This window comes from Solanum stenotomum, chromosome 4, assembly GCF_019186545.1.
Source record: "Solanum stenotomum isolate F172 chromosome 4, ASM1918654v1, whole genome shotgun sequence".
Taxonomy (NCBI): Eukaryota; Viridiplantae; Streptophyta; class Magnoliopsida; order Solanales; family Solanaceae; genus Solanum; species Solanum stenotomum.
In genome coordinates this window covers 51,697,862-51,769,950 of record NC_064285.1, presented here as the reverse complement: position 1 = coordinate 51,769,950, position 72,089 = coordinate 51,697,862, and the positions used below count along the sequence as shown (strand labels likewise).

At 35.6% G+C, this 72,089-nt stretch overlaps 1 protein-coding gene across 1 annotated transcript; it reads left to right on the top strand.

Annotated features, from left to right (window-relative positions):
• Nucleotides 1–21,082: 21,082 nt before the first annotated feature.
• LOC125863126 (electron transfer flavoprotein-ubiquinone oxidoreductase, mitochondrial) lies at nt 21,083–43,816 on the top strand. Its single transcript, XM_049543274.1, has 17 exons — nt 21,083–21,515; nt 21,598–21,674; nt 22,608–22,714; nt 26,764–26,845; nt 26,918–27,026; nt 31,230–31,276; nt 31,379–31,453; nt 36,105–36,290; nt 36,426–36,518; nt 36,890–36,992; nt 38,116–38,240; nt 38,535–38,584; nt 38,691–38,757; nt 42,278–42,357; nt 42,929–43,057; nt 43,141–43,207; nt 43,480–43,816. The coding sequence occupies exons 1-17, from the start codon at nt 21,170–21,172 to the stop codon at nt 43,561–43,563; spliced, it is 1,827 nt and encodes a 608-aa protein (XP_049399231.1). The 5' UTR covers nt 21,083–21,169; the 3' UTR covers nt 43,564–43,816.
• Nucleotides 43,817–72,089: the final 28,273 nt, after the last annotated feature.

Genomic DNA, 72,089 nt, shown 5'->3' with positions numbered 1-72,089 from the left:
ATGATAAGACAAAAGGCGATTACCCATGTCCCCATAATGACAAGACAAGAGGCGACTACACATGTCCCATAAAGATAAGATGAATATGATTTATGACTATTTTGTAGGAATTACGCTTAGTACCGAGTGGACAAGTGGTGATTACCCGTGTCCCATAAACTTTGTTCCATTATAGGTTGTCTTATATAGACATTAGCTAGTGGATCCACTTAAGCTAGAAATTATGGTTCTTACCTTGGAAAGTAAGGACACCACTTTTCGGTGTGGGGTAGACACCAAATTCCATATTATAGCTCACATGGTCTCTTTGTCAGTTAAGGAAAATTTCCCACAACAATAATTATGAAGTAAGGTTACTTCTAAACGTATCTCACATGTGTTCAAAGATGATTTTACTTGCATTAACCGTGATCATAATTATACTTCCAATCTCTTATCTAATGTTATAACTTGGTCTTTGCATGTCATGAAAATGCCTTTTAGCATAATTTGATACTTTTATGCATTGGTATCATACATGGTACATTAATGTACTAACGCATATTCTTGCCTATATTCTTCTAAAAATGTAGGGTCTGACGCTCTAATTCTGCATCCCTGTGGCTAGAGATCACTTTGATAGTCTTGAGTAGTGGTGTGTCATCATGTTCCGAGGACCGAACCTTTTACACTTTTATTCTTTGCTTTTCAAATGTTGTATGTGATGTCAAGGTTACGTCCCAATCACTCTTTATGGAATAGATGGCTTTCAGACTATGTAGACTTCCGTATTGTTTTTGTCAAACTCTTTATGATATAAATTGTCTTTTTAAAGTTGTCATTCTATTATATTATTTATGTATGCTAAGTGGTTTGTGTAAGCCCCTTTTGAGGTCTTATACACCATGTCACATCTAGGGGTACTTTGGGTCATGAAAAAACTTGGTATTTAGAGCACTAGGTTTAGAAAAGTCCTTCGATGTCTCATAAGCCATGTCGAGTAGAGTCTTGTCATAAGTATGAAGCATGCCACATTTATGAATCAGAAGCTATAAGATGATTAGGAAACTACACTTCTTTCATTACTCTAAGTTGTGTGATAGAGTGTAACTCTATATGTCCTTTCTCCTAATCCCGAGCCGATGCTTTTCAAGAATGTCCCCTCAAAGAGCATACATTAGGAGAAATGCAAATTAGAATGTATAACAAAAAGCTCCTCCTCAAGCTCCTCAAGTTCTTGTCAACCTTTTGGCTGAGAAAGTAACTAATGCGGAGTTTAGGGCTGACTTTCAAGTGTTGGCTCTATCATGATTTCTCAAGCCAATAGGGAGGGTGTGGTCCCCATGAACCCAAATGTGGGTACGACGACAACTAGGGTGAGAGACTTCACTAGAATGAATCCCTCGGAGTTTCATGGTTCCAAGGTTGAGGAAGATAATCCAAAGTTCATTGATGAAGTGTATAAAGTGTTGATGATCATGGGAGTGACGCTAGTGCAAAAGGCAGAATTGGTCGCTTACCAACTTAAGGGTGTTGCTCAAGTTTGGTTCAACCAATGGAAGGAATGGAGGGCGATTGATGCGGGTCCTCTTGATTGGGAAAAGTTTAAGGTTGCTTTAACTGATAGCTTTTTCCCCTTGAGATGAGGGAGGCAAAGGTATTTGAGTTCATCAACCTTTGTCAAGGAAGCATGAGTTCACACAATTGTCTATGCATGCTCATATTATGATTGTCGATCCTAGGGCAAAGATTAGTAAGTTTGTTTTAGGCGTGACTGATATGGTGGTTAAGGAATGTCGTACCGCCATGCTTATTAATGAAATGGACATTTCTCGCTTTATGGTTCATGCTCAATAAATAGAAGAGGAGAAATTTAAGAAGAGATCTAGGGAGGTGAAGAAGGCAAGGAACGGTAATAGTGACTTTTCACATTCAAGATCCGATGGACATGGCCGTTCTAAGTTCCAACAAAGGCTTTGCGGTAAATGTTCCTCCAATGCTCCTCCTAAGCTCAACAAAGATAGGGTGTCCAACCCTAATCTTCAAGGAGGGAACGGTAGTAGATCTTCATTGCCTACTTGTGTTAATTGTGGAAAGAAGCATGAGGGTAGATGTCTAGTCGGTTCTAATGTGTGCTTTGGTTGTGGTAAGACGGATCACAAGATAAGGGATTGTCCCTCAGTTGCTAAGAATGAAAGAGATATTCGTCGACGGGCTCAACCTAATCTTTCATCCGGTTATATTGGGAGTTAGAAGCAAAACAAATTATATGGACTTCAGACTAGTCTTGAGCAAGGGGATTCTCCCTATGTGGTTACCGATATGCTGAAAACCTTTAATCTTGATGTTTATGATTTGCCTGATCTCGGTGCTACTTGTCTTTTGTGACGCCATATATGGCTAAGATATTTGATATTCTTCCGGATGTGTTGATTGATCCATTTTCTATCTTTACTCATATAGATGAATTTATTGTGGCTAAGAGAGTCTATAGAAATCGGCTCATCTTCATACCCCATAGAGTCACTCATGTTGATCTTATAGAGCTTGAAATGTTGGATTTTGATGTCATTCTTGGTAAGGATTAGTTGCATTCTTGTTATGCTTATGTTGATAGTAGAACCGAGTGGTCAAGTTTCAGTTTCAAAATGAGCCTATCCTATAGTGGAAAGGAGGAAATTATATGCCTAAGGGTCAGTTTGTTTCTTGTCTTAAAGCTAGAAAGATGATTTCTAAGGGTTCCTTATACCATCTAGTTAGGGCGAGGGAAATGGATTTTGAAACCCCTACTCTTGAGTCAATCCCCATCGTAAATGAGTTTCTGAAAGTGTTTCCTGATGATCTACCCAGTCGTTCTCCCAAAAGGGAAATAAACTTCGGTATTGACCTTCTCCCAGATACGCAACCTATCTCTATTCCTCCTTACCGAATGGCTCCAGTAAAATTAAAGAATTAAGAGAGAAATTGAAATATTTGTTGGATAAGGGTATCATCAGACCAAATATCTCTCCATGGGGTGCTCCAGTTTTGTTTGTTCGAAATAAATATGATTCACTCCTATTTTCTTTCTCGTAAATTAGAAGTTCTTTTTTATAGTAAGATAGTATTAAATCAGGTAAGAAAACATTAAAGGACGAAAATGCTCTACCTACACTCTCTTATTTCAGGTATTCCATTTGTTCTCAGAGTATATAGCTCTAGTAGCCGTTACTGCCTATTACACCCCTTTTCTCTACTAATCGTTTCATATACTATGCTTCTTATCCAGCATATTGAACTTGTTTATTCCACTCACTCCCTAACTCTAAGATAAACTCATCTTTTTAGAATTGTTAAAGAAACTACTAACTTTAACTATCTAACTTCACTGATCCAGGTCGATCTCACTGACCCTTTGTTTCACCACGCCCAAGACGGAGGCTAAAGAGAAAAGAGTAAGGTGAAGGTGCATACCGCTCATCAAGAGCTTGGTTAAGTTTCCAAGACCGTATTCCTTGTTGGTTGGATCTGAAACTGCTCTATAGTTATCTAATCTCTTTTTTCCTACCTCTTACGAAGGGAAGTACAGAGGAAGTAACTTCAAAGTTGAATGGGATCGTCCATACACTATATGTCTATGATTTTATACATAAACTGAAAGATTAAAAAGGCATCGATCTCCTTACCACTCCATGGGGGTCTTCATTCACTCTTCTCTTACTTTTCCTACTGCTAGAAAAAAAGTAGTTGAACAAAAATGATTTTTCTGATGTTAAGGCAACAGATCGGTCGGCTATGGGATGGGGACAGGAGCAGCCGTAGGAGAAGCAATAAGCCCTTCAATCTACTCCTCAAAGCACGAATGGATAATTGTTTTCTTAATAATTCAAATAGATAGTTCTGCTCACATCAAGGGAAGCTCTTCATTAACTGAGAAGCTCATTGGCTCATTGACTCTAGCCTCTCATTTAACTCACTACTTCATCAAATTCTCAGTACCTCGTGAGTGTGGCACGCACTTCTACATCTTTTACTATCTATAGTTAGGGAATTGTTGCTCATAACTACTAGTTATCCATCTTGCCCACGATAGAGAAGGCTAAAAAAAAAGATTGAATGAGGTCATTAACATTGAATCATCATAAGGAAGTCAAGTATTATGTGACTGACTAGTTGATGAAGTCAAGTATTATGTGACTGACTAGTTGATGCTTCTGCATTTCCACTTACCACGAGTCAAAAAATGTAATGACAGCTAATAGAACTAGAGAGCTAGGGTGAAATACTTGTAGCAAGTAAAGAATGATTTCACTTGGGTGTTTGTAGTAGAGTACAACCAATCCTTTAACTACAAGCTACCCTCCTGGGCACCCTCCCATTTTTGTAATTTTACTAAGAGGGACTATGTGCTCAGATGCACCTAAATTCTGATGACCTACGTCCTTTCACCAGTAATGGTTAATTGACTAGTGCCATTATGACATGACCCTCATTATCTCCAGAATAGTTTGGATAAGGACATAGCAACCACCTTGGTGTAGTTGAGATATCCAATCCTTCACATGTATCATAGAATTTTCAAAATAGGCCAAATTTGATCAAATTATGATCTTCATTTGTTCTTCTCCAGGATTTACTATGCCTATGAACTTCCATGAATTGACTGATAGTAACCTCTTCTGACAACGCAGTAATATGATACCAAGAATACCATCACAACCATTGTTCCATCCATTGACGTACAACAGTGCGTTCAAGTATCTCCCACTCACCAACAAACACCAACACTTAAAGGAAGAATTATAACTCCTTAATTAGGTTTTAATTCGTGTCGGACAAAATCTATTATATTTTTCTTCAAATAAGAATTGAGGGGTTTCCCCTTTCAAATCCAATGTTCTAAAGGTAATAGTTGTGACTTACGTGGCTTTGAGCAAGCCACTTTCAATCATTCCCATTGTTTTGACAAGGTAGAATGAATATGAGAACAAACATGAAAGCCCGCACCCCCAACCTTTGTAAAATTGATATATTAATATCATATTTGGTTGCAAGGGTACAAAGACCTACGATTCTCGTACAAGACAACAACGCTCTAAAAGATATTAGAGAAAGATCAATTTGCATATCTTTCATCCAATACCTTTTAGCAAACTCGATGGTACAATTTTCAGATATAATCAATTTTAATTCTAAAATGGTAACACCGAGCTGATCTCGTAATTGTATGTACTGCTCTGCCACTTTTACATTGGTGATTAGGATATCATCACCTAGTAAAGTGTAGTCCGTAAAAGGAGTCGTATTCCTTGAATATGCTCTTTTTGTTGCCAACCATATGATATAATGGTGTGACAATGCAAATAATGACCAAGATTCGTAGTAACCCAAGGGTTGTCCAGTCAAAAAGTCAACCTCACTCATTTTTGCCTAAATCATGGGAGGTAAGAAAAGAAATGTGTTGAGGCCCAATGATCTGTTGACTATTGAAGATGCTAAAGTACTCCCGAATATACCAGACACAAGGGAGTATATAACACTCAATGGCTAATGGTCTGTTACTAATTTTAAGTTAGAGGAAAACATTTGACGTTTTTTCTTTGCTTTAAATCTCAACAATGGACGCTCTTGGTCAAAAGTTCCATCAGTTGGAATACTGGATAAAACCTTCATTGCCCACTTGTGGACAGGAAACAGTAATTGTTGCTTAATATAGTTGAAAATTATAAAAATACGTCTCTTACCACCTCTCTCAATCACCTGAGCTAACTGACCAGTTGCTAATGGAACCTCTGTGTATGCCCCTAGCAACATCCTAAAATAGGGACCCACGGCAGATTCATAATAATTGAACACTTTGTTAGCAAAAATACCAAGTGAAAATAACCCACCTAAAATTGAATGAATTTTTTGAATATTCTAGATATAAGTTGCAATTTCATTTATAAGGTTCACAAAGATATTATGATCCTAAGCACACTTTACAGCATCCTTATCGACTATATCATCCACTTTTAAGTCAAAAACTACTGACGAAATTGTCTAATAAGGGAGTACTTTTCCAAGTTAGTTCCCAAGACATTTCTAATTCTAGTGGAATGTTTTGGAGGTGCGGTAGATAGATTGGTTGGAGGTATCTAAAAGAGGTTTTAATCTTATCTAGGACTTCCAAAACTCTCTCAATATCAGGATAAGATAAATCCATAGAAGAAAAGGTTGCCTTAGTTACTTTCTTGGAAACCAATATCAACTTAGCTAAACCAAACCAAGATAGGTAAAGTTTAACAAATTTATCACCTCGATTAGACATAGCTCTTAATTGTTTTCGTAATACAATGGATATGATCTTGGGAATACCATACCTGGTCAAGGATACTGGAATAGAAAGTAAATCACCTTTATAGTAATTAACAACATAGTATTGTTGTAAGGATACTACACATTGCTTTAAATATAAAGCAATATACAAAAATCCAGATTTCTGTTTTAAGTATCTGACTTGCTTAACAAAGTAACATCCCGCAAGGGCAATCTCTTTGGATATCAACGCAGTGGCGACTAGAGGAACTCGAAAGAGATGTCCCTTTAATCGCCGGGTATGTTCAAACATGACCCACCCAGAAAACTTAGAAGATCTTTCAATCGCACAAAATAATCTTAATAAAGTCATAATAATATGTTTTGTGTGTTTCGATGATCCCACTAAGGCTTTCCACTCTCCCTGTCAGACCAAACAAATCGGTCTTGGGGGGGGGGGTTCTAACTAGGGGTTCTATTCCTTTAAAAATTATCTTTTCCATTAGTTGAAGCTTCTGGGAAGGATAATCGATATCGGGATACAACTAGATATTATAACAAGATATTAGTTCTTGACCAATAGTGAAGTAGCCTTTAACAGTTACAACACAATTGACCTTCGAACACAACCCTCCCTAATATCCCCATCAAGTATAGTCAATTTGCATATATGTTATGCGTGTATGGGGTTCCAACGAATCTTAAGGGTCCATTCGATGAATTTATTATTGGTAGTGTGTTATTGGTGTCTGATACCTTCACTTTTGTGATATGATCTTCTCTTTCATGAAAATCACATTAGCGAGGTACACTCGCGTTCGTGAAAGGTCAGGTGGATTCACCCTTGCTTTTGCGAAGACCTCATCACTTTCGCGACCTTTGCTTTAGTGAAGGTCGGATCGGGAAAGAAATGGTCATTCACTAGGCAAGGTTCACTTTTGCAACCCAAGGATCACGAATACGATGGTCACATAAGCAAACCAGGGTCCGCTTTTGCAAGATTAGAGAGGGTTTTGACTTGCAATTTTGGGATTTCACCCCATTTTTCTCATTTGTAATTTTGGGAAACCCTTGGAGGCCATTTCAAAGAGATTTCATGTGCTAAATCATTTGTGTAAACCTTTGTGACCTCAAAACTTCAATTCCCTTTTATCATTTATGGATTTTAACATCAAAACTTGGAATTTTGATTGGCAAATGACAAGGCTTTTCAAGAACTTGAAATCTAAAGTAAAATGGTGATTGTGAACTGATTTTAAGTCCTTTTTTGAAATAGTTTTCACCAATGAGTTCCTAATGCCTTTGCTAACATTTCAAGTAAAGATTTTAGAATTCAAACCTCATTTTCAGAGTTGGGTTTTTGAGTTGAATTGACCCATTTTTCAATGTGTATGTTATGGGTGTTTTTATTCCGAGAATATTATTGTGATTGCTTGATTGAATTAAATTGTGTGACTTTGGACATTTTTTGAAAAGGGGAGGCTCACGTCTTGAATTGAATTTTAATTGAATTAAGGCAAGTGAGATTCTAAACCTTGTTAAGTCTTGTGATTTCTTGAACTCTCTTTCTTATATGCGTTAGGGAGTAATAGAAATGAAGTGATGGGTTAAATGTTCAAATTGAATAACCTTAATGATAGAGGCAGGGTTAACGAAAAAGTCAACGTGTTAATAATGGTGTAATGTGAATTGCCTTGAGTGATATTGATTCAATGATGTGATACTTGAAAGTATTGTGTGTATGTGAATTGCTTGAAATTGTCATCTCTTCATTATTGCGTGAACATGTCTATTTGCATTGGTTCTGAAACACTATGATGAGATGTTATTATGATTGATGTCGAGGTCTTTGTCGGGGAATTCTATTGATGTTGAGGTCATTTTCGGAGAATGTTATTGATGTCGAGGTCATTGTTGATGAGTGTTATTGATGCTGAGGTCATTGCCGGTGAGTATTGTGATATTGAGCTCATTATCAGCAAGTACTTGGGCTATTAGTATTCCCCATGATTCCCGATTGTCAATTGTGCATGATAATCTTGATACTTGTGTTTGGCATACTTGATTGCTTTGCTCGATGATCTTATTACTTGTGATTGATGACTTGGTACTTGTGATCCATGAACTTGATACTTGTGATTTGATGATTTGTAACTATTGATCTGAGACTATGGAACCTTGTGAGTTGTTTATTGTAAATTGTTAGGTTAGGTTGATTTCTATGTAGGCTGTAGTTTTGGCAGTTTGGTTGGGATTAAAGGAGTTTCTCATTATCTATCTAGTTTTACCTTGTTTTAGTGGTTTACTTGTTGGATACCGTGTAGTGTGGTACTCACTCCTTGCTTCTACACCTGTGTAGGTTCCGAGTCCAGATCTGTGTGACCTTTCTCCTTCATCTATTTCTGAGGTTTTCTAAGGATACATTGAGAGGTTTTCATCCTCGCGAGCCCTCTTGTTCGTTACTTTATGTTTTGTTCTATTCGAGAATCAAAGACATTGAGACTTGTATTATCTTTCAAATTTTGGATTATTAAAGTAGTGGTTTGTACACGTGACAATCAAGTTTTGGGGTGTTTTAAAATGACTAGGTTTTCCGTTTTTTTGCTATTATTGTCTTACTTTCCTAGTTTCTTTCATGTTTTTGGGTTTGAGGCTGACTTATCTTGGTTAGAATATGCAAACGTCATCACATTCATTTTTGGATCGTGATATAAAAGATAGTGAATGGAAAGGTATTGCATATTTGTAGCAGAGAAGAAGAACACACTAAGAAACAAAACTCTTAAAAAGAAGAATGGAAATATTTTGATATAGAAGTGACTTGAATATACATTCTTCACAGTGCATTTTACAGTATGTCAAAATATATGAAAAATTTTATCAACTGCCGGAAGCTAAAGGAGTAAAACACATCTGTAAAAAAATCTAAAAGACCTAGGCATAAAAGCTGAGAACTGTAATGGGTCAACATTTATATTAATTAATAATTAACATTACATGATTTAATTTATTGTAGGGATAAATTTGTAATCCAACTTTGAGGTTAGGATCTTTCCACTTTTAGTAATATATGATGATATATGATATGATGATATGATGATATACTAAATATAGTTAAAGTGTACATGTTATGCACGTTTGTATTACGTTAATTAATAATAAACATGTAAGTTGCGATAGAAGAAAATTGAATGTCATTTTCTTTTCTATTTTAAGTACAATTCTTATCCAAAATAGCCTATATATTTTTTATATACAACTTAAAGAAAAGTTTTAAAAAATTCAAATAAGGATTCTTGTATGTTGTTTTTACTTTTGCCTTAGAATAACCTTATGTTATACTAATTTAAGAATCAATGTCTAAATAAATTAGCTAACTCTTTGCTCCTCCTTTTTTTGGCATTAGAATTAATTCTCCTCTACATAAACAAACTCCTAAACAAAGATAAGGAAAATTAATTATATTAACTTAGTAAAATTAAATTATAATTGAAGAAAATTACATTAACTTAATAAAATTAAATAATAATTGAAGGAACAGTCATATTAATTTTTTTATACCGAAGCATTGCTTCTCCCAAAAATGTATATATATGTTTATATATTATCAGAAAAATCTCAATTATTGATAAATTTGAAACAAAAAGATAGAAAATATAATAATTTTTTACCTCATTTAATATAGAGATCATTGTAATAATTGAGAATGAAATAACGTTTAGTTAATTGTAGAATTCTTTCTTATGGGACTATCTATTTTGTTGCCTCATTTATATTCTGACAATTATCATGAACCAACTGTAACAACTCGAACTTCAAAAGAACTAAATAGAGGTTCGTACAAGTCACCCTTAAGTTTTTAGGTTTAGGTCAACTTTAAATGACCATATCATTTAGCACATAAAGATGAGGTGGCCTATTAACTATAAAATTAAAGGTCTTTGAGTTCTCTTTCCAACACCGTCAAGTTTGCTAAATTTCGAGCTTAAAAGTTATGCCTGTTTGAGTGAAGCTTCTCTATTTAATGCATTTCATCCGTTTTAGAACAAAGTATTTTGGTATTTTCCTTTTACCCACTAGGTTTAGCAAGTTTCCCTGACCCAATTAAGATTCTAATTAGATTCTAAATCACCTATTCACGTTCCTAAACACTTGAGGATTTAGAGCGAGGTTTCAAGAGGAGAAAAAGGGCTATGTTCAAGCGTTCTTCAAGATTTGTGGAATTCGCCAAGAACATCGTTCTTTCCAGTTATGTAAGGCTTCCCACAGTGTTGGACTTGTTCGTCCTCACACCATACATCTAATTCATCCATGAATTCGTCCATGAAATCTTTATATTACGAGATACTTGAGTAGTTCTTCATTTTAGATTCATTCTTTAACAATGGAGGTTTTGAGGTTCTTGGGTTGAGAATCTTGAGTATGAGTTGTGATTCTTGAAAGGGAATGTATGAAATTCTTCATGTATTCGTGTTGGGTTTGATAATCAAGAAGAATTTAGGAGAAATTTCACAATCTAAACTAGTTTGAAGCTTGAATTTTACCAAAAAAAATCATCAAAGTTGTTGGGGAAGGGCTCGAGCAGCGCATCACAGTACGCATGGAGTGCTGGGGAGACGCATCAATAGTACACCCGAATCCAGCCCCAGTTCTTTGGGGCCTGGAGTGGCGCGCCCCCAATACGCTAGGAGTGTTGGGGTGACACTCCAGCAATACGCCCAAATCGAGCCCCAGTACTTTGAGGCCTAGCACGGCGTGCCACCAGTACGTCAGAGTGCTGGGGCGACGCACCACTAGTACGCTAAGGTCACCTAGTCCTTTTTCTTTCTTTTCTTCTTTCAGATGTTCCTTTGAATCGTTACTACGTTCTCTTCTAAGTATTATCTCCTAAAGTCTCCATTAATCCTTGAGAGATTCTACATGTCTTAATTTACATTCCAAATTAAAGTAAGTTTAAGAGGAAAGTTCAAGAGGTCTTTTTGAGTCATTTTGAGAATTCTTTTGTATCAACAATGGTTTTGAACTAAGTTTTGAGAAAGTAAATATGAGAATGAGAAAAGTTGTATTCATGATTGAAAAAGAGTATAAGGGAAGTAAATATTCCCAAATGTAACACTTTTACATTTAAAAGAGAGAAACATTGATTTCTAAATGAGTTTATGAGTTCAGATATGTTTTAGAGTATTACCTCTTTTAAGAGGATCATTGAAGTAATTACCTCAAATTGAGAAAGAGTTATGTTTTATACATTTGAGCATGAGTTTATATATTATTGGGAGTAGTATTGAGCACCGATATGGGGATGAGTTCAGACAACTCACACTCCTCATAAACCATGTAGCCAACATGGGTAAAGGGTCGTACATTTTAGAAAAATCCTTATTGATTTTAAGCATAGCTTAGTGAATCCACTTAGTTGAGGTGTTCTATAGGCCCGACAATGTATAGGACAATTCTAGTAGTGTGGGCGAGATGTTATATCCTTACATAACTCATAGTGATGGTTGTCGGTCAGAGAATCTCCCAAATAAGAATAAAGAGTATTTTGTTGTATTTTATACATCATTGAGTTATATCTATAATTTTATAATGCTTTAAATATATTGCATCTCTTATTGTTGCTTTTGTATTGGAGTTGAGTTGAGGTAAGTATGTCTTCTTGTCTTGTCAATTTAGTTATCTAAGTTTTCAGTTCCCCTTGCATGCTCGTACATTCAATGTACTGATGTCATTTGACTTGCATCTTATTTATGACGTAGATACAGGTGTTCAGGGTAAACAACAGGCACTCCGTTGATATCATTTGCACTCCAGCTAGCTTTAGTGAGCCTTCTTGCTTTCTGAAGGGCTTCACACTCATTTCCAATTTTTATTAAGTTGTTAAGGGTTTTTTCCCAACATTTATCTTAGTATTTAGAATCTTCATAGATGGTTAGGATTTGATGAGTCTCTAATAGCTTTCGTTGTTGATGCTTTGAGACCTTGAGATGGTTACTTATATTTTAAGTATTTCAGAATATTCATTGAGTTAAATTATAATTGAGACACTTTGATTTTAATTATGCACTTGAATTTCCATGTTGTTTGAGTAAGTCTTGCGCTAAGCAGTCAGCCAAGCTAGGGGTTCACTTGGGGACCAGCGATGGTTCTTGAGTGCGGCCACGTCCAGGGTGTAGGCTCGGAGCTTGAAAAACTTGGTATCAGAGCACAGAGGTCAAGAGTCCTAGGGTTTCTATGAATTCATATATGTGGAGTCCTTTTTATCAGTGTGAAGTGCGCCACATCTATAAGTAGAAGGCTATGACATTTAGGAAATACTTCACTTTCTTCTTACTCCTTTTCGTGTGATAGAGTTCAACTCTATGAAAGTTTCTTCTAACTCGTGCTAACGAATATCTTTTCAGATCATGCCTCCAGAGGTTCCCAATGCACCAGAAGTGCAACCCCCTCAAGGAGGTGTCACCAATGTTGAGTTCTAAAATGTTATTCAGATGCTGAATCAGGTTATGGCTAATCAGGCTAGTCAACAAAGAGTGGCTCGTCAGGATGTGGCTGATACATCCAGAATCCGTGAGTTTTGAGGATGAATCCTCAAGAATTTACAAGGTTATAACTACAACACAATTCTGAAAATTAATGCTATAATTATTTCTTTCCTCATAACCATTCTCTCCATAATTGCATCATTAAGGGAAGGAACCATTACTAATTTAAAAATTCAAAAGTCATGTTACTTAGTGTGTGTTTAGAATAGGTATTTGAATTAATTTATTTTTAAGTTATTTTTAACTTTTAAATTATTTTTTATTTTTGAAAATGTTTGAGAAATACAAGACATGCTTAATTGAAAGAATTTTAAAAAAATTAATCAAAAGTCAAAAGTTAAGTGTTTCCAACTTTTGTATTTCGTTTATAAATCACTTTAAAAAAATCAATCTAAACACTGCCTTATACTTAAAAGCCCAGAACCAGTGTTGAAAATAAGCAAAACACATTTAAAAATTATATTGAAGTTCTATAATTTTCAAAGGTTATTATGGTGCCATATTCTTTGCTAATATTTATATTTTGTTTTGATTTTTTTAATTATGTCCTAACTTACTTTGTTTATTTTTTAATATCGATTTTAATTGCATGTGTTTTTTCATGGGTTACATGGTGTTTAAAACGAAATTCAATGGGCGATTGACATGATAGCAAACAAGGGGAAGAAAGAACATAAAGAGTAAAGATTTCCAAGTCTTTTTTATTATCACTGTTGGAATATTTTTGTTGACGACTTGGTCAGGGCGGTTCACAATTTCTTTGCTGAAGGCGTTGTTAAGCCCTAAGTTTGAATTTCAGATGATGCAAAATATTATTCTTACAAAATCTTTATTCAAGATATAATTTTAAATATGCAATGTCCATTCACGATTTCAACATCCCTAAATAACTTTTTCACCTTCTAAGTAGGTGTTCGGACATAGAAGATTTTTTTTTTTAACAATCATGTTATTTCAATTTTGGGAAGATTATTGAAACGTGTTTTGTTATACTTATTACAAATAATATTTAAAACAATGTTCATGCTTCAATTTACTTAATTAAATATAGCTTCAAAAGTGGAAAGTGAGATGAAAAAATAATTTCAAACTTGAAATATAACTTCAAGTTGGAAAGCTGTATTTGAAATTTTCATTATAATAGATCATTTTTTAAAAATAAAATAAAAAAATTATTCCAATCCAATGGGATGATATTAATGTGTTTCATGCATCATTCATCTCTATAAATTTACAAGTTTTGCTAAAAAAAAATATTTTTAATAGCAACTTTATTTTTATTTTTTTGTCATATAGAAGTATGAATGGTAGCATTGTCATTTAGGTGCTATTATACATAATTGAGAGTTAATTTGAGATATTTAATCAATGATTCTGTTAGATCATTTTTAGTATGAACATGAACAACCGGATGCTCAACTGTTATTCCAATTGATATACAATAATCATTAAAATCCTGGGATGTAAATTCACCAATATTATCAAGACGAATTTTCTTGATTGTATAATCTAAAATCTGTGATCTTAACTTTATTATTTGAGCAGGTAATCTTACAAACGTCACATTGCGAGTTGATAATAAGCACACATGTGACCATTTTATAGATGTATCTATTAAAACCATATAATATTTAAATGGTCCACATGATGGGTGAATGGGCCCACATATATCATCCTGTATACGTTCCAGAAATGCTGGGGATTCAATTCCCGCTTTGACTACTGATGATCTAGTAATCAATTTTCCTTGAGAACATGCAGCACAAAAGAATTCCTTGAATTGAAGAATTTTATGGTTCTTCAAAGAGAGTCTATGTGAAGCCTGAATTATTTTGTGCATCATATTAGAATCGGGATGACCCAACTTCTCATGGCAAATAATAAAATCATTTGATTTAATAAATATTTTTTATATGGCATGTGTTTCAACCGCTAATACTTGTGTTGTATAAGCCGGATGAAAGCGCGAGTAACTTTTCAAGTACAAACTTCTTACCCAACATTATTGTAGTAATATAAAGATATTCATTATTTTCATCACTTGTAGTCTCAATATGATAGTCATTTTGACGAATGTCTTTGAAACTTAAAAAGTTCTTACTACAATATAATGCTTCATTTATTGTCAAATATGTTTCTCAGATAAGTACTAAGTTAACTTTTTCGGAGCCTTCAATTAATTTTGTACTACCAGATATTGTATTAACATTAGCTTCTTTCATAATCAAATAAGAAAAATATTTCTTATCTCTTAAAATAGTGTGTTGCGGCACTATCTATAAGGCATATATCATCATAATTGATTTTGGATCCAACTGATGACTGGAGAATTTCCATATTCTTCATAAAAATAAAAGATATTATAAAAACGTGAAAAACAAACAACATAAGAAACTTTAAGAAATTACACTAAAAATGTAAAAATTAGTAAAACATAATGCCTTATGAAAAGCATTTAAGAATAACAACATAGTAGTAAACATAATAGAAAACTAACAATTATTCTTTTTCACAATTTTATCCCCAGTTAGATGATCAGTTCTTCAATCAATATTCTCAAGTCTTCAGCTTTCAAATGAGTAATATTTGAGATGCCTTCAAAATCATCTTTATAAGCAAGATTTGCCTCAATATTATCATATTTATTTGAGGGAGTTGCTTCATTATCATCATTCCGGAAGGTCAAGTGTGCCTCCACATTATTATATTTTCTTTTGAGAGAGGCTTGATAAATTTTCACAAAATGATCAGGCGTACGACATTCACGTGCCCAATGACCCTTCATACAACATCAGTGACAAATATTGTTTCTACCTCCAAAATGATTATTGTGAGAAACTTTGTTATTCTCGTGTTTATTTCCATCATAATGACGATAATTCTTTCGTCCTCTATCACGTCGTCCTTATCCACATCCACGGTCACGGCTACGACAATTATTTTGTCTTGATTTAGACTGATTATGTGTTGCTACAACATTCGCTCCAGGAAATGGAGCAGAACCAGTAGGACAAACTTCATGATTTTTTATCAATAAAATATTATGCTGCTTAACCACAAGTAGGCATGTAATTAATTCAGAATATTTCTTAAACCCCTTTTCATGAATAGTTGTTGTAAACACATTTGAAGAGTGAAAAGTGGAGAAAATTTTCTCAAGTAAGTCTTCATAGTATCTCCACATAATTTTAATATAGAACTTACTTTATGAACAACAGAATTATACTTAGCTATAGTTTTATAATCTTGAAATCGAAGGTGTATCCACTCATATCGAGCTTTTGGTAACACCATAAGTTGTAGGTGGTCATATCGATCCTTCGGATTAATCCATAATTCAAGTGGATCTTTCACAGTTAAATATTCATTTTTTTAATCCTTCACAAAGATGATGATGGATAAAAATCATGGCCTTCAATTTATCTTGACTTGATACTATTATTTTCTTGTTTAATAGTATTACCAAGACCTTTAGCGTCAAGGTGAATTTCAACATCAAGGATCCATAACAAATAAATTTTTCAAGTAATGTCAAGAGCCACAAACTCAAGTTTTGATACATTTGACATGATGAACACTCAAAAGGAGAAATGAGTTAGAAATAATAAATTTAACTAAAACTAAACTTCTGAAGTAGATACATATAAATAGATTCTTAAGGTATGCTCATATAAAAATAAGTTGGTCACTATCATTTTCAGCACATAGATGTGTGCATAAATATCATTAAAAGACCCCTTTCAAAGTGACATAAAGTATTGTTTACTAGTACGTGCTCATACTTATGAAACAAAATTTGAGAACACCAATTATTTTAGTAATTCATTGGTGTCATTGTTTAATTAATCGTAGATTCTTGAAAAATTCACATTATTAATTGTCATGTAAAAAAAGAATTGCTTATTAAAAAGTCACAAAGAAAAAGATATTAATTAAAGGTACATAAATCAGAAATATAGAAATACGTAAATAAAATCAGCAATAAAGAAATACATAAATAAAATTCTATTGCAAGGTACATAAAAAATAGATATAATAATAACATACATAAATGAAAATTTAAGTAGTATCATAAGATGTTCAAGAAATAAATTATGGAAAAAAAATTATTTTATACATTATTTAAATATAAGAATAGTTGGAGGAAAATTGGAGACATACTAAGACTAATATAACCCAGTAAATAATAATAGAGATAGATATACCAAATAAAGAAGTTAATTAAACTAAAAAAAATTAATAAATAAAGAAGAACTGACATGTAACTAAAAATATATAAGGTATGTATTTATTATACCTTAGATATTTGGAGAAAATTAGATTTTTGTGTTGATAACGTGTTATAAAATAAAATATTAAAGTAAAAAGAAGAAAGGTAGAGACAGAAGCAGTAGAAGAAAGGAGTAGAGTAAATGTGAGTTTGTACATGATGGATATTATTGTTGATGGCTCTAGGCCTATATTGAGGATAAATGTCATTCTCAGGTCTCTGATTGAACCAACAAATTCATATAACGACAACGAATCGATTGAAAAAGAGAACTTGGGTGATCAATCAAAGGAGAGCTTTTATGATAAATCAAATGACATCTTGGGTGATGATTCAATGAATAGGTATGATCATTCTGTGGTTGTTGAAGAACAACCAGTAGATGTGGAAGATTTCAAACATTTAAAAAAAGTGTAGAAAGAGCATGAATTTAGATCAAAACCCAACCATTCTTTCTTTGATGGAACTAATTTTTACATGCATCAAACATTCAGTATCAAGAGTGAGTTACAATTATTATTAGCTGAAGCAACGGCGAGAAAATCTTTTGATTTTGCTACTAGATTGTACTAAATACTTAAAGGTGAAATGTTTATCTCATATTTGTGCGTGGACGCTGCGGGCATAGAAATATGAGTGTTCAAAGAGATTTCATATCTACAAGTATATTGACAATCACAGTTGCGATGTTGAACATGTCATCAACAACCATAGAAAAATCTCAAAGAAAATCATTGCATGAAGTTGCGGTGTTGAACATGTCATCAACAACCATAGAAAAATCTCGACGAAAGTCTCGATGAAAATCTTCGGATAAATTACCACTGTGGAGATTCTCTCTATCTATACTACAATGCGGCGAAGACATATTCTTTGGAAGAGTTCAACAATCATTTTGCAGAATTCAAAGACAAATACCCCGAGGTACTCGTCGTCCTTAAGCATGAAGTTGATTTTGAAAAGGGGAGCAGAGCACATTTCCCAGGCAACATGTATGATGTGATGATCACAACTATTACCGAGTCACTCAACGCTATGTTGATAGACGAGAGAGAGTACCCCGTGACATTCATATTTAATCGATTGCTAAGAGATTTGGAGAATTGTTTAGGGAGAGACATGCATATGTCCTTAAATCAAAGGGTTTAAAATGGTGCCGACTGGCAAAAGGATCAGAAGAAAAAAATGATCGAGGACGATTCCTTGTATGTGGAGAACATAATGGGGACGACAATCAATTCACCGTGTTCGGTGCAGGTTCTACTTCCACCGTGAACCTACTGAAAAAGTCATGTTCTTGTAGGGAATATGACTTGGTCCAGATAGTGTGCGCTCACGCAATGGCTGTTTTGAGATCTAAGCATGACGATGAGTATGGTATGAGCATTTATGAATATTCTTCGCCTTTATATAGAGTTGAAACATACATCCTTACATACTCTGAATCTATTAATGTTGTCCCTATCGAGTCGTAATGGTGTGTGCTAGAAGAATTGCTAAGTGTGAATATTTCTTTCACTTTTTGTCGATATCAAGCTTGAAAGGAAGAAAAAAAACATGTTAAGGGTGTCAGTGAGAATTTCAAGAGCAAGAGGAGGAACAAATGTCCAATTTGCAAGAGATCCGGATACAAGAGAACCACATGTATGAATAACAATAAATCTTAGATAGATTTGACTAACTTTGTTTTTGTAATTAATCTACTGGAGATCTCAAGCTACTGTTTATTTTGGTTAATTTAATTCAATGATTATCGAATTTATTCATAATCTAATATAGATCAATCAAAAGATGACATACATTTTGTACACTGTCTATTAATGTTTATTATTGAGTTCACTCGTTGTGTATTAAGGTGTGTATTATTAATATATGGAAATTTATGGTATTCGTAATGCAATGATTTTAATGTATGCATTAGAATGTAATTTCAAAACATTTATTTTTACATTTTTCCCAACTAAAATTGTGAATTTTGCTCATGCAAGCTATTTTTAATGCCCAAAATCAAACAATGCATAATAAATAATCTATGTATAACTAATCAAACACAACTAATTCAAGCATTACTTAGATATACACTTTACCAAATGACACCTTAAAATATTATTGAAAAATCAGACTCTGACATTGAAAAAGTAGCAATTTGTACTTTGTTATTGTTGTAAAACTTGGATATTGACTATTGTTACCGTTGATCAAAATATATAGATAATTAAGACAATCGATACATTTTCATGTGCTTGGTTTATATTGTACCAACGACATCTACACTTTAACAGTAATAAGGTATGTACGGGTTGATATCATGATCCAAAAAATGATTGATACTGCACCTACTAGAATATGATGCTTATATATAAACTGTAGCTAGTATAATTTAAAAGGTAAAATAATTAATCAATAATAAATTATTGAAATTTATTCAATTAAATAAGTTTAAACAAATCATGTAGGGTCCACATACATTATGGGTAATAATCAATGATGCATGAGAAAGACTTATAGTTATACAATCAACATCCTTAGAGTAATGTTGAGAAAACATAAGTTAACAGTCTAACGTCTGCCATTTATATTTTTAGGTAAAACGGAAAAAAAAACTACACTAAGCCTATTTTAGTTACTTTCTAGAATTATGACTTATTTTGATGAATTTTATCTCTTTATGACTCAAATAGATTCCGGACTCTCTCTCGACATGGTAACATCAGTAAATCTAATTATTATTATTATTTTTAGCCAAATTAATAACCAATTTATTAAAATTTGTGTTATTTTATTTTAACACTTCATATTATTTTTATAAAGTTCACGACATTTAGTCCTATTTTGTTTGAATATTTCAATCACATCTCAAATGTATCACTTATAGAGTTAAAAACAAAGTACTTCCATTAACTATTAAGTATTTTTGAGAAAATTTCAAGCTCGTGAAATAATTTTTTTTATGTATTTTTTGTCAAAAAATGGACAATTGGTTTTTATATTTTTTTTAAAGTTCTTTTGGTATGTGCGCACTTTATTTATCAGACTCCGTTTATTTCTCCTTGTTTATCAATTTTATATCCTTGTTTATCAATTTTATATACCCTTTATTTCATATTAGGTGAATTTATATGGCCATGTACATTTATTAAGAAAAACATTCAAATACATTAAAATATATTTATCATTTAAAAAATATAAAAAATCACTCTATATTTTAAAGGGAAAAGGGTCTGATATACCCCTCAACTTTGTCATTTAGAACTGATATACCCCTCGTTGTAAAAGTGGCTCATATATATCTCTATTGTTATACAAATAACTCACATATACCCTTTTCCTCTAACGGAAGTGAAAAAGTTAATTTTAGTTTAATTTTTATTATTATTTAAAAAAAATATAATCCTCATATTTAATCCTCCTCAAACATATATTATTATTTTACTTTTTTTTATTTCAATGACTAATTTAGATTTATTATTTTGATGGTCAAATTTATTTAAGTTTTGCTAATATTCTTGTAAAATTTATTATAGATGACCCAATTTTTATCTTCAAATACAAAAACTAAATTACAATATATCCGAAAAAATAGTTTTAAATTATAATATAGCCACAAAAAATAGTTTTAATTTTTTTTCTTTACACTAAGGAATGAAAGAAAAAATAAAATAAGAATAAGAAACTCAAATAATGATAATTAAGAAATCAAAAAATAATTTATGTCCGAAAAAAATTAAAATATACTTTGAAATTTGCTAGAAAAATCATATATACCCCTAAATAATTTTTTTTAAAAATCAAAAGTCAAAAATATAAATTTAAAACTAATTTTTCACTTCCATTAAATGAAGAGTATATGTGAGCTCATTTTATAACAATAGGGGTATGAGCCGTTTGTATAACGATAAGGATATATAAGAGTCATTTTCATAACGAGAGACATCTCAGCTCCAAATGGTAAAGTTAAAGAGGTATAAAACCTTTTTACCTATTTTAAATGAGATGTATAAATAAAAAATACGACTAGAGATTGGCCAATTTCATATTCTCAAGTTTTCATAAAAACGAGCAAAAGCATTGAAATCATTGAGCAGTCAACAAAATCATCATGTATAAGTTCATCAGTTCTTCCTCAAAATCCAAATTAATACCCCTTTTATCTAATTCAATTCTGTATAAATCAGCATATTCATCCAATTTGGTCTCAAATTCAAGAAATGAAATTTCTAAATTTTTTCATAAGCCAAAAAATGGAAATGGAAGATGGGTTTTATGGGGTCAAAGTGGATTTAGGAGTTATAGTAGTGAATCAGATAGAGAAACTATGAATTATGATGTGGTGATTGTTGGAGCTGGACCAGCTGGGCTATCAGCTGCTATTAAGCTCAAACAATTGTGCCAACAAAAGGAAGTTGATTTATCAGTTTGTGTTGTTGAGAAAGGAGCTGAAGTGGGTAGGGTTTCTTTTTTCTTAATGGATATGGCCTGAAATTATTCATTGTTTTGTCCCTTCTGATTATTGATTTCATTCTACAGGTGCTCATATCTTGTCAGGAAATGTATTTGAGCCACGGGCACTCGATGAACTCGTTCCCCATTGGAAAGAGGAAGAGGTACTCTTTTACAATATTAAACATTTCTCCCTAATCTCAGATATTATTAGCAGACTCTTATTGAGGATTTCGAGATGATGGTGCACTATTAGGAAAAAACGGAGCTAAAAAAAATTAGAAATTTCCAATGTGACAAACTTGAAAATTTTGAAAGATTAAAGCTATACATATATATAAAGTGCCATCAATAACCACTCAGAGAAGTGTTATCCAATATTAGAAAGAACAATAAAGCAAGATAGGTATAAGATTCAAATTCCTAACCTTTCTTAGAGAGGTGCACCCAATCATCATTGCATTATAAGATACTTTGAGTGTAATTTCGGGAGGGGAGCGTGGGTTCACATGAACCCAGTGAACCCCTCCTGCATACGCCCCTGGTTATTAGTTTGAAATAATAGGTCTCCCTATACAACTTCAGCTGCATTGTTTGACATAATTCTTACATTTTGGTATTATGTTTCTACCTGGTATACAGATGCTAATTAAATCAGTGATGTATAAAATTGTTTTTCTTTTGTGCTGAATTTGATTCAATTTATTTTAATTTCAGTTCTACTTACATTTTCTTCACCTTGTTTTAACATGTCACACTGCTAAGAAAGGAACTTGGCAAGGGTTGGTTGTTTAGGCAGCCATCTACTTGAAAAGGCTCTTTCCGGACATAGATAGTTCATGTGATTATTTATGCATAATAAATTGATTAATTCCGTTTTAAGACTTGTATTCAAACAGTTACTATTCAGAACTGAATGTAGTATTTTAACTTGGGCAAGTCTGAATTGTGATAAAGGGGTCTTTATTTACTTCATTATCAAAAAATAAAGGGGTTTTATTCTGAAAATGAAGTTGGAAATAAGAATTTGGTTTCTGTGGCTTTATTTATGTCATGTGTAATACCATCATTTGCTAAAGCTCTTTTTCTGATTGCAGGCTCCCATTGAAGTCCCTGTTACTTCTGATAACTTTTGGCTGCTTATGGAAAATCGTGCCTTTTCACTTCCAAGCCCATTTGACAATAAGGGAAACTATGTCATAAGGTACTTTTGTATCTACTTTGAAAATGGATTCAAGTGAGCATATAATGATATTACTTCTTTGCCTCAAATTACTAGTCGTGGTTTCCTCTATATTTATTATTATTATTCCCTTGGAAGAAGTTGTCACATCTTCTTACTGCACAGCTAATGCTCTCCAATACGTAGGATTTGGAAGAAATCAATCAGAAGTCTTATAGGATTCCGATTTACCGGAAATTTAGGCATGGCATTTTATGAGTTCATGTATCAGTCTGTGCTATGTGTCACCACATAGATTTTTAACAACCATTAGTTATGTTTTAGGTGTGATTTTGTGAATGCGATGCCATGGCCTTGGTGCATTGATACACTCAAAATTACACCTTAAGATGTTGTAACACGGTCATATGCAAATATAGTAACCCAAACAAGGTTGGGGTCGAATCCCATAGGGAATAGGGAGAAATACCACATCCAAATACTAGTTTGACAGTCTAATTTCTTTTCTATAAGAGTTGAAAAGAATTTGTTTAACTTAAGACTAAGAATTGCAGTAATTACTTTGAGATGTAAAACTTATGATTAAAGCACTAAGCTTGTATTCCCAGAATGCACCGTTCTTCAGTTTTGATGATATTACGGTTTATTAGATTCTTAGATATGCACTCAGTCCTTAAACCATCACTCTATCTTTTCAAGAGTTGAATGATTAATCTCAATGTGATGTTCCCACAACTATATGAGTTATTTAGATAAGAACGACAGATTATGTCATGTAAATTCAACTTATCAGTAAACAAATCTATTTAACAAGTTAGTGCCTTGAGTTCATGCACGCTTTTTCTACCAAACCTTAATTGCTTTTCCAAGAAAAATTAAGATATTATGGTGCAGGTTTATGTTTGCAACTATCAACCAATAAAAGCATGGGGTTTGGGAGGAAATGGGTGAATTGGATCAAGTTTTGTGTGTCAACAGTGAAATTCTCAATCATTATAAATGGGAGTCCAGAAGGTTTCTTTCAATCACAAAGGGGACTGAGACAAGGAGATCCCATGTCCCCTTTCTTATTCCTTCTAGCAATGGAGGGACTCAACTACATGGTTAGAAAGGCTAATGAATTGGGGTGGATAAGAGGCTTTGGTGCATATACTAACAGAGCTAATAACATGGAGATTACACATCTACTGTATGCAGATGATTCTCTTGTGTTCTGTGGTGCAGAAGTGTCGCAAATTAGGCATCTGAGGGCAATACTAACCATATTTGAAGCCATCTCAGGTCTACATGTGAACTGGTAGAAGAGTTGCCTGTTCCCAGTTAATCAAGTCAATAATATGCAAGGCCTAGCCGACAACCTGGGCTGCCAAGTGGCCTCTCTTCCCACCAAATATTTGGGGATGCCCTTGGGAGCCAAGAACAAAGAATTGGAAGTATGGAGTGAAGTCTTGGAGAGAAGTGAAAGGAAGCTGACAAGGTGGAAGAGTCAATATTTATCTCTGGAAGGTAGAGTGACTCTCATAAAATCAGTTCTGGATGCCCTCCCAACTTATATGCTAAGTCTTTTTCCACTACCAAAAAGTATTGGAAAGAAACTCAACAAGTTGAGAAGGGTGTTCCTCTGGCAAGGGAACAAAGAGAAGCAAGGATACAACTTGGTTAAATGGGAAGAGGTGATAATGAGCAAAGTACAAGGAGGTCTGGGCATTAAGAATTTAAGTATTCAGAACACTAGTTTGCTGTAAAAATGGTTGTGGAGATTCTGTTGCGAAGATACAGCATTATGGAGGAGGTTCATAGCTGAGAAATATGGCCTACAGAGTAATTGGATAACTGAAGAGGTGAATGGTACTTTTGGGTGCTCAGTATGGAAAACTATTAGGAGAATGTGGACTGACTTCAATGCGCAGGTGACTTTCAGAGTGGGGAATGGCCTGAAGATCAGTTTCTGGAATGAGATTTGGTTAGGCGATGTGAAAATGAGGATACTCTTTCCTGACTTGTACATCATCAGCCTACAACAGAATGACACTATAACGCAGATGTGGAGTCCTCAAGGCTGGAATCTTATATTTAGAAGGGCTCTAAATGATTGGAGGTTGAAAGAGTAGCAGACTTACTCCAGACCTTGAACCTGTTCCTTGGCATCAATGCAGAGTCCGACAAACCAGTTTGGAAATTGCATAGTAGGGGAGTTTTTACAGTAAAGTCTTGTTACTGGGAAAGAAACACCAACCACTCTTTGACAGCATCTTGGCCCTGGAAATTAATATGGAAGATTAAGATCCCTCTAAAAGTTGCTTGCTTCACTTGGTTGGTAATTAGAAGAGCTTGTCTAACACACGAAGTGCTACAAAGAAGAGGTTTACAGATCTGCTCAAGGTGCTTTATGTGTGAACAAGAGGCTGAAGAAAATGGCCATTTATTTTTGCACTGCAGGATGGCTGCAGATCTGTGGAACAAGTCCCTTCCTATATCCCAACCTTGGTGGATAGAGTAACCCAATACCTGTGCTAGTGAGAGATAACATGTGTCCCATGGAATTAGTCAAGTTGCACGCAAGCTGGCCCGGACATCACCACCACCAGCAACATACCCATTGTAATTCCACAAAATGGGGTGTGGATAGGGTAAAGTGTACGCAGACCTTACCTTTATCTTAGAGGTAAAAATGTTGTATTAGATAGACTCTCAACTTAAGGAAAGAAATAGTCCAAAGCAGTATAGAGAGAGAAATAACGGAGATCCAATCCTAAATAGTAGTCATAACAAGATAAAACGATAATTGAAGTACATAAGCAATTGAGAATAACCAAACTTAAAGAAAAAAAAATTACAAGAGTAATACTATGCCTAATTGTACAATTAATACTCAAAGGGCAAGAAACAATGATCTAATTGAAGTACGACTACGACTATACTTAACTATCTAACTAACCTTCTATCCTGATCCGTTTCCTCAATAATCTCCCATCTATGGTCATGTTCTTAGTAAGCTAAAGCTGCATTATGTTCTGTCTAAACTGTGTCCTCCATAACCTCCGATGACCTCCCCCAATATTTCTTCGGCCTACCTCGACCTCTCTTCAAACCATCCATAGCCAACCTCTCACACCTCCGCATTGGGTTATCCATACATCTTCACTGCACATGCCCGAACCATCTCAACCTCGTTTCCCGCATCTTGCCCTCTATCGGAGCCACTCCTACCTTGTGCCAGATGTCTTCATTCATAATCTTTCCTCTCCTAGTATTTTTTTAAAAAAAAGATTGGCCACAAAGTCCTTGATCAACTAATTTTCAGATGTATCAGGGACAATTTTGAGATATGGAAATATGTATTGAATGGATTGCTGTGCTTTTGATAATTGAAAAGGAGCAAAGTATGTCGTGGATGAGCATTTCCAACTCAGGATCTGTTTGGACATGAAATGTTTTTTTTTTCAGAAAACCAATTTGACTTGCGTTGTGTCAATTTTTCACTCCAAACTTGAAAAAGAGTTTTCAAGTAATTTTTTTTTTTTCACAAAACTTCAATTTTTTTTCAAGCGACTGCATGTCCAAACACAACTTCAACTTCCAAATACCTTTTTTCCATCTTAACTTCAAATACTACTTTTTGTTTTTTGAAATATCACACAATTCATGTCCAAACATCTGCACTCCTGTGATGTTTTACTAACCATGGAGCTTCAACTTATAGAGAATGATTGCTTGGCCAGAGCATTTTCATATACACATTGCTTGAGTGGGGTAACAGTATTTGGAAGGGTAAGGAATTAGTCCAATGGTTAACATGGTCCGATTTGGCCTTGACTGGTGCTTGATAGGTGTATCCTTATATTTGACATTTGTTACGTGAGAAGGGAAGCGAGTTCAGTTTCCTTTGCAAATATGTAAGAGTTAAAGCACTAGATGGGGATCTCCACTTACATACTTTGTGGTCCATACACCCTCCGATATCATCATACAGACAGAAATATGCCTGGTTTACTTCTTGAATGCACAATTTGCTGATGTAGTTACGACTTTTCCGTGTATGTTAAATCTTTAGAATCATGGTAATGCAGTTTGAGTCAGTTGGTACGTTGGTTGGGGCAGAAAGCTGAAGAGCTAGGAGTTGAAATATACCCAGGTTTTGCTGCTAGTGAGGTATTAGCCTCGCTATTCTGGATTATTTCATTATTTTTTTAGTTTTTCCTTGCTAAGGTAGAAACGTTTCAGATTTTATGCAACGAACACAACGAGGTTACTGGTATTGCTACTAATGATATGGGAGTGGCTAAAGATGGTTCCAGAAAAGAGAACTACCAGCGTGGTGTTGCACTGAAGGGCAAGTTCTGTTACTCAATTTTTTCCTTGTTTATTTTCTGCAAATAAGTTCTCCAAATTTACATTCTGTCCACAGTTACTGCAGTTTTTTAGATGACTATCAAATGGAAGTTACAACTGTCCCTTTAGTTTAACATTAATTATCCCCAGTAACAATTTTGATCTGTGATTTGACGCTATAATTCAAGTAAATCGAGTATAATTATTAATGTTATTTGTGCCCAAAGATTCTAGAGGGAGTTAATCAAATATCTCAGTACTTACATTACAACACCCCAATTCAGTTTATTTGTTCCAGAAGTTTGTGGTGAGTATTTGTGTGTGTTATGGAAACTAATTGCCAACAATCCAAACTGGAACATCAGTTCAATTAGTATCAGTTGGAACATGATGCTATTCATATGGAGCTTTATGGGGCAGAAAGGTAATTCAGATGGTAAAAACAACAATACCATACCCAGTGTAGTCCACTAAAGTAGGGTCTGTGGAGGGTAGAATGTACTCAACAACATGTTCCACATCATATGATATCATGCACACATATTATCCATCACTTAGAACATAATTAAGCATGTATTAAGGTTAAACAAATTAAAGATTTTGTAGGGTGCTATATTCTCCCACTTAGGAACAGTCATCCTCAAATACTTTTGCTTTGGCATAGGTGAGGATATCTTGTTTTCATGCCCTTCTCTACTTTCCTAGTTGACTCTTCATTGCAATGGTTCTTCCTTAGCTGGCCGAAACAACCTCTTTTTTGATGAAGTAACATGTTGTATTGCTGGCATCAAGAAGATGCAAAGATTACAAAAAGTGATGTTAGCGCCAAAGAAAAAAAGTTCTATAAGCATCTGGAGCTAACCAAAAGCAAAAGTAGGCTGTTAAGCTAGGCTCACAGAGCCAATGAAATCTACAAAAGAAACAACATCATTTACAGGAGCATAATTACTGCAACTAAAAAGCTGTAGTAGACACCTAGCCTTAAATACTGAGTTAGGAGTTAGAAACGCCATCAAAACATCTTCTATTCCTTTCTGTCCACACACTCCAAAAAATACAACTTGGGATCATTTGCTTGATGTTCTTGACGCCTTTGCTGACTTTCCAAAAGTTTCAACTTTTAATGGCTTCCTTGATACTTTGGGGTTGTGTCCAATTGAGACCAAAAACTGATAGGAACATGTGCCAGAGGTCAGCAGCCACTGGGCAATGCAAGAAAAGACGGTTGAGTCAAGCACACATAACATCTATTCACAAGCTTTTCAAAAAAAAAAAAAAAAAAAAAAACATCTATTCACAAGCTACAATTTTCTTCTACATAGATTGGCTCGAGTCAGGATGGCCCCTTTTAGTGCTGTCCAAGTGAAACAACTTACCTTTGGGGGTAATTTTGTTCTCCAAATTAACTTCCAGGCGATACATTAATAGCTTCATACCGTGAGCACATCTGGTGATAGCCTGCCTTTACACAGTATGTACCCTCCTTGGAACTGCCCCATCTCCTTCTGTCAGAGCTTTGGCTATCAACTGTACAACTGTTTGATCTTCCCAACAGATCAAATACATCATATAGCTCCCAATCTTCCATATTCCTCCTAAATTGAACATCCCATGTGTTGCCTGATCTGATTTGCTCCACCGTGGAGTTGGGGTTAGTGGCTAATAGAAAAAGAGATGGGTACATGACTTGCAAAGTGGAGTCACCAAGTCAATTCTCTTTCCAGAATTTCACCATAGAACCGCTGCCAATCTTGAAGAAAATGTCTTGCTAGAAATAATCCTTTAAGTTTTTAATGTGCTTCCAAGGACCCACTCCATGTGAGGCTCTAGTGCTCCCAGTGCTCCAATTGTCCTGATGGCCATACTTGGTCACAACTGGACCCTCTTGCCCATAGCTTCATAACCATTTCAGTAGCAGACATTTGTTGTGCTTAGCCAAGTCTCTTATCCCCAGTCCGCCCTGCATTTTTTGTTGAATTACAGTAAGGCCATTCCACCAGGGGGAATTTGTGGCCTGTTTCCTTCCCAGAGGAAGGATCTTCCCAGTTTGTCAAGTTGTTGAAGGACTTTGCTCGGCATTGAAAAAAGAGACATAATGTAAGTAGGAATACTGTCAAGGACACTGTTGATTAGGGTCACTCTTCCCCCCAATGAAAGATATTGAATTTGCCAAGCAGCCAGTTTTTTTCTCCACTTTTTCAATTACTCTACTCCATACTTCCTTTGACTAGTATTTAGCTCGCAGAGGTAATCCTAGATATATTGTAGGGAACGTGCTAATGCCACAACACATTATGCTAGCTAATTCCTCCGGGTAGGCACCTCATTCACTGGGTATAACATGCTTTTTAGCATATTAATATATGGGCCTGAAATAGATTAAAAAATAAGAAGGGTTCGATTAAAGATAATGCTGCTGCAACTTCTCTGCCCCACAGAATATTAGTGTCTCATCTGCATACAAAAGGTGGGACACTGATACAGAGGCTCCTATGCTGCTAGTGATGCTAAGCCAACAACCTCTTTTGTTCTGAATTTGTGAACTTGCCTATCAAGTATGCCATAGGAACTTTAGTTCTCAAAAAAATAAAAATTGTATGCCATAGGAACTTCTTCATATGATAATTTTTCATCAAGTTCCAGTCTAAGATCGAACAACACATGAAGGATCACTCCCAGATTTTCATAGGATCGATGCATGGAGGTTTGATTACAACTCTGGTGGCAAGGCAAGTTGATAGGTCATGTTTCAATCCGCTTGAGAATTTCATATGGCACAATGAACCTCAAATCAAGTTACCATTCTTACCAAACCTCATTACCTTTTTCATCGGTGAAATCTTCAAAAAACACATAGTTGCCAACCATGAACTCGACCTCTCGGTGCCTCTTGTCCAAAATGACAAATAGGACCGTTCACAACTTTCAGCTATTCTAAGACTCTCTTAATTATGTCTAACTTTCTCCAAGGATTCTTGTACAAGATTTGAGCCAAGAAGTTTGGCTTCCGACTGTTCAAAATATCCAACAGATGATCTATACAGACACCTATTAATAATTTGAATGGCTCCATTTTGATGCTCGCTTTATAGCTATTGTTATAAGCAAGCTCTATTAATCTGGAGATGCTCATCCTAGTTGCTACCGAAGTCGATGGCACATGCCCGTACATATCCTCAAGTGGTTGAGTAGGTCTTTCAGTTTTCCTGTCGGTCTAATGGTGATAAACGTGCTCAAGTTCACTTGTGTTCCAAAATCCGCTTGAAAGGATTATTAAAGAAATTGATCTTTTTTTTTTGATGACAAGGGAAACCCGCAGTCACTACCCTTTGGGTGTGCACAGGGTAAAACCCCCGCTCCTATGCAATAGCTCGCAAACCACATAGGAGAGGTAACCCACACTAGGCAAGCCCGGTGTGACGAGCTCGACCCAGAAGGCAAACCCCTTGCTTTCGCTGGCAAGGGGTTTCGAACTTGAGACCTCCAACATGGAAGTCCCAAGCCCAAACCACTGGGCCACCCCGAAGGGTTTAAAGAAATTGATCTTTGGCCTAACTCAATCCCAAAAGCTTGCTCATGAGAGGAGGATTGCCCAAGACCATTAAAGAGACTCAAACAACACATCCCTTTAATAACCGATGTGGGACTCAACAGGGATTACCAGAAGAATGTGGTGAACTCAGCACCTCTGTATGATATAATCGACATTGGATTACCGGTCATGCAACCTGATTATTTCCCTGAGATACAATTGTTCATATTGAGCTGTAGTGTCACACAACTCTCTTTCACTGTCCTGTCTCACCTTTTTGGCCTTGGTTAGGATCATGTTCCACGCGTTACTTGCGTTATATCATGAAACTGTCCAGGCCAAAAATGACCTTCGTGCAATAGCTATACGATGCACAAGTATGGTGTAAATCGCCTGAGAATGATTTTCATATCAAAACACTGAAATCTTCCCACTTTTTGCTACAATACCACTTCAATACATTCCAAATCATTCACACAACACATGCATCTTTATCTCAACAACATTTACAATAACATATGGTATCTTCCACATATGTTATTCATCATTTAACATGTAACTAAGCATATATTAATCCCAAACAAACTAAAAATTTTGTGGGACGCTACACCATTTGGCTCATTACCCGTACTTCCTAGTTTACTAACCCCTGTTTTCTGTGATGGTGTGTAGGGCGTGTTACTCTCCTTGCAGAAGGATGTAGAGGATCTTTATCAGAGGTATGCAGAAGGTTTATTCTTTTGTCTTTATCAACTATTTCTATGTCCTATACATCATTTAAAGTTCAGTGCCGACTTTGTTGACCCTTGTATTCCTGACAGAAATTAATCAAGAAGTACAACTTGAGAGAGAAAGGGCAGGGGCAACATCAAACCTATGCTTTAGGAATTAAAGAGGTAATTTTCTTCTGATCTCTTTTCTTTACTCCTTTTTGCCTCTTGATGCAAAGAGGCACAAACGTCTATTTAATTACTGATTCATCCTGGCAATCATAAAGCTCACCAACGTGATCTTGGAAGTCTCCTGATCACAACTAAGGGGGGTGGGGATTCGTGGGTATGCAGAAAATGCAAGTTCACCAACTTGCAAACTCACACCGGAGATAACCTTTACCCTGCAGGCATTACTTCCCTCCTTTTCTTAGGCCTGGTACCTATATTGATTATTTAGCTGCTTAGAAATAAGTCCCATTTAGTGGACGAACATCTAGAAGAAGGAACTAGGAACACCATGACTTTGGTGAATTGTCGACTAAAACATTTCCAATCACTTTTTCTTCTAACAAGTTAATCTCTTTATTTGTTGTTGGTGTTTTTTTTAAAACGGGGCAGCAAAAAAATGATTGAAATATCTCTCAATGGATTGAAATGACTTTCAATAGCTTTCAATAACTTTATTAAGCATTGAGAGGCTTTAAATAGCCAACATAAAAAACATAATCTACATAATTTGAAATTTAAAACAACCTAAAATATCTCAGCAATTCAAACAACCTAACTAAAAGCCCCCAAGGCCTAGCTCGAGTGGCAAAAGGTGGAGGATTTGTGGCTTGGGTCACAGGTTCAAGCCCCACCCAATACAAAGCGAACCCGGTATTTAAGTGGAGAAGGGTAGAGGGGCGGGCCCATTATCCACTGAGTTTAGAAGGTTGTGATTGGTCCAAAGGGTGGGTCGCAAACATATTTCTCGGTTATAAAAAAAAATTCAAAATTCAAATTCATCTCAAACACCATGTTACTTAGACTCTTATTGGGCAACAAAATCAGGTGGTTGCTCTATATATGCCTCATGTTCGAGATCTCCTTGAAGAAAGGCATTTCTAATATCTAATTGGTAGAGAGGCAAATGATGAACTATAGCCATGGATAAAATAGACGGACTGAAGCAATCTTGGTCACAGGAGAGAAAGTATCACCATAGTCGAGACCAAAAATCTGTGTATAACCCTTGGCCACTAGTCGAGCTTTTAGGCAATCAATCTGTTCATTGAGGCCTACCTCACTGTATATACCCACCGACAACCAAGTGTAGATTTATCTGGAGGTAGAAGAAAAAGCTCCCAAGTACCACTAGAGTGTAAGGCAGACATCTCTTCAATCATAGTTTGTTGCCAACCTAGATGAGAAAGAGCTTCACCTGTAGTCTTGGGAATAGACACAGATGATAGTGATATACAAAGGCAGAATGGATCGGTGACAAAGGGTGATAAATCAAACAAGTATAGATAGGATGAGGGTTATGAGTAGAGCAATTACCTTTTCAAGTGGCGATGGAAGGACTCTGTGTAGACAAGTCCTCATCAGGCAAGGATTCTGGCGGAGGGTGTGAATCATCTAGGCGCAAATGAAGATGTCAATAGTGGTGGAGGTGCATATAAAGAAGATAGAGTCGTAGGAGATGGTGTGGAAGGATAAACTATGGCGGGATCTCCAAAAGATAGAACTGGTAGAACCTCATAAATGTATAATTGTTCAACAGAATAAGATGTAAAAGTAGGTCTGACCTTCAAAAAAAAGTAACATCAGCTGACATATGGTATTATTGGAGGTCAGGTGAGACATCAATATCCCTTCTATACCCTTGAATAACCGAGAAAGACACATTTAAGAGCACGGGAACCAAATTTGTCTTTTCCTAGAGTGAGTATATGGACAAAACATGTGCTCCCAAGACTCATGGTGGAAGAGAGAATAAGGTTGACTTTGGAAACAAAATAGAGTGCGTTACCTGATTATGAATAGCAGAGGAAGGCATACGGTTAATCAGATAACAAGAATCGCAATGGAACATTTGCTTGATGAGAAGAGTGTGTGTAGTCTCAACAATATGCCTATTTTTTCTCTCTGCAATCTCATTTTGTTGTGCAGTGTAAGGACATGATGTCTGATGAAGAATTCCATGGGAAGACATAAATTGTTTAAATTGAGATGATGAATATTCATGTGCATTATCACTACGAAAAATGCGAATAGAAATACCAAACTAGATTTTTATTTTAGCACAAAAAGTTTGAAATATGGAAAATAATTCAGAATGATCTTTCATTAAGAACATCCAAGTGCACCTTGAGTAATCATCAATGAAAGTAGGGATAAGGCACAAGTACCCCCTAAATCGAAATCCCAGAGACGCACCTTAACTAAACTAAGGTCCTATTACCCCCTCGAACCCAATATTTTTTGTAATTTTGTACACCTTTCTGGCTTACGTGGCATCCAAACATCTCCCACGCGCCTCAACTACGTGGAGTCACGGAGTGTGCCATGTAAGCCAAAAGGTGTATAAAATTACAACAAAAATGAGTTGGGGGGGGGGAGGACCTTAGCTCGGGTGTGCTTCCCCAATTGACATGACTCACAATCTAACTTAGACAATTTGGACAAGCTAGGTACCATCTTTTGAAATTTGGATAAACTAGGGTGTCCCAATCGATTGTGGATTAAATTTGGGGAGTTTGAGATTCAACAAGTTGTAGTGGATATGTGAGAATTGAGATAATAAAGTCCATCTGACTCATGCCCTTCGCCAATCATCCTTCTCGTACTGAAGCCCTGTATGGCAAAGAAGTCACTAAAAAATGAGATGAAACAATTTAAAGCCCTAGCCAAAAGACTTATTGACAAGAGGCTAAAGGGACAACCAGGGACAAAAAGAACATTATTTAGAGTCAAGGAAGGTAAGATTGGCTTGACCGACTCCGGCTGCCATGGTCTGAGAACCATTAGCTAATGTAATAATGGGAAGGGGCTGAGAATAAGTAATATTAGACAATAAAGATTTGTTACTAGCAATGTGGTCAGAAGCACCTGAGTTCATAACCCTAGGGACAAGTGTGGTGGACTATGAGATACAAGCAACAGGATTGACATGATTACTAACTTGGGCAATGGTAGCTATTGATGAAGAAGTCTGCTTACTCGCCTTATACTGAAGAAAGTCATTGTATTCTACCTCAGACAAAGAGAACAATTGATTGGTGGGATTGTCAGTGTATTCAGTTTGAGCAACATGAACATTCTTTGGTTTACCATGTAGACAGTAGCACACATCACGGGTATGCCGTAATTTGTTACAATAACCACATATTGGTTGTCGTTTCCCATGCCGATTTCCGGTCTGAAATGCAGTCTGAGATGCTATGACAGAAGAATCCGCAGGTGGTACTGGATGACTAGACGACATAGGTGGTGCATCTAGTCGTAACAATCGAGCAAACAGGTCATCCACAACTGGAACAATAGAGCTAGCCAAAATTTGATCCCACACTGAATCAAGATCAGATGGAAGTCCAGCAAGTGTAACGACTAGAAACATCTTCTGACAGTGCTAATTGCTTTTCAACACTTTGAGTACGGGGCATTCACTCATTAAATTCTTCCATAACCGCCTGAACCTGTCCAAGATAAGTTGACATATCCGAGTCCTGCTTTTTAAGGTTAGTCAACCGAGAAATCACATTATAAAAGCGGGATATGTCATTTGTGTATAGCCCACGAGCCTTTTCCCAAACAAAGAAGCAAGTTTGGAATGGTTGAAACAATGACATCGACTTTGAATCAATAAATTTCCCTAACAAACTACACAATTGAGCATCAATCTTCTCCAATTCGCCCCTATCTTTTTCAGTAATATCCTTTGCCCGTGTAACCAAGTGATCCTGAATACCTTGTCCCTTGCACCATAATTGAACAGATGAGGACCAAGATAAATAGTTTGCACTATTTGTCAAAGGTTCTGTGGTGATGCCATGGTTTGGGTTGGTGGAACTCACAGATTAGTGCTAAACATATCGGATCCGAGAGACATGAAAACAGATCTATTAGTGTTAAAAAATAAAGTAAATTCTGGGGAAAAACCTGAAGAACAGATCTAGAAAGCTGGAAAACTGTTTGCTGTCTTGCCGGAAAAAGTTACAGGAAAAAAAACTGCCAGAAAAGTGGCTGTAAAACACCACAAGCTGCGAGGATTCCGATCGTAATGGTGGTACTGGTATATGCACAATACCCCTGGAGAGTGTCAGAGTCGCAGAACACTGGAGGTTTTGCTGGGAAAAAAAATTCTCAGCAATTTTGTTCCTCTTATTATTCTTGTTTTCTCACTAAAGAAAGCTTTGATACCATGTGAGAAGACAAGAGTTTGAGAGAGAACTCAGCTTGATTATTCCCACAAGTTATTGGGGTTTAAATAGCTAAGTATACATGTCCTAAAAAGGAAAGGAAATCAATACCTAATCAATATCAAATCAAGCTAGAGTAAATCTAGGAGTAAATCAAGATACCTACTATATTTACGCATATGCTATAGAATATTCCTAGGACTAACATAAACCATGTTGAAGTGTGTATCCATTTCATCTAAAAGCTTAAGTTGTTAGAGAGAGCACACGGTTATTTACTTAATTATATTCTAAATAGATTGTTCATCTAGGTTCTCAAAAACTTATAAAGAGGAGTATTTTAAAATATACATCACTCTTCACCTGAAACTTTAAATGTACTATAATCTTATATCAACTTAAGTGGATTCCTGAACTTGTTTCTATTTCAGGTCTGGGAGATTGATGCAGACAAACATCAGCCTGGTTATGTGCTTCACACACTTGGTTGGCCTCTGGACCAGAAGACCTATGGAGGTTCCTTCTTGTATCATATGAAGGACAGACAAGTCGCTGTCGGCATTGTGGTTGCTCTAGATTATGAGAACCCTTTCTTGAATCCATACGAGGAATATCAGGTAAACATGAAGATGCTATTGTTTGTATAGAGTTCTTTTACTGTTCTCTTTGGTACTCGCTCAAAGAATAAGCAATTTCAAGATTCCTTTTGTTTTAAGCATCTAGTTACTTACTCCACATATCCTAAATCTCAGAGGTTTAAACGTCATCCTGCTATTAGGCCACTTCTTGAGGGTGGAACTGTTCTCCAATATGGTGCTCGGTCTTTAAATGAAGGAGGTTTTCAGGTGTGATGGATAATACTTTTTCTTATTATTTTATGGAGTTCACATCTTGCTTGTCATATTTATAGCATTTCCTCAGCTTCAATAATGTGTTTCTAAAGAGCTGGTGCATTAGGGACTTTGCCATATAGTAATATCTGCATCTGTGATGTGGCTTATAAGGATTAGTCATTCCTTTTTTCCAAACTCCAATATGTTTAGTAGATTTCGCCTTTCAGTAAAGAAATTTGTGAATATCAGTTCAATATGAGAACACGTCTGATAAATTGAATGTACTTTAGCTCTCTTCACATACTTATTTTGACATACTCGAGGCATGTTTTTTAAAACTTATTCTTGGTCATACAAATACAAATGATTTGGTTAAATTCCAGTCTATTCCATATCCAGTTTTCCCTGGTGGAGCAATTATAGGATGCTCAGCTGGCTTCTTAAATGTGCCGAAGATTAAGGGCACTCATACAGCTATGAAATCAGGTACTACCTATTGTTCTTGTACTTAGTCTGACCTGGCAAATCAAAATAGTAGCTTCATAGCTTACTAATTGAAAGTTTAAGTTACTTTATTGAAGACTCCACGATGTTCAGTTAATTTTAAATTGTTGCCCTGCAGATGGATAGTTTAAGCTATTTGAGTGCAAAATTCATAACGAACATTGTATTGAAAAATTAAGTAGTTAAATCATCGTTGGAATATAATACCCCAAGTTTGCATTACAAAACTTATTCCGAAAGAAAATTGTTATGTCTCGTATGACTCAATATTCAAAGGTTCACATAGATAACGTTTGAGCAACTTTCATAAAACACACTAGTATAGGTGCTGATTACTCAACACATTGATAGTTTCAGTAATTACATATCTTGTCCAAGTTACATCTAGATACGTTATATTTGCCTCTGGATACACTGTTTCTAGCGAATGTATCTCGCCTCTCTCGTCCGTCTACTTCTCTATATCTGTGTTTCACAATGTATCTGTATTTCACAATAGTTTCAAAATTTCATGTATCTGTGTATTCAAAATCAATTTCATCCAGTGTATCCGATATCAATTTCGTTAGTATATCCGGTATCAAGTATCTAGTGTACCCATGTATAGATACATGTTTCTGGGATCAAAGATACATCCCAGGTGCATGTAACTGATAGAAAATATTCATAATGTATTTGTATTTCACAATTTATCTGAGTTTCACAATTTCATGTATATGTGTATCCAAAATCAATTTCATGTATCTGTGTATCGAAAATCAATTTCATCTAGTATCTGTGCATAGACACATGTCCAAATAGGCTAAGGTCATTCTTCTGGACGGAACTTATGTCCAAATAGGCTAAGGTCATTCTTCTGGATGGAACTTTTGTAATGCTTGCTTGATTGAAGACTACATATTAACGAGTATTTGATTCTCCAACATTGTCAGTCATGCTTTAGCCTAAATGGCTTCACGACTTCATAGCTACTGATGCATCTAAAGAGTCTTTATCGTAACATAGGGGCATACGACAATATAAGTATGGGACTTTTCTGACTTTTATTCTGCTTATACTCAAGAAAATGAACGATGCTCCTGTTGGCTTAAAAAATCTGACACAGGAATGCTAGCGGCAGAATCTGCATTCAGCATGCTCCAAGAAGGCTTGAAGATGGAAAATTATTGGGACAATTTACGAAGTTCATGGATATGGGAAGAACTATATACTGCAAGGAACTATCGCCCTGTGAGTGTTGTGTTTCGAAAACCTTTTAGGAGCATATTTGTTAGGTTAACTAATCATGACATTGCATCTTCTTGATATTATTGACATATCTTTGGAGCATAGTGCACAATATTTTGCTGGAGAGGAAGCACCTCTATACTCTTCCTTATATAGGGAGACAAATGGCTCTGATGACCAACATTTTGTTGCCTCTTATAGATTGAAGCAGCTACTATTTTTTCATTAGATTAGCTACAGGATGCCCGTTAATATTCTCGTTTTAAACTTCTATCCTTATTAATTTCTCTTTTGCAGGCATTTGAATATGGGCTGTATCCTGGTTTGGCTTTAAGTGCTGTAGAGCAGTAAGATTTCACGTGTTGCTTAGTCAAATTGTCTTTTCAACTCTCATTTTTTTTCCAAACCAGTTTCTTAAGCTGTATGACTAATGGATAAGCTTAAATTTGGCAGTTACATACTCAAGGGAAGATCTCCAGTCACTCTTAATCATGGGAAACCTGATCATGAAGCAACAAGGGTAAAACACCTTTTTTTTTAATCATAAGAGTTCATGGATGTAATCTAATACCAGATGTTTTATTTTCGTCACACCCTAATGCTCGGGTGGGCGTGATTGGCACCAGGCCCTCACTACCTGCCAAGCAAACCTTGGTTCATTCTGTTGTGATTATTCTAATCAGTGTATTAACTGAAAAGAAATGGCATAATTCAACCAATAACTGAATAACTGATTCTATATTAAGTACGATATTAAACAGCGGTGGAGCTAGGATTTAAACCTTATGGGTTCTGGATTCTAGGAAACGGCCTCGGCTGCTAGTAACTGGGTTTTGAATTTACGTTTTGTACATCTTTAGTAGTTCCTTTAGCACATATACTGGGTTTCGATCAAAACTACTGAGTTCTTCTATTAAAACTACTGAGTTCTTCTGCTGGCAAATAATTAGCACCCGTAAGCTTGACGTAGCTAAATGTTGCGGATGCGGATAAGTCAATTAATTAATTATTTAATTATATTTTTAAGTATATTTATTTATTAGTTAATTATATTTTCGTAGCTCTCTTTATTATTCTAGAATAGGATTTATGTTTCATAGCTTCATAAGGATTAAGTAAAGCTATAGTTATTAGCTTGGAATAGGATTTAGGTTTCTTACTTTCATAAAAATTAGACTTCTTGTTGATGTAATAAGACTCCTATTTTTTTTTGAGAAAGGTAACACAATAAGACTCCTATTTAAAGGGGGTTTTAACGAATAAATCATTGAGTCATATTTCAACAAAAAGCAAGAGATCAGATTGAACTCTAAGGTTTCAGTCTCCCTTTAAAGAGCTGAAGAGATCGGAGTACTCTCTTCCATTGCCTTTCACGAGCTGAATTTATATATCTTGTACATGAATCGATCCTTCTCTAGAGACCATAACACTAATCCTGGTCTTTGTGGCTCTCATGGTTGGGTAGGTTGGCTACTTCTCCCAAAATGAATGTGATCACACCAGTAACTGAGTTTGAGTAAAGCATACAATCAATGCACATAACAATAACAAGTTAACATGGTCACACAAACAAGGTTATGATTACTATAACCACAAATTATCTGAGTTCTGGACCAAGTAGTACACAAGTCGCACAAGGCAATAGGTATAGCATGATTTATTGTTTTTAAGCAATTTATCAAATGCATTGAGGGCATAATCATATCAACTAGTAAGTTAGGAAATTACAGCTTTAGCTTCTCCCGGCACTTCCTTCAAGCAATACGAATCACAAACTCACAATCTACCTGATAACTGAGTTCAACTTACATTAATGCATACCTAAATATTTCAAATTTATTTTCTTTAACTTAGGAACATTAGCTTAAGTTCTCTAATTTGTGAGTTCTCTACCAATTTGTTGGAACTAAGTTTACCCACCATCTAATCCAATGGGTTGGAACCATGGTTAGTGATGTTCCCAATCACATATTCAACACCTAATGATAAAAATCGGGTTACTTGAATAAAGACAGGAAAATATGTGGAAGAAAAATACGAAGATTAAAAATTAGAGTAGCGGAAGGTTAAGAAAATTCAAGAAAATATTTTGAATTACCACCTTTACTCAACCGTGATTAACAATCATAATCTAACTAGTGATGTAATAGGTTTATAATTACCTGATTTTAATAGAACCTTGAAAATTCTCAATTGGATGTTTCTAATCAAGGTTTACCATGCATTTTTTTTTTTAAAAAAATGTACATCCATGTAAGACTGTTTAATGAAGTGAAATAATCTTTAAAATGTCCATAACACTCTCCTTTTGCTTACCTTGAAGTGTCTAGGTCAAAGCCCTTCTCAGAAGATCTCAAAAAAGTTCCAAAATAATGTGTTTTTTCTCCCACCAAAAACCCCCGTTGTATATACAGATAGGCCTTATGTCATGACGATGTGTTGCATGGATCTATCTTGGGAAGACCGGGGACCTTCCCTATGATGCATGCCATAGTGTGGGAGTGCGGGAGTGCTGAAATTATTCTGTCAAGTACCACCCGATGGTCATGCGGCGCATGGCCTCTGCATTTCCTGGGACAACATTTTTTCTCCCTATTTTTTGTTCTTTTGTCCATTCCTACCACTCCAACTAAGTCCCAAACCATATCGTACGTCCATTAATATGTCCCTAACACGCCCCAAGGCCTAGCTCAAGTGGCAAAAGGTGGAGGATTTGTGGCTTAGGTCGCAGGTTCAAGCCCCACACCATGCAAAGCGGAGCCCAGTATTTAAGTGGAGAAGGGTAGAGGGGCGGGCCCATTATCCACCGAGTTTAGAAGGCTGTGATTGGTCCAAAGGGCGGGTCACAGACGGATTGCTTGGTTATCCAAAAAAAATAAAAAAAATAAAAATATGTCCCTAACACAGTTATCCCCAAGTAAGTCCCAACCACTTCGGCCTCGCATTAACTACTACCATTAAGCCCTTAAATTAGTCCAAGCTAGTTCTAGAGTATTACGAGGCTTTACAATTTCCCTGGGTAAAGCATAGATATTATGTATAGTCTGGTTGTGGACTTGGAAGGACATCTAAAAGCGGTTATCCTTCACAAACCTTAAAAAAATTATCTATACAAGCTGGTATGTTATGTGAGTTCCAAGAAATTTACAAAAGCATAAAAACATTCAGTTCAAGTCAAATTTATTTTCCCCTTAACGAGCCCTCCTGCTGCATTCTTTCAGAATGTCTCCAGATTGGATGCTGTAATTCAGACCATGCTGGCATGCTCCTTAATTGTACTTATTTTAGCTTTCCAGCAGATTCTGCATGGCTTCAGGCATTACTCTGAAGGACTTTTATCATCGCTCATCAGCAATATGAAATTCAGATGTTGTTTTCCATTTCTTTTGGGAAACACTCCATAGTGATTCGTTCTTTTGAAGTCACTGGATCACCGATGTAGCTTAGAGGTGTTGCTCACTTTTATTTTCTTATTTTGGAAGAAGTGCGCTCTCGTTGACCTGTCGTTGATCTCTATGATATATGAAATTGAATGGCACTGGCCTATGAATGTTCATGGTGAAGATAGAAACCGAAGCAGATTGGTCAATGCTACAGAGAGGACTCATTTGCTAATGGGGAATTGGAATATTGACTCACTTTCCTGTTCATACATCACGGGAATTTTTTTGTTGTTTAGATGGAAAAATGAGAAGTAGGAGAGAAATCATTATACCACATTTTGTTATCCCCAGGTCTGGTTTCTTGTGGTTGCAAATCAAAGTTGATTTATTGATTGGCATCTTTCGAGAAACAAAAATATACTGATGTTTATTCTCTTCAAAACTAAAAGAGACTATGTTTCCCATTTATCAAATGAACCATAAACTGTAGGATCTTGCATACCAAGCTGACTCAACTTTTCCGTGTTTATTTGTATCACAATATACAGCTGAGGTTAAGAGTGCTCTTTTTAGAGAAGTTGGCTATGTTCTTAAATTGCTGAGTATAGCTCACAGATCAACTATGGTAATTACATGAATTTGGTCCTTTATTTGCAGGAAGCACAATTGTTCTCACCGATTGAGTACCCAAAGCCAGATGGTGTTGTATCTTTTGATGTACCGACCTCTCTGTACAGGTAGACAGTCTGTTTGTCACAAACATCTTCTGATTCTTTAATTGGTCTGTAAGTGATTAATTTGTTTGTTCTACCTCAAGTTATATTATAGCTATATTTCCACTATAAGAAAACAAATTTATATGGCAAGTAAAATAGAATAGTTTGGTCAAAGGCAATGCAATACGATTAAATGTGTTTATCTGTTGATGCACAGTTTCACATAAAATCTTTTTTTTTGAATGGAATGGCGAAGCGGTAATTGTGATCTCTCAAATGAACAACGAATTTCTTGAGAGCCAATCGAGAATTGTTTATCCAACTGAATTCTTATTTAAGTTTTGTCATCATGTAAGAACTCTAGACCATGGTCTGTGAATCCTGGTTAAGTTTCATTCTTAATAGAGGTTGCCATCACGGTTGAACATATCACATCACTGTGCCAAATAAAAGTACTTAAATATGTGAGGTAAGACCTGTTGTGTTGAGGAAGGACTACAAGATCTTTCCTTTTTAACCCCACCTCGAGTGGTCAGATCTTCTTTCATAACAGAACTGCTGATTTTCCTCTCTAATTTCCTCCTTCCTGTAGGAGCAACACAAATCATGATCATGACCAACCATCTCATCTTCATCTGAAAGATCCTACTGTTCCAGAAAATGTCAACTTGCCCAAGTATGCTGGACCTGAGGCACGATATTGTCCTGCACGAGTTTATGAGTAATATTCTCATCTGGAAAATAATTCTTCATTTCCTTCTCATGTGCTACACATTTGTTCAATTACCCTCTTCAAAATGATAGGTACATACCGGATGAGACCGGTGACTTAAAGTTGCAGATCAATGCTCAGAACTGCTTGCACTGCAAGGTAATTCTGTTTTGTGTCCCTGGTTCAATCTTGAGTTAAAGCTGTTGTATCTTTAAGCCAGCCATGAAAATTGTGTCAGATACCTGTGTAACTCTAAGCTGCAATAATCCATAAAAGATATTGTGCATCCGGCAAGCTGCCACGGGTCTTGCCGATAATCCTTTGGCAATTCAACGAGTCTATGGTTCACTTGCTTAGTTTATAATCATATGCAACTTGATGATGTTTCATATTGACATCCAGAAAACAGTAAAAAATTGTGTTTCTTTCAGGCCTGCAGTATTAAAGATCCGAAACAGAATATCGAATGGACAGTCCCAGAAGGTGGAGGCGGCCCTGGTTACACAATCATGTAGATGACCTTCAGCCCTTATGAACTGCTAAAAATGGATTCTCCCTAACCCTGTGAACAGAAAAGTTTAAAAATGCAGCTCTTTGCGCTCATACTTCATCTTGGATCCTAAACGTTGCTTGATTGTAAATATATTCGAGAATGAGGAAGTTAAAAAGGGATAGGTTCAGATATATACAATAAAATAATTAGTTTACAATAAATATAGTCATGTTTTTGTGTCACGCTCCAAGTTTACACCTTGGACGTGGCCGACAGTTGAGAATCATTGTTGATCCCCGAGCGAACTCGTAACCTGGCTGGCTACTTAGCGGAAGACTAACTAAAGCAGATTTAAGCTTAAAGACAGAATTTAAATTTAAAAGTCTCAAAATTTCCAAAACTCAAACTATCTCAAAATAGTATATTCAAAATTGTCTAAAAATACTTTGAAAACAATAATAGTTTGTCAAAATAGTTCAAACGTAATACCGAAAGAAACTCAACACTAGCTATCTATGAAGTCTCTATAGTTCAACATGTATGTCGGGATAAGACCCACGACACCTCAAAACTATTAAATTGAAAGACAAAAGTGGAGTCCTTCGAAATGCAAGGAAGGCTCACCAAAGTTAGCAAGAAGTGCAAAGTGATTTTAGTAGAGCGCCTATTAATGATCCTGAACACTTGTATCTGTATCATGAAAGGATGCATGTCGAATGTCATCAGTATATTGAATGTACGAATATGTAATATAGCTGAGGAAAATAAATAACTGGATTGAAGAAGCTGAAGCAAGATACTCAACTGAATGTAAAGCATAAGCAGAGAGAAAATCGAGAAAATGATCAAAATGGTCCTTGATGTATTGGGGTTGCTTTATTTTGGTCCTTAATATATTCTAGGTGAATGAAATTGTCCTTCATGTATGACAAAATGTGTTCAATTTAGTCTTTTACCCTAAACTTAACAATTTACCCCAAAAAATGTTAAATATAACTGTGGGCCCCACATAACTTACAAAATCCACCATTTTTACCATCTTTATTAGCTCAAAGAAAGAGTTTCATGAATTTTAAAATGTGCTAGTAATAATTAATCCTTGCATTACATTTGCTCTTCTCCACTTTTATTGACGATCCATTTCATTCAACCTTATTACAATAATTATTTTGTAATTGTGTGGTTATATGTTAGAGAAAATGGTATTTTAAAATTCATAAAACTCTTTCTTTGAGCTAATAAAGATGGTAAAAATGGTGGATTTTGTAAGTTATGTGGCCCCCACAGTTATATTTAATAGTTTTTGGGGTAAATTGTTAAGTTTAGGATAAAAGACTAAATTGAACACATTTTGTCATACATGAAGGACTATTTCAATCACCTAGAATATATTAAGGACCAAAATAAAGCAACCCCAATACATCAATGACCATTTTGATCATTTTCTCAGAGAAAATCATTTAAAAGCTTTACAAATAAATATGCTAACAGAATGAAATGTTCATATATAAATATGATAATGAAATACTCTTTACTCTATCTGGGAGATTCTTTAATCGACAACCATCACTATGAGTTTCGTGATGATACAACGTCTCGTCCATACTGCCAGAATTGTCCTATACCTTGTCGAGGTATAGAACACACTCATGGATCCATATAATAGGCCTTCTCAGAGGGAGTTGCCCGAATGTCGATACTATTTTATCCCACGCTGGTTACGCAATTTATGGGGAATGTAAGTTGCCTGAACTCTACCCTATATCGGTGCTCAATATATATATATATATATATATATATATATATATATATATATATATATATTATCTTAAAAGCATGAACTCCTAAATTGATTGTTGAATTACTATAATACCCCCAATTAAAAATACTCAATTTATTTTATTTATTAATTTAATTATTTGTATTATATTAAATGTAGATACCCTTTCATATTAAAGGGTAGTGATTTTCTCAAAGAGATGTGACTTTTCCAAAGGGTTGGGACTTTTTTGACGGGTTTTGACATTTTCGATGAGTTGTGACTTTTCCGAAGGGTTGTGATTTTTTCAAAGGGCTGTGACTTTTTCGACGAGTTGTGCCTTTTCCAATGAGTTGTGACTTTTCTGAAGGGTTGTGATTTTTTCAAAGAGTTGTGACTTTTCCGAAGGGTTGTGCCTTTTCCGATGAGTTGTGACTTTTGCAAAAGGTTATGATTTTTCCGATGAGCAGTGACTTTTTCGAAATGTTGTAACTTTTATGATAAGGAACAATTAACACTTATTCATACTACTATTTGTTAGTATAAATAGAGAGTTTCCTCTCACTTTTAAACTGCGATTTTTGAAATTTTTCTACTCTTCTTCTTTTTAAAAAATCTAAGGGTTATTTGCAACAGTTGATTAAGTTCAAAATTCAACGAAATTTGAGGTACTACATAAGAAAGAGTTGGTGAACAAATTGTAGCAAATCATTCATAAATTCACACTTGTATTTTTTCTTACGATTTCCACGAGGTAACAATGACAAAGAGTTGTGGGAAAGACAATAATAATAAACAAATATGAAAAAAGTCACATGATTTGGGTAAGATATTTCTTCTTTATTTTTTTATTTTTTATATTTTTACCATCAAATGAAGCAATTTCTTTCCGATTTTGCTAAAACAACGGGCATCAACATTGTCCATTGAATCATTAGTTTTGATGTTAAATCCTATTTCAAAAATAGATTTTTACTTTTACGTATAATATGATAATATAGACATGATAATGATTATTTTTTAATAGATATGTAAGTAAAAATGAAAGAAGAAAGTAAAGTGTTGGTGACAAGAGATTTTAATCAAATGGAACACTATAGTGAATATTGTATGGAAATATATTTTCGTCTTCCTTCTTCATTGGCTATGTATCGTTCCATAAATTTTTATTCCTATTATTTTGTGTTCATTTGAATTTGAGAAAATTTTATGTCACAAGATACACTCCTTGTTAGCTATATAAAAATAGATAAGAAAATAGTGATTGACCATAAAATAATTTTTAATCAAATTAAAGATTCTATAAACAATACTTTAAATTTTATTCATCTATTAATTTTTATTATTGAAAAGGTTTAATATATTATATCACGATACAACTTTTATAAGATTCTAGATCCTTTCATTAGACAACAACTATATGATATGTATGCGGCACGAAAAAGGAGAAGACTACAATTCTACAAAGATAAGGTAGAAAATTAAAGAAATGAAATATTTTTCACCAAAGGTGATGTTGTTCATATATTAAAATTAAATTATGCTACTGAAATATACATGTATATCTAAAATAAAGAATTGGTCAAGCTAAATATTTGACATACACTCAAACCTCAATTTTAAACATCATTCGTTATAACAATAAAGTGCCTTTTTTTTTAGAATTACCTCTCTATGATAGTCTTACTCAAATATTAATTGGTAAAAGATAGATTACGTATAAATATAAAATATTAAAATATTTATGGTAATCCTCATTAGTGTCATGCACATACTAAATTTCAAGTATGAATATTTAAGAGAAAAATTATACTTAAATGGTGTCCATCATTTATGAACATAGCCTCAAGAGGAACGACTATTGGTGACATTTTTTGTATTGATATTTGTTTAAAATTTTGTTGGTTATATTTGTTTACAAAATAGAGTGAAGTATATAATAATACTACTAAAGAAATGTCACTTTCTCCCCATATTTCAACTTTGAATGTATTTTGAAATGTTTCAATAATCTCTGGTCATTTTATCTCAAAATACAAGTAACTCTATGACAATCTTTATTAATCATTTAAAAACACTTGTCCTATGTTCTTTAAATTGTAATTATTTACTAAAAATCTTTAATTTAGTAATATTAATTCTATTGACAACATCGTATACTATATATATGATACACACGTGCAACACACGTGCCGTAAAACTAGGTATATATATATATTTAACTTAATTAGGGTTGTTCATGGTTATGGTTAAAAAACCAAATCGAACTGCAATTCGAACCAAATCGATTTTTCTCTCAACTATACATTTTTCTCTCAGAAAGTCACTCAATTTTGAATTCTAACTCAAAAATCACTCAACTATCCACTCTTCTCTCAGAAAGTCACTCAATCTATTTAATTATTTTTTTTAATTCAAATTTATTGATATTAATTGTTTAAATAACAAAAAATTTTAAAAATTTAAAATACCATTTAAACCATATAATGATCCGCTCCATTGACCCAACCCGCTAAAAATATAATATTGACCCATTTTATGACTCTTTCTCCTCCTCTTGTGCTTTTTTTTTTTTTCTGGTTCTCCATTGATGTTTCTTCTTCCTCTTTTACTTTGCTCTTTTAGTTAAGTTTTAATTTATGCATCTCAATTTCAAGCTCTATATTATGTAGGAAATTAAAGGAATTTGATGCATGAGTCTTTTCTCCTATTATATCTCAATTTAAATTTGATTTTGAAACTCTATTGGTAACACTCTTAGTTATCCTAAATTCGATTCAATGACACCTAACCTGAGTGAAAGTGGAAGAGATGGCAACAAGGAAAGTTGTGGCAGACCATAGAAAAGCACCAAGAGCAACGACATGAGGCTCTATTGTGATGAGCAGAAATATATGTAGGTTGGTAGGAAGGAAATTTCCAATCTAAATACAGATGCATCCTGTGCAACACTCTTAAATTCATTAACTAAAAGAGGAAGAAGAAACATCAATGGAGAACTAGAAAAAAATACGCACATGAGGAGGAGAAAGAGTCATAAAATGGGTCAATATTATATTTTTAGCGGGTCGGATTAAGTGGAGAGGGTCATTAAATGGTTTAAATGATATTTTTTATTTTTTAAACTTTTGATTTGTTATATACACAATTAATATTAGCAAATTTTAATTAAAAATAATTAAATAGATTGAGTGACTTTCTGAGAGAAGAGTGGATAGTTGCGTGACTTTTGAGTTAAAATTCAAAGTTGAATGACTTTTTGAGAGAAAAGTGCATAGTTGAGTGACTTTCGAGTTAAAATTGAAAGTTGAGTGACTTTATGAGAGAATAATGCATAGTTGAGTGACCATCTGAGATATTAACTCACCATACCTTTTATAAGATAGTTACACATTCTCTTAATTGAATCACTTTATTTGTGTAATGATAACTTTAGTATTGTTTAATTGCTTAATTGAACCAACAATAGCTTTTCAGTGGATCGTTAATGTACTAGGTGTTTGTGTCTATCAAGATATGTATGTCCTAAAAAATTTATTACTTTCAAATTGAAAAAAACTAGAAAAACTGAACCAAACAGAGCCAAACCGTCAATAACCAATCCGACATTTATTTTTTCGTTTGGTTTGGTTTGGTTTGAGAAATTTAAAAACACCAACTAGATTGGTTTGGTTTTAGGTTTAACCAATAACCGATCCAAACCGAACCACGAACACCACTAAACTTAATGCTCAATGTAAAAATACTTTCTGATTAAGATAAGTTCTCAAAAAGACCTCTTTAAGAGGTAACCGCTCTACATTCAATCTTTCTGAAAAATCTTTACTTTTCTCAAAATAATACTCTTATGTGATACATTTGGAAATCATATAGTTACCTTAACTTTAATTCAAAATTATGCTTTAAATTTTACTCTTGAACTCGCTTTTAACTCCTCGAAAGCAATTTATGACAAAAGATTTTTATTCAAAAGACTCTCAATCCAAACTCAGAAATTAGGGTTCATGTGGAATATAAACATGAATAACAACTCAAAGATCTCAATGCATAATATAGTGCAACTCAAAATCAAGAACTTAGAACTCACAATCAATAACTTAACTCATATCAAGAATTCTCAAAATTAAAGGTATAACCCTAGATTAAACTTTTACTGATTGAATTGAGATGTAGGGCATGAGGACGAACTAGTCCAACACTGTGAATAACCTTACATACCTAGAAGAACAAAATTCTATGCGAAATCAATCAACGCTTGCAAAATCCTAGTTCTCCTCTTGGATCCTTGCTCTAAGTCTTAGGGAGTGTTTGTCACGCCCTGAAGCTACCCCCTGGACATGGACACGGGACCTAGGATCACGAGTGATCCCAAGTTAACCCTGAGCTAGCATATCATAAGCAAACTGAACATATCTATGAAAATATAAACTAATGTGGAAGCTAAATCATAACTAATTGAAATGATAGGGAATACCCAAAACTGTCTGAATAAATAAAACTGAGAGTTTAAAAACAACTAAAAGGTCAAACTCAAATGCTAAAGTTGAATCTAACTATGTCTGAAATAAGCCTCTAACTGACTAGAGATGTTGCAACATGTACCCAACTAACTCTAGTAAAAACTGAAACTAAAATAAAAGACTGAAATAGGAAACATGTCTACTGTCCTCAAAGAATGAGGACTCACCACTGAAGCTACTGAACTGGAGATCGGGAACCGATCTATGCGTGATCTGAATGCTGAGGAACTTAACCTATATCACGAGAAGATGTAGCGCAGAGTATGCGTCGGTACTTGAAATGTATTGAGCATGCAAGATAGAATAAAGTTGAACAATATATACATAACTGAAATAAAGCATACTGAGCAATAATATAATCTGAACATGATGGAAATAATGAAATATACTGAAATGAACTGAACTGAAGCAATGACCGAGTACATGACATGCTGAAACTGAATACTGAAATATACGGGGAACCTAGTCAATGCACTAGAATCTGACTATGGGAGCTACTAATAACCGACATAAAACCACATGAGCTAAATATGGAGTTCGATGTATACGTCCCATCGAGAGGATCCAATATACCTTGCCAAAGGTATAGAGGCATGACTAGAGTGATCACTAAATACGATGCCCACAGAGGGGACTTACAAACCTACGGGGGCACGTAGTTCTGGGACTATGAGGGTGACTGACCCTAGTCCAACTCGGTGGTAAGCCTACTCCTAACTGAATAAATGTACAATACAACATAACTGAAACATATTGGATAGCTCACTGTTCTGACATGCTAACTGATAATGCAACATTAATGTACTGATAATGAAACATTTGGAACTGATACATGTATAACTGTATAAACTGTCCTAACAAGTGTAATTCATGAACTAAACGAATCTACACAGCTAGGGTTCTGAATTTTATGCAAGGAACTAAGCAATAGTGTTATAACAACATGAAAATCTGATTAGGAACATTCTAACAATTAATTGACAATAGTTTCTAACATTTAAGAAATCCTAGGTCTAGATAATATGGAGGGAATCAAGAATCTGACTGAATTCTAGGGACCTAATGGGTGAAAGGAACCCACTAGTGAAATCCCACATACCTGGTGACGAATTTCATGGAGAAATCTTTCGATTTTGGGGCTAGAACTGAAAAAATCTTGTTGTGTTCTTGGAAGGGTTTAGGCCGCCTCTTTTCTCCTCTTTTGGTTCTAATTAGATGAATTTTGGAGAATGAATTGACTAGGGTAAGTCTAATTAAGTTACTAGGCTGAAACTGACCAAAACTACGTAGTTTAGGGGTCCAATGCATAGGGAAAAGACCAAATAACCCCTGACTTAAAAGCTGTCGGGGTCACCGACGGATCATGGGAGAACCAACGGTTCGTTCTGGTTGGCCGTCGTTCGACGACTGGGAGCTGGAAGCTGGGGTCTCGATCCACGGACCAGGAGCATGGCCCGTGGTCTGACCTACAGTCCGTGGGTCGTCCTTAGACCAATTTTATGGATTTTTTTGGGGAGGACTGCAGTGGCCATCCACGGACCCCACCTACGGTTCGTAAGTGGCACCTGCAACTTTTGGAATTCTGCATTTCTTGTCAGACTCGAATACGTATTATCTCCCCCTTGGGAACATTCATTCTCAAATGAAGTCTAAACTTGTTGAAATGGAGGGAAAGAGCTGCAAACCCCCTTCCACTAAATATTGGAAATTGATTTCTGACTGAACTAAGTTCCAAGAACATGCAAATACGCTGAAAATGCAAGTACAAATGAAGGAACATGATACTAAGACTGAAACTACGCATGAATGACTGAAAAACTGGAGAGGAACTATTACCTCAATCTGCTTCCCAAGTAGCTCCCTTTACGGACTGACTCATCCACAAAACCTTAACTGAAGCGACTTCTTTGTTTCTCAACCTTCGAACCTGACGATTGAGAATCTCAACTGGAACATCCTCATAAGTGAGACTATCCTTCACAGCCACAATTTCTAAAGGTACTCTAGATTCTAGATCACCCACACACTTCTTCAACAACGAAATGTGAAAGACTGGATGCACCGCTGCTAGTTTTGCTGGCAACTCTAACTTGTAAGCCACTTTACCAACCTTTTTCAAGATCTTTTAAGGGCCTACATATCTAGGACTGAGCTTTCCTTTCTTGCCAAATCTCATCACCCCCTTCAGAGGTGACAGTTTCAGGAAAACCCAACCATCAACTTGGAACTCCAAGTCCCTTCTCCTTACATTTGCATAGGACTTGTAGCGACTCTTTTATATCTAATGAGATGAACTTTTTCCATAGCATCATGGACCGAATCTGGCCCTATCAAGGCTGCTTCACCTACTTTAAACCAACCAACTGGAGATCTGTATCTATGCCAATATAATGCCTCATAAGGGGCCATCTGAATGCTGGAATGATAACTCTTATTGTAGGTGAACTCTATAAGAGGAAGGTGATCATCCCAACTACCCTTGAAGTCGATCACACAAGATCTCAACATGTCATCTAAGGTCTGAATTGTACGATCTGCCTGACCATCCGTTTGTGGATGAAATGTTGTGCTAAGATTAACCTGAGTACCAACACCTTTCTGAAATGACTTCCAAAAATGAGATGTAAACTGAGGACCTCTATCTGAGATGATCAACAAAGGAACCCCATGTAACCTGAATAATTCATTAATGTAACGCTTGGCGTAGTCCTCCACCGAATCTATAGTTTTAACAGCCAAAAAGCGCACAAACTTAGCAACTTTATCAACAATCACCCAAATGGAATCATGATGTCTGTGAGTATGAGGTAAACCTATAATGAAGTCCATGTTGATCTCTTGAGTCATACCCCCTGGTTTTTGATGTTCTACCTTCACTTCCTGACTATTGGGGTACTTAGCCACAAAATCCGCTATATCATTTTTCATGCCATTTCACCAAAAGACTTCCCGCAGATCACGGTACATCTTAGTGGAGCCTGGATGAATAGAATACATGGAGTTATGGGTTCTGCAAGAATATGTTGTCTCAACTCATTCATGCCATTTCACCAAAAGACTTCCCGCAAATCACGGTACATCTTAGTGGAGCCTGGATGAATAGAATACATGGAGTTATGGGTTCTGCAAGAATATGTTGTCTTAACTCACCCACCTTAGGAACACATAATCGACCCTGATATCGAAGCACACCATCTCCCATTTGGGAGAAAACCTCAACTCTCTGCTAATGGACTGCACCTTTAGTTAAAGCAATATAGGATCATTGTCTTTCTTTTCCTTAACCTCTGTTACCAATGAAGATTTTGACCCATTTTGAACTGTTACACCACCCTCTGATATGCTCATAAGGCAAACTCCCAAACGAGCATGCCTGTGAACATCTTTTGCTAGTTCTTTTCTCTCTTCCTCAACATGTGTTATACTACCCATAAATAGTCTACTAAGAGCATCTGCTACTATATTGGCCTTACCAGGATGGTAATGCACACTCATATCATAATCCTTGAGGAACTCAAGTCATCTCCTCTGGCGAAGAGTCAACTCTTTCTAGGTGAACACATACTAAAGGCTTTTATGGTCTGTGAACACATCTACATGAACACCATACAAGTAATATCTCCAAATCTTAAGTGCAAACACCACTGCTGTAAGCTTGAGGTCATAATTGGATAATTCTTCTCATGAACCTTAAGCTGCCTAGAAGCATAAGCTATAACCTTACCTCGTTGAATCAACACATAACCTAGGCCGACTCTGGATGCATCACAATAGATAACATAACCGTCTGAACTCTCTGGTAGAGTCAAAATCAGAGCTGAGTCAACCTAGTTTTCAGTTCTGCGAAGCTCTTCTCACAATCAGTTTACCACTGAAACTTGACCTTTTTCTGAGTTAGCTTAATCAATGGAGAAGCTATGGATAAAAATCCTTCCATAAACCTTCTGTAATAACCAACTAGACCCAAGAAACTTCTGATATATGTAGGAGAGGTAGGTCTGGGCCATTGTTTCACTACTTCTATTTTCTGAGAATCCACTCGGATCCCTTCGCTATATACTATATGCCCAAGAAAAGCTACTGATTGCAACCAAAACTCACATTTGCTAAACTTAGCGAATAACTGGCGATCTTTGAGAGTTTGCAGAACAACTCTCAAATGAGTTGCATGTTCTTCTTCATTCCTAGAGTAAATGAGGATATCATCAATAAAGACGATAACGAACAAGTCCAAATACTGCTTGAACACACTGTTAATCAAATCCATGAAAGTTGTAGGAGCATTGATTAGTCCAAATGACATAACTATAAATTCATAATGATCATACCGAGTTCTGAAGGGTTTTTTTTTGGAATTTCACTATCTCTGACTCTAAGCTGATGATAGCCGGATCTGAGGCCTATCATTTGAAAAATGACTAGCACCCTGAAGTTGGTGAAGCAAGTCATCAATCCTGGAGATGGGATACTTATTCTTGATTGTGACTTTGTTCAGCTATCGATAGTCGATGCACATCCTGAGAGAACCATATTACTTTTTCACGAATAACATTGGTGCACCCTATGGGGAAATACTGGGTCTAATGAAGCCCTTATCTAGAAGGTCTTTCAACCGCTCTTTCAATTCATTAAGCTTAGCTAGAGCCATTCTGTAAGGAGGAATATAAATAGGCTAGGTATCTGGAAGGAGATCAATTCCAAAGTTGATTTCCCTTTCGGGAGAAACTCTGGGAAAATCTTCTGAAAACACTTCTACGAACTCATTAACTACTGGAACTGACTCAAGAGTTGGGTTTTCGGAGCTTGAATCCTAACCCAAACTAGATGATAGATATACCCCTTGGAAATAATTTTTCTTGCCTTAAGGTAAGAAATTAATCGACCCATAGGCGTTAAGCTACTACCCTTCCATTCTAAGGTTGGTTCATTTGGAAACTAGAAACAAACGATCCTAGTTCTACAATCGACTGAGGCATAAGATGAATGTAACTAATCCATGCCTAGAATGATGTCGAAGTCTACCATTTCTAACTCTACAAGATCTGCTGAGGTGACTTTCTGAGAGACTGTGACAGGGCAATTTCTATATACTCGTCTAGCTATAACTGGGTCACCAACAGGAGTAGAGACTGAGAAGGGTTCTGAGAGAGTTTTTGGACTAGCATTGAATTTGACTGCTATATAAGGAGTTACAAAGGAAAGAGTAGCCCCTGGATCTAACAAAGCATAATCATTTAAGTTAAAAACTCGTAACGTACCAGTGACCACATCAGGAGAATCTTCTTGATCCTGGCGAGCCTGAAGAGCATACAACTTATTTTGGTATTGACCGCCACCTGTACCAAATGAGTTACCCTACTGAGTTAGGTGACCTGCTAGTGTTGGTGAAGTTGTAGACTGAGCTCTACGACTGTTACCTCCTTGACCCTGTTTAGAAGGACAATCTCTCAACCTGTGACCAGACAGACCACACCCAAAACATCCTTCTTTTCCTGCAAGACACTCGCCCGGATAGTTCTTACCACACTTAGGACAATTTGTGTAGGTCCTAGTACCCGAAACACTCCCCTGAGACTTAGAGCCTGATGCCCTACCTTTCTGATCCTGTCGGAACCTGGAGGATGGAACACTAGGTGATGAAGGTGCTTGGGCTAAAGATTTCTACTGAACCTGCGAGCGATTTCCACCACCCGAATCCTGTTGAGAATACTCATAGTTGCCTGTCCTAGCTTTTTTTGTTCTCCTTAGCATGTTCCCTAAGCTTATCTCCCTTAACCTGCTGAGCATGAGTCATGACCCTAGAGATGTTCATATCTTCCAGCAACATAGCATTTCTGCACTCAATTTTCACTAAGTCNGTCCTAGCTTTTTTTGTTCTCCTTAGCATGTTCCCTAAGCTTATCTCCCTTAACCTGCTGAGCATGAGTCATGACCCTAGAGATGTTCATATCTTCCAGCAACATAGCATTTCTGCACTCGATTTTCACTAAGTCTGACACTCCATACAAAAACTTATTCATTTGAGCCCTGGAATCGGCAACCATGTGAGGATCATACCTGGAGTGTTGGGTGACCTTGAGCCCGTACTTTTGGACTGTCATGTTACCTTGCCTCAAATTCATGAATTCTTAAGCTCTTACCTCCCTCAATTCTCTTGGGAAGAACCTGTCCAGAAAAGTTTCACTAAAACACTCCCAAGTAATAGGAGCAGCATCTGTACCCCTATTTTCCTTCCACTGAGTAAACCAAATGTGAGCCACATCCTTAAGCTGGTAAGATGACAACTCAACCCTATCATTCCCAGTTATCTGCATCACTTCAAAGATTTTCTTGACCTCATCTATGAAGTTTTGGGGATCTTCTCCAACTTGCGACCCTAAAAAATCTAGGGGATTCATTCTAAAAAAATCAGGGACCCTGGCTGCAGTCGACCTATGATTAGCATTTGTAGGAATTGGAACCTGCTGGCTGTTCTGATTAGTCACACTTTGAGCCAAAAGTTGGATAGTGTTCCAAAACTCTGCATTCGAAACTTACTGATCTGGGATTGGAGGAGCTGCGTTAGCATTCTTGGTATTAGCATTCCTTTGGTAAGCTCTACGAGGAGGCATGATCTACAACGCATAACGACGAGTTAGAATGTAGATCATACCCACACACGATAAAATTATCAAGAAAGTGAAGTTTTCCTAAAACACTGCGTAGCCACCCTCTCATTAGATGTGGTGCACTTTAAACCCATGAAAAGGACTCTACTTAATGCGGGTTTTAGACATCCTAGGACACTTAAACCTAATGCTATGATACCAACTTTTTCACGCCCCGAATCTACCCCCTGGACGCAGACACGGGACCTAGGATCACGAGTGGCCCCAAGCTAACCCTGAGCTGACATATCATAAGAAAATTGAACATATCTATGAAAAGATAAACTAATGTGGAAGCTAAATCATAATTAACTGAAATGATAGGGAATACCCAAAACTGTGTGAATAAATAACACTGAGAGTTTTACAACAACTGAAAGGTCAAACTTAAATGCTAAAGTTGAATCTAACTATGTCTGAAATAAGCCTCTAACTGACTAGAGATGTTGCGACATGTCCCTAGCTAACTCTAGTAAAAATTGAAATAGGAAACATGTCTATCGTCCTCGAAGAATGAGGACTCACCACTGAAGCTGTTGAACGGGAGATCGGGAACCGATTTATGCGTGATTTGAATGTTGTTGACCTTAACCTACATCACGAGAAGATGTAGCGCATAGTATGGGTCAGTACTTGAAAGGTACTGAGCATGCATGATAGAATAAAGCTGACCAATATATACATAACTGAAATAAAGCATACTGAGCAATGATATAATTTGAACATGATGGAAATACTGAAATATACTGAAATGAACTGAACTGAATGCAATGACCAAGTACATGACATACTGAAACAGAAATATACTAGGAACCTAGTCAATGCACTAGAATCTGACTGTGGAAGCTACTCATAACCTAAATAAAACCACATGAGCTAAATGTAGAGTCCGATGCATACGCTCCATCGAGAGGACCTAATATACCTTGCCAAGGGTATAGAGGCATGACTGGCGTGATCACTAAATATGATGCCCACAGAGGGGACTTACAAACCTATGAGGGCACGTAGTTTTGGGACTATGAGGGTGACTAACCCTAGTTCAACTCGGTGTTAAGCCTACTACCAACTAAATAAATGTACAATACAACATAACTGAAACATAATGGATAGCTCACTGTTCTGACTTGCTAACTGATAATACAACATTAATGTACTGATAATGAAACAATTGGAACTGATGCATGTATAACTGTATAAACTATCCTAACAAGTGTAATTCATGAACTAAACGAATCTACACAACTAGGGTTCTGAATTTCATGCAAGGAACTAAGCAACAGTGTTACAACAACATGAAAATCTGATTAGGAATATTCTAACAACTAATTCACAATAGTTTCTAACCTTCAAGAAACCCTAGTCTAAATAATATGGAGGGAATCAAGAATCTGTCTAAATTCTAGGGACCTATTGGGTGAAAGGAACCCACTAGTGAAATCCCACATACTTGGTGATGAATTTCACGGAGAAATCTTTCAATTTTGGGGCTGGAACTGAAGAAACCTTGTTGTGTTCTTGGAAGCGTTTAGGTCGCCTATTTTCTCCTCTTTTGGTTTTAAATGGATGAATTTTGGAGAATGAATTGACTAGGGTAAGTCTAATTAAGTTACTAGGCAGAAACTGACCAAAACTACGTAGTTTAGGGATCCAATGCATAGGGAAAAGACCAAATGACCCCTGACTTAAAAGCTGTCGGTGGTCACCGACGGACCAGACCGACAGACCGTGGGATGATCGATGGTACGTTCTGGTCGGCCGTCATTCGGTGACTGGGAGCTGGATGCTAGGGTCTCGATCCACAGCTCGTGGTTTGACCTACGATTCGTGGGTTCGGCCGTGGGTCGACCCTTAGACTAATATATGATAAAAGATATTACGATAATTAATGTAGCCTCAAATATATGGGAAAAAATAGAAAAGGACTCTTAATAAATACTAGAAATAGACTCTTTTAACCACGTCTTCTCTCATCTTTCTCCATCTGATTAACGAAAATTGATGTGATCATTAACTATCTTATGTAATTGTACTAAGATTTTATGGTTGTCACAATTGAAAGAGGGTAAATTCAAGTTTTAAGTCTTACAAGTCAAAAATACATGGCCTTTGTGATTGTTAGCTTCTTGGAGATATAGATTGGGTATTTACAGATATGGTAAGGCATGAATTTGGTGTTGAGGATAGGGGCGGAGTTACATAGTTGTCAGGGTGTCCAATTAGACACCATTCACCCAAAAAAATATTGTATATACAAGTAAAATGATATAGTAAGTGATTATATAACATATTTTCGACACCCTTGGTATAATAAGTTGTTGTAGCCCAGTTGTTTCAGACGCCTCGAATTAGTCGGTCCTTGTGTGTTTGAATCTCACTAGGAGCATTTTTTTCACTTTTTAAAAAGAGCTTTTGTTGTGCAATTTTTGTACATCCTTCATGACATTTTTGGCTCTATCACTGATGATGATGGTTATATGAAGGAAAAATCTTGGTTGCTTGTTTTCTGATGGAGATTGTTGTACTACCTATACTTGTGATGAAATTCTTTGTTGCTTGGATGTGTAGGGTGCAAACCTGCAAATTTTAGAAGGATTTTAGTAGCTGATGATTAAGAGATTACGAGCTAAAATATTCAAAACTTTGACTACTATCAGTGCTTCTTGACAGATCGTCATACTTGCGATGGGCCGTCAGGCAAACCATCGCTAGGGGTAGTCTAACTCAGCTAAAGTTTAGGGACGACGACAAGAATGACGGACCGTCAGACAAAGCGTCACTTGAATGTCGTTGGGTCAGCTCTCATGTTTTAAATTTTAAATTTCTTAGGGCTATAAATAGTATTTTCTAGGTTTTTTTTTACTATCATTATTTTTAGCGAAGAATGCATTGACATTGTAAGCTACGAATAAAGTTTATTCAAATATTGACTTGGCTTTTGAAATCAAAATCTTGTTTTATTGTCTTTTATTTGTAAGTTAATTCTTATTTAATGAATGCAAATGCTTGTTTCATTTCGATCGATATGAGTTGCTAAACCCCACAACTAAGAGTTGTGGGATCCATAATGATTTGACCTAAATGAGGATTATTTACGAAAGAAAATAGATAGTGTGAATGTGTGTCTTGTTAGTTCTTTCGCTTTTATCGATTTCTAACGGTTGCAAACATTAGAATCTATCCTAGGTTGAACTTGTTTGAGTAAAAAGGTGTAAAGCCTAGGAAAAAAGCTAATAACAAGTATTTGAGACTATTAGAACTCGTCTAATGGTTGATGTTGTAGCAAGATTAACCAACTCAGAGTAGTTATCATTAGCTTAAGAATTACACTTTTAGTTTGGGAAAATAAAAGTGAAACACATTTAATTTAGTTCAGAAATGATGAAGTGTATCATGAGATTTTACAAACTGCAGGTACTACAAGGTTGAATTCCTTGTTTACCAAAAATGAGTCATCCAATCTTGGTGAACAAAATCCTAGTTAGTCCTCTAAATTAATTTCTCATTTCAAATCGATAATATTGAAGTTAAGAATTACAATTTGACATAAAAATATAGTCAATTCCGCCAAACTTTCCATTTCTTTGGAAATAAGAAAAATAATTGCATATGACTTAATTCTCGCCTTATGCCTGCTGCGATTCGATCCCGACCTTGTTAATTTTAGCGTATAAAAAATTGTCAAAATTTTCTGTTGTACGGTCATCGGAGTGATGGGCCTTCACCGGAACCATCATTTAGTAGCCAATTTCTAGCCTAATGGTTAACTATGACACCCTTCTCTGACGAGCCATCACTCATTGACAGACTTGAACATATTCGATAAATCACTCATAACTCTTTACTCTGGACTAGGATTGACAAATGATCAGTGGCGCTGGAAAGAACTCATAAACCTTCAATTTGATAGGTCGTGGGTCACCTAAGACTTCATACTATAAGAGGTATGGTCGTTTGAAGGTGACCCTTGCATAAGCTTATGAAATAACCTAATCGGTAGGAAGCATCTGAACTCGACTTAATTCTAGAGGTCACTTATGACCCTAAACAACATTTGATACACTTCCACTTGGCAATGGATCTTAATACACAAACAAGCAGAACATCACCCTGTCCTTATTGATACGCTTATGATGAATATTTCAGATCTTTAGGCATAAAATGTTTGTGTGGTGTTGCACTAATATACCGCCCCTTAAGGATTCAAGAATTGAGTGTTGCATTATGAAGCTCATGCAATTTGATAGCTCCTATTTTTGTATGCAGAGTTTTGTTTATTAGTGCTAGTTTCATTTAAGTTAGCAGGATGATCAAATTTTAGTGAATAGTCAAGATCTATGCAAGCAAGTACAGTCATAATTTGTTTGTCACGATCCAAGATTGTTACAACCCATGGGTACTCCCTAGATGTAACATGGCGTACTTGACCCTGAAGGGGTCTCATACAAGCCCTTAGCATATCATAACATAAGATAATAAGAAAGTACGGAAATTTTAAAAACTTTAACCATGCAATCGAAGTCTTTTATAAAAGCAAACGGAAGTCTTCTCTAAACTTTGTCTCACACCATCTAATACAACTCTGAATAAAACTCTTGGGACACAACCCATACAATAGTCTCAAAACAAGAAAATAAAAGACATAAAAGGAATAGTGGGTTTGTCCTCGAAGCTATGAGGACTCACCAAATCTTCAACTCCTTTGCTCCTTCAAAACCTAGCTTCAAGAATGGAACTCAATCTCCGAAACCCTACATTTGATTATAATATTGGCAAAGTATGCGTTAGTACAAAATGTAATAAATATGATAGCTAGCATAATCATAAGAGCATAAGATAAGGGTTAGTCAATATAAGACATAATCCAAAATCATATGAAATACTTCATGAAACATAAACTATAGTATATAAGCATAAGAGACAATATCATAATAATAAACAAAGTCTCCAACATAAGCATCATATAAGCATTACTCAACTCTTAGTCATTCACATCATAATAAGACCACTCTCAAGTAACCTCAAAGCATACTTGTGCAATGCATGAATGACATCCCATAATACCATCCTACCTAAGTATCATTTTTGGTCATCTTAAACATAGTCATACTTGTGCAACGTATGAGTAAGACCTCATAATCCTACTCACACTAAGTACCACCTTAGTCCATCAAACTAATCACCTTAGGATCTCATCCTTTAGCTTAACTCTCATAACCAAGGGAATCTCTCACCTTTAGTCAATATTAACAAGGAAGGCAACTATAGCACAATTCTATCTCAAGATAATCACTCAAGAGAACACTTTCTTGAATAACCTTAAGTCATACTTGTGCAATGCATGAATAGCATCCCATAATACTATTCATGCTAAGTACCACTTTTAGGTCCTCATACTAATACTTCCTTGTTTGGAACGTAGTTCCTCTCTATAACTTTAGAACACTATGAGGTACTTCATTAAGCACATCTTAGTTCATTATTAGGTTGAACCCTATGAGACATTTCTTTAAGTATGTCTAAGTTCGTTATTAACATGGACCCTATAAGATACTACCTTAAGCATATCTATGTCCATTTATACTCTTGAACACTATGAGGTACTTCTTTAAGTAAGTCTTAGTTCATTTATGCTTTTGAACACTATGAGATGCTTCTTCAAGCATGCTTAGTTCATTAGATATGGAGATTGCTACTAGAAACCTTAAGTCAACTATTTGAAGGCTTCCATCTCATGAGACCTAACTTGGGAAAACCCACACTCTACTATGTAATAGTTCCCCTTTAACTTGAATAGTCCTCACATCAACTAGGTTTGGTTCTCCTCTCTACTTGGAGCCCGGACCCTATATTGTGTGACACTCTATCTCATTGTCAATAGCCACATGAGGTCAAGCATACACCCCAAGATTTACTATTAAGCCTTCTTTACACTCATGTTTCATGAAAGGATGTCCTTGACAATAAATCCATGTTCAAGTGATTCTATCACTTTATGCAATCAAGCATTTATAAGGTAGGTTAGGTGAGTATAGGTCTATCACCACAATTCTACCTAATATACTTCTATTCATCACATTAACTTTACTATCAAAGCCCTAGTGATTCAACATTTATGACCACAAGCCTTACTCTAAAAGCTTTACTTCTCACAATCATCATTCATACCTAGATTTCAAGGCATTCTAATCACATGCTTCATTACTAAGTGATTCTAGTCATAATTCATCATAAAAGTTCAACTTCAAGCTTTACAAGTCAAGATCCCTAATGTACACTACAATCTAATTCAACACGTGTCTACTTGCTTTTAATCTTGAACAATTAATATAGACACTATCAATTTTAGAAGATCAACTCTAATTCTTCACTTTCACCTTTCATGGCATAAACCCACAAATTATCAAATTCATCAATTATACTAGGGTTAACCATGGAAATCACATAAATTCATCATAATATCATGAATCAATACTAAATTAATCATAAACAAGTATTATCCAACCAATTGGAATCATACCCAACTAAACCCACACATTGGAAGAAACCCTAGCTTAGATTGGGGCTCTTCTTCACAAATTGGGAGAAATCTAAGGGGCTCTATGGGTGGAAGAACCCATAGAGGAAGAAGCTAACATACCTTAGGTGAATATTCTCCATGAATTTGAGTAGCAAAGGCATCCCCTTTAACCCTAGACTTCACCTTCTTCCTTTTGGGTTTCTTTTTGGTGAGTTGAGGAAATGATTTAATTAACTTAGTTTAGGGGTATATTAGGCTTATATAGGGGGCCTAATAACTAATTAATCATCCCCACTTAACCCCTAACTAATTACTAATTAACCCCCAAGCCCCTAACTTAGAACTAAAAACCAAAACTCTGCTCCCACCTACGAGACCCCTACCCACGGACCGTGCTGCACCTCCGTAGTTGGAGGTCTGCAACTCAACATTGCAGGGAATACTTGGCCTTGACCCACGACCCCAACCCATGGGGAGTGGGTCCATCTACTGGCCGTAGATGCCTTCGTGGGAGGCTATATTTTTTTACATATTCTTTTGGGGCTGTTTTGGGGTCCTCCTCAAGGACCCCTTGGGTGGTCCTTGGGGGTCGTACCTTGACGATCTAACCCTAAAACCCTCATTTGAAGTTCGGGAAGTCATTTTACAATTCTATCCCTCACATCAAACTCTAAAACTCTTAAGAAAATCTCTAGAACCCTCTAGTCTAACTTACTAGTTTCTGAGGTATAACAAAGAATATCCTCTAGATGTGACATGGTGCCTAGAGCCACGAGTGACCCCAAGATAACCACATGGCATAGCATGACTCTAAGAGAGCATATAACTGAAATAATTATGAAAGCAAAATAAAGTCTCAAACAACTATCATAGCATAAAAGAGAAATCTGAATACAACGACTCATAAGTGGAAATACTAATATCTGAATAATCCTCTACATAAGTGAGTTTCTTGGAAAATTATTTATCTTACTCGAACAATATATATGAAAATTGAAGTTAAGTATGAAATGAAATCATAAAAAGGTATGTCCCCGAACCATGAGAACTCACCAACATTGTATGAGCTTAGAGGATCGCATACTAACCACAACCCGAAGGAGGTGCATCAGAACATATATTATAAAACAATATAGGTAGAAAAGTATGCAGACAATACTTGAAATGTACTAGATATAGGTAAAATGCATAAACATGACATAATAACATGAAAAAACTATAAAATATGATAATTCAATGGCCAAGTGAACATAACATGAAAACTGATGTTTGATTCTATAATGTAGTACAATGTCATACAAAATTCTGAAAATCATAACATAAGTGGGAGATACCATTATTCGACATAAATCGTGTGAGCTACAACTTGAAGTATAGTTTTTTGCTCCTACACCAAAAAAGTAGTGTCCTACTTGCCAAGGTAAGGATCATGAGTCTAAGCTATGGTGGATCCACTAGCTAAACGAAACGAAATCTTCCATCCCAAAAGTCCACTCGGTGCTCAGTAATTCCCAATGGAAAACATGCATAATTATAGAGACAATAAGAATCTAGAAATACTGAATCATTCATGATAAATATGATAATTTGAGTAGATCTTTAAAATCATGATAACATACATAATATGAGAGACAATTTATATGAAAGCATTCAAAATCATTGTATTCATATAAATGGGATAATACTTTATCTGAAAGCATCCATAATTCATAAATATTTGAATTCATAAAGCTTGCATGTGAAAATAACATAATTGCGATCATGAAAATACTTGCATATTATGGGATCATGGAAATATCATTGAATTATAATCAATTAATGCATATCAGATCATTCATGGAGGAAAAATTGAAATTTTATTAGAACCATAAGAAATCATGAAACCCTAGATTTTGAGAAATTGAGATTTCTTTTGGACTCAAAGGGTGAAAAAGGACCCATTGATGAAGTTCTCACATACCTTGATAGAAACCCTTGGTGAATTCTTCAATGGAAACAGGAGATGTTAGAGCCCTAGATTGCTTGAGGGAGAAAACTTAAGAGAGAGGAAATGGGAATTTGGGAGACTGAGAGTGAATGATGTGGTTAGGGGTCTTAGGAATTAGTTATGGTCTCCAAAATAAGCCCAAAACAACATAGTATAGGAATTAAAAGAGTAGGAAAAGACCCAATTAACACTAAGAAATAACTATCGAACAAGCATTACGAAAGCATCTATGAGTCGTAAAACTTCCACGGTCCATAGAACTTGGCTCTGAGAAAATACGCAAAATTCATAATTTTCAGAACTTGAACCACAAACCACCTTTCACGATCAATGATACCCTTTACGGACCAAACTGTCATATCGTAGACCTAACTAGTGAAATTCCAAGTTTCTGAATAATGAATAATGAAGCACCATATACGAATCGTATTATATTAAACGACCCATAGAGATCATTCGTAAGGTGAATTTGGGAAAAGTATAGGGTTTAGGACTCTAATCCACGAGGTCTTTCCATGGCATGTAGAACAACCCACGAGCCATAACTCCTTTCATTCTTTCCAAGTCAAATTTTCCAACTTTCAAAAGTTCCTTCACAAGGCACGTCTATGACCCGTAAACTTATATACGACCCTAAACCTACTCGTATTCCCTGATATACTTGACCTGACTTTTTGAGCCTCAACCACTGATAGTTTTCATGAGCCGTAAAACTTCCTACAACTTGTAACATGAGTTCTTAATCACCAAAAAGCTATAGACTTCAGTAGATGCACTTTCCAACCTTCAACTGAGTTGTTCATTTCCAGGTGTTACAGTGCTTTTTTTTAAGTTTGTACCATTAAGAACATGAATGTTGTTCTTAGTGGTAGATATATAAGATAAAATAAGTAATGTTCATAATAGCTACACCACAAGGCATAACTTAGTAATGAACACAATGCATTCTCAGAATCTGACATCGGGCTATTACCATGTAACCTAGCATCTCCTAGAATCATACATTAGAAGACCATGTCCTTTAAGAAATCTAACATCAAAGAGTCTTATCGAAACCTAGCATACCTTGAAATCTTACATCGAAATGATCAGTCCTTCCTAAATCTTATGTCCAAAAGCCTTATCAGAACCTAACAAACTCTTACATCTGAATGCCTAGTCCTTTCTAGAATGTTACATCAAAAGCCTTAGAAACCAAGTTAATCCTGAAATCTTACATTGGAGTGGTTACAAAAAATACTAATAGCGACCAAAATCTTACATCTTGATCAGATGTACAAAACCCTAACGTATCTCGGAAGTGTAACACCTAGGAATTGAAAAGAGGAAAAACATTTAGAATTTCCTAGTTGGTGTCTATACCAATGGACCCCACCAACATACCCTAGGTCCTCTTACGAGATATAGGTGGGAACCGTAGGTGGTAAGGTTAAATGATTTTCAAATGTCAAGTTCTAGTACCATTTTTATGATTAATCAAGATGGTCTGTCGTTCAGTGTATGAGTTGTCGATAGGTCTCGTAGGTGAGTCCCAAACTTAGTGAAATATTGAGGGTCAAAGTTGGGACCTACGATTGGTATGTATGGTCTATAAGTGTATCTATAGATCGTATATGGGTCCCATAGTTGAGGTTCAAAATTTAAGTCCCTGAAACCCTACCTATGGTTGACCAGGACGGTTCATAGTAGGACGGTCCGTAGTAGGACCTACGGACCATAGGTCCAACCATTGGTGCAGGTACAGTAGTTTTATTTTAAGGGATTTTGTCTTTTCCTAATTATTCTAACCCAATATTATGTCGTTTTACCCTCTACCCTAGGCCCTTAACCCTCAAATTACCCAATTGAACTCATTCTCCTAAATTTTCAAAGTTGATCAAAGTTTTTCCCCAAATATTTATCTCTCTAAAGCTTGAAGAAGTCTAGGGTTTCAAGATCAAGTCTCCAATTCTCCATTGATTTTGGGCTGTTGACATCAAGGTATGCTAGTATTCACCTATGGAATACTTTCCTCCATAGGGTTTCTATATTCTCTAATTTTACAAGATAGAATCTCCAATTGAAATTAAGGTTGTATTCAATCGCATGGGTTCCTTATAATCTAATTGATGGTTTTATGTCTTTTTATGCATGTATTGAAGTAATTGAATGCTTTTAAGTTGAACCCCATTAACCCATGCATGGCCCATGATCCCTAGACTATGATGAAATGATGTGGGTTATGAACTATGAAAGATGAATTTATTAAGATATGAGTGTTTCTTTATGAAATTGATGAAAATGATTTAAGGTTGCTTTGAGAGTAAATTATCAATATTGTTGTTGTGAAAGAATTTCTCATATATTACTCAAACATGATTGTGAAATGATTTTTTCACGTAAAAGATTCATAAGGTTGAAAGGTTTTCTCACCTAAGATGAATCAAGATTAAGGAGCTATTCTAATGAATTCTAGCTTGAATTGGCTACTTGATGTGCCCTTCCATGGATAATAAGACAAGCGGCGATTACTCATGTCCCAAAATGATAAGACAAGTTACAATTAATGACTATTCTGTGGGATTTATGCTTAGAACCAAGTGGACAAGTGGCGATTACCCATGTCCCATAACTATGTGCCACCATAGGTTTGTTTTAGAAATACATTAGCTAGTGGATTCACTTAAGCTAGAAGTTTATGGTTTTTATCTTGGCAAGTAAGGACATCTCTTTTTGGTGTGGGATAGACATCTGATTCCATGTTATAGCTCACATGGTCTATATGTCAGTTAAAGGCAAACTTCCCACAATAATGAACCAAGGTTACTTCTTGAAGTATGTCAAATGTGTTTTAAAGATGTTTAGCTTGTATTGACCATGATTTCGACTTATGTCTTCTAACATGTTATTTTATGATTTAGCTTGGTCATTGCATGTCATGTAAAGTCCTTTTAGCATAATTTCATAACTCTTATGCATTGTTATCATACTTAGTACATTCCATGTACTAATGCATACTTTTGTCTACGTTGTTTCACTAATGTAAGGTCCGACTCTTTTATTCCGCACACTCGTGGCTAGTTGATACCTTGTAGCTTTTGACGATTGGTGAGTCCTCATGTTCCCGAGGACTGAGTTTCTTATTGATATATGTCTTTTCATTTTGGATGTTGTATGTGATGTATGGGTTACGTCCCAATCACTCTTTTGATTTAATAGATGGCTTGACACTTACGTTAGACTTCCACTACTTTTTTCGAACTCTTTATGATTTAAAACTGTCTTTTGAACTCTTTCAATTCTATTATCTTGTATGATGTATACTAAGTGGCTTGTGTAGGGTCTCAAGGGGTCCTATATGTCATATCACGTCTAGGGTGTACTTTGGATTGTGACAAACTTGGTATTCAAAGCACAAGGTTTAGAAAGGTCCTAGGATGTCTCATAAGCCACGTCGAGTAGAGTCTTGTTCATGAGTGTGAAGCGCCTCACATTTATGAATGAGAAGTTGTAATAGATTTAGGAAGTTCCACTTCTTTCGTCATTCTAAAGTCGTGTGATAAAGAATAACTCTATATGTCTCTCTCTTAATCCTTATCTGATGCTTTTCAAAATATGCCTCCACGAAGGAATGTTCGTGAAAATGTGAGACAAGAGGTTCCCCAAGTGCCAGTTGGCCCTTTGGCCGAGCAAGTGACTAATGATAAGTTTTGAGCCTCATTTCACGCATTATTTCAAGTTGTGAGAGCTCAAGAAAATAGAGAGGTTGTGGCTCCCATGAACCCAAATGTGGGTACAACAGCAAGAAGAGTGAGAGACTTTATTAGGATGAATCCTCTGAAATTGCATGAGTCTAGGGTTGAGGAAGATCCCCCAAGAGTTCTTTGGTGAGATTTATAAAATAGTGGGAATTATGGGTATCACTTCGGTAGAAAAGTTGGAATTGGCCACTTACCAACTCAAAGTTATTGGTCAAGTTTGGTTCAATTACCAATGGAAGGAAAAGAGGGCGGTAGATGTGGGTCCTCTTGATTGAGAGAAATTTAAGGTTGTTTTTCTTGATAGGTTCTTCCCCCTTGAGATGAGGGAGGCAAAGTGTTGCTTCCAATTGCACAAGCAAGTGTACGTGGTCGCGCAAGTAATATAGTGGTCCTAAAAGAGTAGGATTATCGAACCCAAAGGACTTGTCAATTAACTATTTACTAAATTATACTAATTCTAATTATTTATTCAAGGGAGGATTTCAAAAGATGAATATATATTAACTAAACTAAAAAAAAAGATAAACTACCTACAAAGCAATTAACTAAGAAAAGATAGATGTTTACATTATCAATGAATGAATCGATCTAGGATTATCATTTAACTAACAATCATATTTAGCATCAATTTCATCAATTTATTTGATTATCTAGTTATTGATTCACGGGGTTGATAACATGATCTCCCGACCTCTAACCGTCTACCACAATTGACTGCCTAACTACATCGTTGAGCGGGGATAGACTGAACCAACTACGGAGCATTACATTGTCTTCCCGTATTTGAGCCAAGCAAGGCACCTAGGTATATCTCTATCCTAGACATAAATCAATTTAAGTGATATGCAAGAAAGATTATGCTCCTTATATTCCACGTTCTATCCCTCTCCCGAGTTCAAAAGAAGACAATAAATTTATTCTAATGGTGGCCAATCATCGAAATAGTAATCACAAGAATATAAGAACAACCAATATGATAAACAATTATGCCGAATCAAAATCACTAAACAATCATTTTGTAAGTAAATATAATCCAAGAACGAGAAGTTAACTCCACATAGACATAGATCAATTACAACGAATCATTCAAATAAAATATGTAAAATAAATAAAAGAGAAACAAAAGATAAAATCTTATATCAAAAGTTATTTTCTACGTTGTATCCTCTTCCCTTAATAATTATTCTTATGGACTATTTACAGATGTAGGAAACCCTAAATAAAATAACTGAGTCCAAAACAAATTAGGAACTCAAAACCAAAAGGAATTAGAATTTCGCTTGAACTGTGTGCCGCCTCAATTATTTTCGTTGTTGCTTCCGTCGCTAGTGACACGTGGCATGACTTCTACGCCAATTTATATATATATATATATATATATATATATATATTACAAGTTTTTTGACACCCGTGTTGCATGTGATTACCAATTAAGAAAATATATGTTATAGTAAATAGTAGTGCCTATTTAAGCGAAGATTTGAATAATAAGATTTGCACAAAATAATGTTTATTTAAAAATAGAAAACGATGGGTTTTTAAGAGTAGCCACTTAATTTTTAAAGTAAAATTAAGAAAACTAATTTTTCAAAAGATTAAAAATAAATGAAAATCTAATGAAAATATTAAGGAGGGTTCGGGATTCATATTAGCATTTCAGAAAGGGTTTGAAAGCACCCGAAACGCCTGCAAACATGCGGTTATCCGGCAATTAACTATTTGGCTAAATAACTTAAAAATATAAGCATGATTGACTAGTTTAGAAAATAGACAAACTTTAAGACTAACAATCCTTTTTTAGGGGGAAGGAATAATATTAGATATTACTAAATGATTAATTTCAAAGTAATTCAAGGAATAAAATAAGTATAATTATTTAGTCTTTAGAAATTCTCGAAATGACTCTTTTGGGGAAATCGAATTAGGAAAACCTTAAAATTGACTAGCAAATAACAATTAAATAAATACGAAACAAATAAAACAAAGAGAGAGAGTGTGTGTTTTGGGTCCAAGTCTGATTTTATGTCCGCCTGGGCAGTACTTGAGCCTAATTTCATTTTGGGCTTTAGGCCCAATTTCACCTGTCCTAAAATCTAACATCTAACAGGATAGTAACACTCCAAATAAAAGGGCTTAGACCCAATAATAACAAAATAAAGCTGAAAATTTAGGGCTCTTTTAGCCCATTTTCAATGCAATATACAGCGTATACGCCTGATGTATACCGTGGTATATTGTGCGTATCCAGCACTTTGATGCACTCCGAACACCTGTACTTCAATGTCAAAACCCTGTTCTTCGATCCTTCAAGGCTGGCTGACTCAATAAAGGTGGAATTTGAGCCTCTATGGCTCGTCTCAAAGATGCAACAAAATAGGAGTCTGCCACGGACTCGATTGAGGTTCATACAACATAAGTAAGAAACAAAATTAGCATATGAATCGAATACAAATGAGATGAAACTCAATTGAAGTAACAACAACTTGAGTATTTCAAAATCCAAAATGAGACCCAAACCACCATCAGATCACAAGAGAAGATGACTAAAAAAAACGCAATGAACTGCTCTATATCAGCTCGCAAACAACTAGCACTCAATAGTAATAAGAAATAAGAAAACGAACATCTAAGGCCAATAAGAATAACAATGTAAACAATGACTCCAACCACAAGCTAAGGCCAAACTATAAGTAAGAAAGTAATGCAGTAGCAACAAGATTATAACATCAAACTAAACTTAAAATAATAACCTGCACGACTATCCGAAGCTAAACCCAAATTCCAATAACCCCAAAGCTACTGACAAGAACACGTAATAGACTCAAGAGGCGACCGATAAAGAGGAAATTAGAGTATATAAAGGATTAGCAAACCATTCACATCAAATAATCTAAGAAAAGAAAAGACAAGGCTCTTGAGAGTTAAAAAAAAAGTAACAGATAACAAAACATACACCTGGACACATAAATTAATTCTTGAAAGCTCCTAAGTTACTGGAAAACAACATGAATAGTAATAAACCTAGTAAAACACATAAATGAAGGATCATTTCATCAAGCTAACACCTGTAAACAAAAGCTCGTAGTTAGTAATCTCATTATAACAAGAAGGGCTAGCACAAAACTGAATATTCAAGCCTCAACAGGTCAACTTTCAAGCCATTTCATTCAGTAACAATCAAAAAGAACAATAATCTTAACAGAGATTCTGCTAAGTCGATTCAAACACACAATGAGCAACCGACAAGAGAACCAACATCCATCACTTATACACAAACATTCGAATCACGTCTACACAGAATAACTCAAATCTAAACCTCTACCAAGAATAAATGAATGAAAGAGTTGAAAGTCGTATACCTTTTGAGGAGCAGCG

Bases quoted from the DNA above. Each gene is read 5' to 3' on its own strand.
- LOC125863126 (XM_049543274.1), top strand. From the start codon at position 21,170: ATGTATAAGTTCATCAGTTCTTCCTCAAAATCCAAATTAATACCCCTT. The intron at 31,277-31,378 runs GTATGCAGAAGG...TATTCCTGACAG, and splicing joins GTAGAGGATCTTTATCAGAG to AAATTAATCAAGAAGTACAA. The intron at 38,758-42,277 runs GTAAAACACCTT...CTTTATTTGCAG, and splicing joins CTGATCATGAAGCAACAAGG to GAAGCACAATTGTTCTCACC.